General features: G+C 48.8%; 4 protein-coding genes across 4 annotated transcripts; 3 read left to right on the forward strand and 1 right to left on the reverse strand.

Moving 5' to 3' along the window:
* Positions 1-22,842: 22,842 nt before the first annotated feature.
* Positions 22,843-25,278, forward strand: LOC144139345 (uncharacterized). The gene is made up of 5 exons (XM_077671720.1): positions 22,843-22,939; positions 23,014-23,166; positions 23,256-23,372; positions 23,510-23,641; positions 25,235-25,278. The coding sequence occupies exons 1-4, from the start codon at positions 22,905-22,907 to the stop codon at positions 23,610-23,612; spliced, it is 408 nt and encodes a 135-aa protein (XP_077527846.1). The 5' UTR covers positions 22,843-22,904; the 3' UTR covers positions 23,613-23,641; positions 25,235-25,278.
* Positions 25,279-27,134: 1,856 nt separating this feature from the next.
* On the forward strand, positions 27,135-27,606 carry LOC144139841 (ras GTPase-activating-like protein IQGAP2). The gene is made up of 2 exons (XM_077672088.1): positions 27,135-27,323; positions 27,373-27,606. Exons 1-2 carry the CDS (start codon positions 27,135-27,137, stop codon positions 27,604-27,606), a joined length of 423 nt encoding a protein of 140 aa, XP_077528214.1.
* Positions 27,607-29,623: 2,017 nt separating this feature from the next.
* Positions 29,624-34,786, reverse strand: LOC144138648 (uncharacterized). Its single transcript, XM_077671041.1, has one exon. It carries the CDS (start codon positions 34,778-34,780, stop codon positions 33,569-33,571), a length of 1,212 nt encoding a protein of 403 aa, XP_077527167.1. The 5' UTR covers positions 34,781-34,786; the 3' UTR covers positions 29,624-33,568.
* Positions 34,787-40,494: 5,708 nt separating this feature from the next.
* Positions 40,495-47,902, forward strand: LOC144138649 (snake venom vascular endothelial growth factor toxin 2-like). Its single transcript, XM_077671042.1, has 2 exons — positions 40,495-40,824; positions 47,250-47,902. Exons 1-2 carry the CDS (start codon positions 40,600-40,602, stop codon positions 47,472-47,474), a joined length of 450 nt encoding a protein of 149 aa, XP_077527168.1. The 5' UTR covers positions 40,495-40,599; the 3' UTR covers positions 47,475-47,902.
* Positions 47,903-62,115: the final 14,213 nt, after the last annotated feature.

Genomic DNA, 62,115 nt, shown 5'->3' on the forward strand with positions numbered 1-62,115 from the left:
TTCCTATTACCGTCTGTACAGCCTCTTCTCTGACCCTATCGTCTGGGTGTCCTGAATTAACTTCCTTTGCATGAAGGGACTAGTGAAGTCTGGCCGACATAGCGTATACCACAGGATATACAGTGAGGCATGAAAGTTATACCAGTGCAGTAGCTATGAGATGAAGCGCCTAGCTAGTCTACCTTTTGAAGGCTGCAGGTCCTAAATTGTCGCAGAATCATGTATTCTACTACGAAATCTTTGGTTTCTACTAGGAAATCTTTTTAAGCGCTGAATATCATGCTATTATGATGCTTGTGGCGCATGCTCACAAGACTTTTCTGCTCCTAAAACGTATCCTGGGTGTAAAACAAATTTTAAGCTACAATTTCGCCGACTAGAAAATAAGAACTTCCCGATTTTCGGAAGTTTTCCTTGCTAATATTTCAGAAGAGGAGATCTACTGTAGTGGTACGTACGTGGTACATGTGTGGGGACACCAAAGATTACCTTTCCTATTCTTGGCGCAATTGTTTGTAATTGTATTGCGCACATGTGCCTAGTAAAAAACGGTTGCCGCCACTACCCTGCGACCTCGGCACTGTACATTCTGATTATCTTTTGGCGCTGCTAAGTTGTCTTCATTTCGAGAACACAGACCGCGATTTCAGGCCGCCCATTTAAGCATTCTGGACTTGCCGTGGTGCAAACTTGATAGCAGATGCCGCCGCGCCGACATGCGTCGGAAGGTTCACAGAATTACGCTCGGACGGTGTCTTTTCTTGTGTGAAACGTAGCTTGTTCGAACGGGGCCAGTCGGGTGTGCGATGTCGTCTTACGTACGCTGAAACTGTACGCAGGTACCATCGCCGTACACCAAGCATAACCAAGCGGTCACAGGTCAACATTACTCGAGAGCGGCTATTTTGCTGCGGTCTGGAAAGGTTGGCTGGGTCCCCACGCAATACATAATCACAAGCAACTTTCTCACGTTTTCAGATAGTGCTTCTAACAATATGAACTCCGGTTTATCTACGTTGTCGGCCCGAGGAAATCGGAGCTTCGTCACGCTTTCGGATACGCGACTCCATGTACGCAATGCGGCCGGCAGCTGGCAGCAGCAGCAGCATCGCCGGCTGCTCCTGCTCCCGCAAGAACAAAAATTGTTTGTTTAGAAAAGTTTTAGCAGTTCAATGGTGCGTTTTTTTGTACTGCAAATAAAAAAAATGTGTATTTCGGGCTACACTACACAAAATAATGACAATTAATAATGTTATGTCGTCATTATGACGTCACGCGTGGCAGCAGCCATTGCCAGGGGGGCGTAGCTGGTGCCACGTGCGTGGCAGGAGACGCTGCCTTTCTTTTTCCGCTGAAAATCATTCATTCTTCGGAATGAAACATATATAAACGGCATCATAATCAGATGGTTATACTGTCAGCCGCTCATATTCGTAATCATGGGTATAAACAGCTGCAATATAACGAACTATTTTTTCTAACCGCGGAGAGTCAGCTAGCGACCAAACAACGCTTGTTGGCGGAGCTGCACTCTTACCCTGTCATCAACTATACATAAAATGTTTAAAAGTTCCGTGATTACATGCGAAGGTGGGAGCAACACCTTAAACTTAGCCGTTGCTAATGATCGATGGCGAGTTATGAAAATGCGTTGGCCAAAAATGTCAATTCAAATCTCCATGTTAGCGTTATTCCTAAACCTTTACATGTGTAGACATTGTGCATGATTTCCCGCGTTACATTTCATTTGCTGGGCTATTGAAAATGAAAACAAAATGTTTATTTGTTCCAGTTCTGTTTATTTGAACCTCCATGTTAGCGTTCTTGAACCTTTACCTCTATAGTAGACGTGTTATATTTCATTTGTCGCGGTCAATACATTTTCTGATCTATGTTTCGCATTTCTTTTATGTGCGTGTAACTGTACCCTCAGCATACTTGTGAATTAAATTTGTGTTGATTTGATTCAACTCATTTCTTTATCGAATCAGGGGAGAGGTGGTGCGATGACAAGAACTTTGCGGGAATAGTTCTATGAAAGACGGTCATTGGTACAACTGAGCAAACCACTGCGCTATCCTCTTTTTAGTTAAAAAGATATCTCGCTTGCGCGTGTCATTTTTTGTTCGGCCACCACGGTGACCCGTAATTATCCCAAGCGGGCCTTTGCTTAAATACTGCTATAATAACAACTCACGTAATAAAAAACAAACGCAACTTATGATATTAACCCACATAACTGCAGTCTGAGCGTAAATTGCAAGACAATAACTAAGAAGTTTTTCTGAGAAGCTATCATCCCAGTCCTCATATTTTTTCCGTGTCATGTCCATCAGGCAGCACAATAAGGACACAATCATAAAGCAATCATGAACTGGTTCATATTACGCTATTCAACGCAAACTACTTTTTATGGGAAATTTGAATAGCGAAAATGTTGCTGCAATTACTTTATTTACAATCCGTTACGAATGCTGCACCAAATGAAAATCCGTAATTTTCCTTGTTTTCGAGCGAGAAAGGCAAAACTAACGCAAAATGAGCCGCAACGTTTATTTTTCATTTCGTTACCCACAGTCCACTGTACCTACTATACATTTCAGCAACTGGACGACCCGCAGAACAAATTTCCAGCGCTCCGCACGTAAAGCGTTTCCTGGCCCGGCCGGCCACGCGGCCGTGCGCGTGCGCGGCCAGCCGCCGCTTCCGCTTTCAATGGTCGTTGACTACAGCGCCGCCGCTATTTTCTGCGCGAAACGAGCACCTCTCCGGGCGGCCGGTCGGGCCACTCTAAAACTTCTAGTACACTCTACTAAGGGCACCCGGGAGTGTGGGGGGGGGGGGGGGCATTTTGTTTCTGGCTTGCAGTGTTGCCATCTCTCCCAACGATCGCCGCCGCCGGTTGAGACGGGCAGAGTGTGGCCGGCCGCTCTAGCGTCCGCGCAGCAGAGAGAGAGAGAGAGAGAGAGAGAGAGAGAGAGAGAGCGAGAGAGAGGCGCCAAGGAACAAAATGGCTACGCCCATATGTAAACAAACATCACGTGGTGCCGACCGACCAATGAAAATCCTGGCGGCACATAACAATGAGAGAAAAGAGTGCCGATACTCTACAACGCTCATAAGAGTGGGCACGGGCGCAGTCCAGCCGACATGGCTAATCGCCCTCCTTGCTTGTTGCAGGCTTTGCTTGCAATCATCAGCTGTTTATCACCGCCCCCCTCCCCTGGATTTTCTTCTCCTGGACCACTCCGGCACCTGCGCGATGGCATCTTCGTTTGCTGCTCGCCTCCTCCCCCGCTGGATGGGCCGCTGCAGCTGTCCTGGCCGTGCGCTCCGAGTGCGGTGGCGCCAGTGAAGTTCTGTGACGTACCACCTTCCTCATCGACATCGACAGCCTGGGAAAAGGATATCAGAAGACTTCCCACCGCTCCAATCTTCAGTGGGCACGGGCGCAGTCCAGCCGACATGGCTAATCGCCCTCCTTGCTTGTTGCAGGTGTGTATGCCGTATTCACTGTATGCTAGAAAATCCGATGACAGGTTTCTATTAGTTTTCCCGTGCCCACAAGTGCTCTGTGATTCTGTTTGCAATTGTGTTTCTATGGTTTTTCTATTGCTACGTTCAGGCGATATAGAAAGCAACCCCGGTCCATCTACACGTTCCCAGTCCGTACTAGACCTAGATACCCTACCTGATGACCCCACAGAACAAACAAAAGTCATGTTTCACCTCCTCAAGGATTTACACTCTCGAGCTCTGCAAAGTTCTGCGTGGCAAACCGAAGTTGTGGCTGAAATGAAGGCTATTAAGGATGGACAGAAAGCCATTGAATCCCAAATGTCAAATTTCCAAATTAAACTCAATAAATTAGAACAAAAATCGGAGCAGATTGAAAGCCAACAGCAGGAACTTTTGAGCTTGCAGAGCACAACCCACGAACTAACAAGTCAAAACTATGAACTCGCATCTCGTTTAGACGAACTAGAAGACCGATCTCGCAGAAACAACTTGATTTTTTACGGCATGCCAGACACAAAAGAAACGTGGGAAGAAACAGAAACCAAAATAGTGACCGAGCTAACATCGGTTCTTGATGGGTTTTCGCCTAATGAAATTGAACGCGCACACAGACTGGGTAGTTTTAAGTGTGAATACACTTTATAAGCGACCCCAAACCATCCACCGCCGGCGGCGGCGTCCGCAGTGCTCCTCTATAAAGAAACAGCATCCGGCGCCAGGTTTCGATCCGCGGACTTCGCGGCAGCAGCGCGACGCTCTACCGATCAAGCCACGGACGCGACGGTGATATCAGTGTTGACGCGCCTTATATCTTTAACGCATTCAAACTACGTCGTCAGCGGCGTGCGTTGGCGACTCAGCGGCGTTATAGCGGCTTGATAACTGCGTGGTGTACACGTGATACTACAAACCCGATGGAAGAGATGGAAGAGAAGGCGGCGAGGCGGTGGGCTGCGGGGGCCGAGCGCAAGCGCCGCAAGCGGGCGGACAACCGTGCATTCGCACTTTCACATTCTCCCCCTTGGGGAAATGCGGGGGAATTTTTTCAAACGGCAAAGTCCGGCCAATCATTGTTAAATTCAGCAACTTCAAAACAAAAGATAAATTCCTCGGTTTGAGGAAAGAACTGAAAGAAAAAGACCTCACTGTCGGTGAGGACTTTTCACCCAGTACCCGTCTAATACACAAAAAACTGATAGAATTCGGCAAAAAACAACCTGGATCACCCAAATTTCAGCTAAGGTACAAAAAAATGAAGCTCAACAACAAATGGTACACCTACGATCTTATCTCGAATTCGATACGCGAAATGCAGGCAGAGGAAGACGCTTCTTCCAGCCGTCAACCACAGGCCCTAACATAGGAACGCGTGAGGGGCAGTGGCTCGTCACTTTCACCCACGTGTCCATCTGTCGTATACATTTTGTTTGGCAACGTTCGAAGCACAGTTAACAAACGCGACGCACTGTCATCAGTCATCGACACCTGCAACGCTCATATTATCGCCCTAACCGAAACGTGGCTATCAACTAATATCCGGGACTCCGAAATCTTTCATACTGCCTCTAACTTTTCCCTTTATCGCGGCGATAGAACCATACGACGAGGCGGTGGCGTAATGCTAGCCATTTCAAAAGATCTTCCGTCATTATGCGTACACATTAAAAACACCCTCGAGATGGTTTGGGCTTCAGTCACAATCAATCATCAAAAAGTAGTAATAGGTGTTTGCTACAGGTCTCCTTCTTCACCACCCGGTTTTGTTAACGACTTACATGACGCAATTAACAATATTCGAAACCGTTTTCCTTTGTCGCCTGTTTTCTTACTCGGCGATTTTAATTTTCCTAACATAGATTGGCACGCCGAGCAGCCTCACCTTACCTCGTTTTCTCAGGAATCCAGCGACTTTCTTGAAATGTGTTCTATATTCTCTTTAACACAATTAGTTTCTGAACCGACTAGAATTGCGGATAACTGTGCAAATACCCTCGACCTTATCTTAACTAATCGCCCTGATTTCGTTTCCCCAATCACTTACTTGCCTGGAATAAGCGACCATTGTCTTCTCACTCTCGATATTCACGCACCGATCTTAAAAACAAGACGAGTTAGAAAAACTGTACACGACTACAGCAGAGCTGACTTCGCTTCCATAAATAACGCCTTGTCACAATTTATTGAAGTTTTTTTTCAAAATTTTGATGATCGTTCGATCGAAGAAAACTGGGACATTTTTGCGCGTAAAGTTCATGAACTAACCGAAAAGCACATTCCACAACGTACAATCACCACTAACACGCATGCACCTTGGTACAATATTCATATCAAACGTCTAGCTAACAAAAAGAAGCGTCTTTATCGCCAGGCCAAACGAAATCCTACAAACACGCGCTGGTCCGCCTATAATATTGCTTCAAATGCTTATGTTTCAGCTATTAAAAATGCCAAATTGTACTTTTTAACCAATACACTACCAGCCATGCTAAAAAACAACCCTAGACAGTTCTGGCGAACTATTAATCCGTCATATTCTGACAAAATTAGCTTGGTTGACCCGTCAAATAACCCGATCCCTGAAGATCAAAGTGCTACTGTCTTGCAAGAGGTATTCGTTAACATTTTTTCGGATGCAAAACACAACTACCTTCCTGTGACAAATCACTATAACTACACCATCATGCCTCAAATATCTTTCGACATAGCTGGTATATATAAATTAATTAGTGGTCTTTGTAATAATTCCTCCCCTGGTTATGACAACATCACGACAAAATTTCTAAAAAACATGTCCACCTACAGTGCCATCCTACTAACAAAAATTTTTCAACAATCATTAGATATGTCCAGTCTTCCCACATAATGAAAATCGGAAAGGTGGTTCCAGTTCACAAATCGGGGAACAAATCTAATCCAGCTAACTACCGTCCTATTTCTCTTACAAGTACTTGTTGCAAGCTTTTAGAACACGTCATTTACTCCAACTTGGTAAAATTCCTAGAATCAAACTCATTTTTCACATCGGCACAACATGGATTTCGCAAATCATACTCATGTGAAACTCAGCTTGCATTGCTAACTCATAAGCTGCATCAAATCCTAGATCGCTCATCACACGCCGACTGTATTTTTCTGGATTTTTCAAAAGCATTCGATAAGGTATCACATAAACTACTACTCCATAAACCAGGAAAACTAAACATAGATCGGAATGTCCTTAGATGGATTGAGTATTTTCTAACTAATCGTACCCAATTTGTTTCAGCTAACGGCCATAACTCCAAACTAAGTAATGTTGATTCTGGTGTACCCCAAGGATCCGTCCTTGGTCCGCTTTTATTTCTTATCTATATTAACGACCTTCATAATGTCGTGACTTCTAATTTACACCTTTTCGCAGATGACTGTGTTATATTTCGGGAAATAACCAGCGAAAATGATAGTCGAATACTTCAGTCTGATCTCTCTGCTATTAATAACTGGTGTAATACCTGGCTAATGGAACTGAACACAAATAAATGTAAAGTCATGCATGTTTCTAGGATTAACGTAACTCGATGTTCCTACTACCTCAATAACGTATGCTTGCAATCCGTTGACTCTTACAAATACTTAGCGTGGGATGCTCACGTGGAATATGTTGCTAATAACGCTAACAGAATGCTGGGCTACTTGCGTAGGAACTTCCATAACGCACCATCATCATTAAAACTACTACTGTATAAAACATTAGTGCGCTCTAAATTAGAATATGCTTCATCAGTATGGGACCCCAGTCACGATAAACTAACCTACCGTCTTGAAATGGTCCAGAATAACTCTGCACGCTTCATTCTTTCCAATTATAACCGTACAGCCAGCATAACTACTATGAAGTCCAGTCTTGACCGGCCGTTACTACAGACTCGTCGTAAAATTTCTCGCCTCAGCTTGTTTCACAAACTATATCATCATAATGAGCTACGCCATAAATTAATTCCCTCTCCGTCCTACCTTTCCCATCGCATTGATCACGCTCACAAAGTAGGTCTCAATTCATGTCTTACGAGAACGTTCGCGCAATCATTTATACCCCGTACATCACGAGACTGGAACCACCTTCCTGCAGAAGTTGTATCGATTACTGATAACCATTTTTTTCACGATACCCTACCTATCATTGTATAATAAGGTGAACTAATCTTTACATAACAAACTGATTGCTTTATTTGCGTTTGTATTATATCTGACTGCTTTTGTTATTTACCTGAATTGTTTATTTACTTGAACTGAATGTATCTTTATATAACAAACTGATTGCTTTATTTGCGTTTATATTGTAACTGACTGCTTTTTTATTATGTTTGTATTGTAGATTGTAACCACTCCCCTCTGTAATGCCTTCCGGCCCTGAGGGTAAATAAATAAATAAATAAAAGCCTTTATTTAGTGACGCTAGGGTAGGTCTCTTACCACCTTGCGAGCGGCCCACGTGCAACCTCGGCCATGGTCACCCGTTGGGCGACGCCGTAGGACGAGCGTCGGTACAGTGTAGTTCTTAATCCGGTCTTGGCGTTATTATGCACTGTACCACTCGGCCAATAAACCCCCCGGTTCGTCCTGGCCCCTTGGAGCCTGTCGTCGTCTGTGTCGGTGAGTCGAACCCGTCGCGGCGTCTGCCTCGTGGACGCCGCGAACCTCTCTGGAGCATTTTGGATTGGTCATTTCCGGGCGTGGGGAAACACCCTGGACCCCACGTAGCCCCCGTTAAGCCCACAGTCTGTATCTCTGGCCTTTACGAGCCTCCAGACTCCGTCCTTCATGTCCCTTACTGGGCGCCCGCGACGCAACCGCTGGTCGTCCAGGCTTTTGTGGACGCCGGGGCATACGACTGCTTCGTCACCACGGGCTTGACGTGTCCCCCTTACCCTGCCCTAAATCAAAGCTGCACGTACGAGACATTCCGGGCACTCCCAAGCCTGCTACCAGAACTTCCTGCCTGCCATTCGGGATGGTCTGGATGCGCTTGCATCGACATTGCCTAGTGAAGACAAGCTGGAACTTCATACTGACTCAATGGCAGTGATTCGGTATTTGCGTCGCGTTGAGCGTTGTAGAAGCCTAGCCGCGCGCATTCAAGCGGTTATGCACGCTTATCCATGCCATGTCCGCGTTTTGTAGATTTGCCGGGACATGCGTCCTGCCCACACAGCGGCGGATCGCGCCTGCCACAGAGACCTCCCACGGCCACTACCACTACTTCCAGTATCCACCATAGAATGACTTCTGGTGGAAAAGGAAACCCTCCTTCACGCTACGCGTGCTTTACTTCCACAGCGTGGAACTGACCTTCCCAATCCCAATAGGTTCGCTCGTTGGGAGGAGGTCGGGCTGCGGAGGCTTCGAGTAGAAGCCGCAGTTTTGTCGGTGCATGCTATATACCTTATGCAAAAACTGGCGCCCTCTTGCGGGAACCGCGTGCGCTTCCGCCATGTTGGGGGATTCCCGGATCTCCGGATACCGCAGTATACATACCGGGGTTAGCGACGCGCACGTCGGCGTTTATCGTTGTCCAAGCTGCTTAAATACTGCCGTGTAACTTGCTGTGCACAAAGATGATATGAGGACGACCACGGAAATAGCCTACACATCTGTTTTTTTATTTCTCAATGAAAAAATGATTTGAGCACTGCGTGAAGTCGCTTGTGGGTGTTGTTATGACTCACAGGCGCCATGTTTGCGCGGGTCAGTCGCCCGTCGGTAGCTGTTATGACTCACTGGCGCCATGTTTGCGTGGGTCAGTCGCCCGCCGGTCGACCACCCCACCGCTTGTCGACGGAAACGAAAGGAGGCCGACACGACGCGGCCGCGGCCACTGATTGACAGCGGCTTTTGAGCGGTGTTGAGTGTTGTTGCCCCAAAGGGATTAAGGAGCCGCCGTTCTTCCCCCTGTCTAAGCAACGGAACGCGTGTGCGCGTGAAAGCCCCAACGGCGACGACCGGACAATGGGACCCCAGTGGCGGCAGGAGCACACCGAAAAGGCAGTGGCAATGGTCAACCCATTGACTCTTCCCGGAGTGATTCCACGAACCTTGATAATCTGTGCTGTTAGGCTCTCTGGAAAATATGTGCGAGGAGAACCCCACCGTGGGAACGCAGCGCGCGGCAGACACCAAAAGGATACGCGGCGCCCGCGCGTCTTCCGTTCTTCCCCTCTACTACAGGCTCCTGACGAGTGGCAAGGGTGTGTGTGCTTTGCATCTGCCGACATACCTGAAAGGCGTGTTCCTACCCGAGGGCGGTGCTTCACAGCGAGGAACTTACACATCACCATTGGTCCGCATTGTTTTGTATGGGGATCCCTAACCTAGGGAACTAGGGATCGGGGGTCAACAAAAAGGGCGTGCTGCGGCTCGCCGGAGATCTGTCATCTGTCTTCATCTCGACAACTCGCGGTAAAAATGTAAATAAACCGGTTGAGTTTGCTCTAAGCTCTCCCCTAGTCCTGGCTCGACGGAGTGACGGCGACCGGCCCCGCTACCAGCAGACTGCGGTCGCTACAACTCGCAACAACTGGATGGCAAGTGGTTGGATCTGAGCCTGGAGGACGGAGAATGAACAACACGCCGAGATCACGGAGACTGACAGCTGTGAACTGGTGAGTGCTGGCTTCGGTTTTTTGGTTGCCAGGCTGATAAGATAGAAGTGCAATCTTTTCGCTGGTAGAGGCTACCACAGAAGCAGTTGTTTCCGGAACTTCTGGGTAGAGAGTGAGCCACACCACACTAGTTCTCTGTCATGGATTGGAAGTGTTTGTTGAAGAATCAGCTGCTGATTCTGGGGGAGGAGCTGGGAGCGGAAGTAGATTCGGGGATGAAGAAGGACGAAATTGTTCGCGCTATCGAGGGCTTGAATCTCACCAGTGAAGATATTACAGAAACGTGGAATGAGATTCAAAAGCAACAGGAACAGGAGCGCGAGCAAAAGCGGGAGCAACAGGAGTGCCAGCTAAAGCAACAGAAGTGCCAGCTAAAGCAAAAAGAACTGGAAGTAGAACAGCTGCGCCTGGAAGTGGAAGTGAGGAAGATGGCTGAGGTTCAAGGAGTAGAGGTAGCAGGAAGACAAAATCTTTGTGATTTATCTAAGCTAATGCAACCCTTCAAAGTAGGGCAAGATGTGGGCCTCTTTCTTGTGAACTTCGAGAGAACCTGTGAAAAAGTGAAGCTTGGCCGTAGCACATGGGCTCGAAACTTGTTAAGTTTGCTGCCATGTGAAGCAGCGGATGTGATCGCGCGGCTTCCGGTGGAGGATGCGGACAATTATGACAAAGTGAAGGATAGCCTTCTAAAGAGGTTCCGACTTTCGTCAGATGCGTTCCGGCAGCGGTTTCGCAATCTGACAAAGAAGCAGGGCAGCACGTATTCAGAGTTTGCCTACGATTGAAGGTCAACTTGGTAGAATGGATGAAGGGAGCCAGCGCTTTTGGCAACTTCGAAAAGGCTCTTGAAGTAGTGGCTCTCGAACAGTTTTTTTCTAAGCTTTCCGAGCCAATGAAGCTCTGGATCCAAGATAGGGCCGGAGTAGTAACAGTGCAGGCAGCTGCCGACTTGGCTGATGAGTACGCGTCACGCCGGGGAGAAAGGGACGACGTTCCTCCCGCAAAAGCGGGAGATAAAGGAAAACCTTGGACGGCGAAGCAGGGGGCTGGCGCAGGTATAACGGCACAGAAAAAGGCGGACTTCGCTGAAAGTAGTCAAGGATCACAAAACAAACAGAAGGGAAAGGCTTTGGAGACTTCTTCCAAAAAGAGTCCTTTTGACGCGCGGCAACCACCTATCTGCTACAAATGCAAGGAGGTCGGTCACATTGCCATAGGCTGTCGTAGGCGCAGGCCAGCCTTTTCCTATACTTGTGACTCTGCTACTAGCGAGGAGCTACTTAGTCTGTACCTTTTTAACCTAACAGTGAACGGAAAGCCATGCCGCGTCTTACGAGACAGTGGGGCAACCATTGATCTGGTGCACCCTGACTATGTGGCACAAGCAGACTACAACGGCAAGTCTGCATGGATTAAACCTTTTTTGGAAGATGGGAGCATTTGTCTCCCGGTAGCTCGAGTAGTCATCACTGGGCCGTTCGGAGAAGTAGAGACGGAAGCGGCGGTGTCAGAGAAGCTTCCCTCGCAGTACCCCGATTTGTTCTCGAATCGGACCGACCGTCTGCTTAGAGAACAAAGGAAACTTTGTCACGAGGGAACCGTCCAACCCTTGACTAGAGCTAAAGCACGCGTGTTAGCAGCCGAACTAGGGCGGAAAGAACCGAGTTTCACCGAACGTACAGCAACAACAGCTGGAGTCAGCACAGCGGAGTCTACTATCCCGTCACCTACTGAAAAAAAGAGAGAGGGGACAGTAGAGGAGACTAGCGCTGATATAGCTGAAGGGGAATCGGAAGAGGGGCTGCTCGTGTTGCCTGTATCAAAATCACTAGGCAATGTACTGGGGAAAGTGACAAGAGACGAGCTCATCGAGCAGCAGAAAAGCGATCCCAGCCTTAAGGAGATTTGGAACACCGGCAAGGAAGGGGTGGCGAGGAAGAATGTTAGTTTTCCCGTCAAAAATGGCATCTTGTATCGCCACTACCGGAATGCAAAAGGTCGCACGTTTGACCAGATTGTAGTTCCGGCTAAGTATCGGCATGACATTGTTGATCTCTGTCACGGAGTTGGTTGGTCGGGGCATTTAGGAGCTCGGAAGACCAAAGATAGGCTCCTAACGGAGTTTTATTGGCCAGGATGCTTCAAAGAAGTTGAGACCCACGTAAGAGCGTGTGGCACCTGCCAGAGAGTGGGAAAACCGCACGAGAAGGGAAAGGCACCATTTAAGCTTGTTCAGCTCATTTCGGAGCCTTTTCGCCGGCTGGTAATAGACGTTGTGGGACCACTCCCAGCGACAAAATCAGGCTACCGGTATTTGCTTACCGCTGTTTGTCCACCAGCGAAATTTCCAGAGGCGATCCCAATGAAGGAGCAGAGCTCGGTAGAAGTAGTCCACGCACTACTGTCTATTTTTTCTAGAGTGGCCTTACCTAAGGAGATACAGTGCTACCAGGGTTCAGTGTTCAGCAGCGTTCTGACTGCGGGCTTCCCGGAGAAGTGCGGGATAAGGCTGATGAACCGAGTTCTGCTGGGGGCTGAAGAATACGCTGTTCCCTACTTAGTCGACCTTGCTATGTACTACAATACATGGGAAGACCACCTGTACCATCTTAGCGATGTCCTTAGACGTTTGACACACGCTGGACTGACAGCGAAGCCGGCTAACTGCCAGCTAGCTCGCGACGAAGTACGGTACCTAGGGCACGTGGTAGGGCAGGGCAAGAGGCGACCTGACGAGTTGAAAGTAGAGGCGGTTAGCGAATTCCCGCAACCAGAAATGGAGGGGGCTTTCCAAGGCCTCAAAACGGCTCTTGTTAGCTCGCCCGTACGGCATGCACCGAACTATGATCGTCCCTTTACTGTGCAATGCGATGCCCGCAACAGAGGCTTAGGAGTAGTACTCTGCCAGGAGGATGAGAACGGGAACGAGAACCCTGTGCTGTACGCCAGCAGGAAACTCTCGGTTCGCGAGGAGGCCTACAGTGCGTCAGAAAAAGAACGTACCTGCATTGTGTGGGCCACCCAAAAATTGGCCTGCTACCTTTACGGAACTTCTTTTGCCTTCGTCACTGACCACTGCCCACTGACGTGGCTATCGCAAATGTCGGGAAAGAATCCGCGACTACTACGCTGGAGCCTTGCGCTTCAGGAGCTTAACTTCACTGTGAAGTATAAGAAGGGTTCAGCCAACGCCAATGTTGACACATTAAGCGGAGCCTTCTAGCTTTTCTTTCGCTTTCTTTTGTTTTCAGTTGAGGAACGTTTTCAGTAATGGTTTTGAGTAGTGTTTTGAGTAACTCAGTCTAAGCTTTTAGCTGTGAGCAAGAGTATTAGTGTGGTTGCCATATGAAAAAATTGAAAAGCGTAGGTGCATTGTAGCACCTTTGAAAGAGCAGCCTGGTTGCCGAAAATTCATTGCCGGCGCTTGCTGGTTCGGGGAGGTTGGTCTTTGTGGTTTCAATGGTGCTGGAAGAATGCTGCTACAGTGATCTCTCCCGTCGAGCAGCTGATACTACACGACGTCCGAGATCTTCCCGTCGGCGGAGGAGCTGTTATGACTCACTGGCGCCATGTTTGCGTGGGTCAGTCGCCCGCCGGTCGACCACCCCACCGCTTGTCGACGGAAACGAAAGGAGGCCGACACGTCGCGGCCGCGGCCACTGATTGACAGCGGCTTTTGAGCGGTGTTGAGTGTTGTTGCCCCAAAGGGATTAAGGAGCCGCCGTTTTTCCCCCTGTCTAAGCAACGGAACGCGTGTGCGCGTGAAAGCCCCAACGGCGACGACCGGACAATGGGACCCCAGTGGCGGCAGGAGCACACCGAAAAGGCAGTGGCAATGGTCAACCCATTGACTCTTCCCGGAGTGATTCCACGAACCTTGATAATCTGTGCTGTTAGGCTCTCTGGAAAATACGTGCGAGGAGAACCCCACCGTGGGAACGCAGCGCGCGGCAGACACCAAAAGGATACGCGGCGCCCGCGCGTCTTCCGTTCTTCCCCTCTACTACAGGCTCCTAACGAGTGGCAAGGGTGTGTGTGTGTGTGTGTGTGTGCTTTGCATCTGCCGACATACCTGAAAGGTGTGTTCCTACCCGAGGGCGGTGCTTCACAGCGAGGAACTTACACATCACCATTGGTCCGCATTGTTTTGTATGGGGATCCCTAACCTAGGTAACTAGGGATCGGGGGTCAACAAAAAGGGCGTGCTGCGGCTCGCCGGAGATCTGTAATCTGTCTTCATCTCGACAACTCGCGGTAAAAATGTAAATAAACCTGTTGAGTTTGCTCTAAGCTCTCCCCTAGTCCTGGCTCGACGGAGCGACGGCGACCGGCCCCGCTACCAGCAGACTGCGGTCGTTACAACTCGCAACAGTGTCGACTTCCCTTCGCGCAGTAATATTATAGCGAGATCGCATGCATAGTCACGAAACGAATAATATCTGCAGGACTAAAAAGCTCCCAAAGTGAGCTATTTGCTAGCCCTGTATTTGACACCGAGCACTCCTGCCTGCTGGCGCACTGCATCGGTCAGCTCGTACTTTATCGTGTGGGATGAGTTTTGAGTCTGCCGTTCGTGCTTTGAGCGCCCGTGTTTTCTTTTTATTCTGGACGTTCGGTGGGCTTTTATGGAAGTACTACGCATTCTTTGGTTTGCCAAACGTTACAGGAAATAAGGGATCCGCAAGAGTTGCAACCTTCACGTAGCGGCATGAAGAGCGCAAGTAACGTACGTAGTAACCCGTGTATCGGTCATTTACCACTCGTCACCTGCTGTTCGACCGTAGCCTATTTTCCCAAGAGCAAAAATTTCGAGCGGAATTTTGTAAGCGGTAGTGTGCACCAAGTTTTGTCGTCCAGGGCGCGAGCAGGGGACGCGCAGCGGCCGCCGCGAGGCACGCGCTCACGAGCGCGTAATAAATTTTCTCGCTCTTTTCTCGCTCTTTAAGGTTTTCGCAGTTTTTTTTTTGCTAAAGCCTTTGCGTGTGCCGGGGACACTCGGCGGTCGCCGCGAGGCACGCGCTCACCAGCGCTCGGCAATTTATTGGTAATTTAAGTATTCATTTGCAATTTATTGGTAATATATTGACAATGTTTAACGCGTTACACGCCACACATTACGACCAGCTACAACAGCTCCGCTGTTAAAAAAACTTATTTTATTACGGTTTTTTTTTTTAATTTTTTGCAGGTTTCTCGGCGTCCCAGAGGATCCTTAGCGTATCGCGGAGTTCCCCCCCTCCCTCCCCCATTTGGCAGCCCGCATCGGCTCGAATCGTTTCAAAAATGACCTCCTGAGAAACCCGCAGGATGCGAACCAACACGGATGTAGTTTCAATGTTTGCGTTCTCGAAGTCAAAAAATATAAAAAAGAGTAGAAACGCAACAGCCTCCAAAAGCGTGTCTGCCGGTGCCTCCCTGACTGCTTTTTCGATGCAGAATGCGTATTTACGAAGCCGCTCGCAAATGTGGGCAACAGAGAAAGGTCCACAGATCACTCGTCGCTCATTTTTCTGCCCTTCAATTTGAATATAAAAGGACCGCCAAGCCCATAAGGCCCCTCACACGCTCCGTGCCAAGCAATCCCGCGACCGCCATCCGCCAACATGGCGTCGCGTGCTCGTTTCGTTTTTCTTCCGGTAGATGGCGGCACTTTTGCATAAGGTCTATTTTGTGGTAATTAGGTGCTGTTACATTTTATGCTGTTTTCTTATTCTTCCATTGTTTTGTTTGTTAATTAGGTTATGGTTTGTGCGTTTTGTGTTCTGCATTTTACTAAGTTTACGTTCTTATATTCTCAGTGTTGACGATGACTCTGTTACCTATTTTTGTTAGCATTATGTCTGCCCATTGTACTAGCGTAGTCCACTGTGATACTTTTTGAATTAATATTGTTTATCATTGTTTATGTAATGCCCCTCCTGCCAGGGCCAAAGAATTGGCCTGCAGTATTCCTAAATAAATAAATGAGTAAATAAATAAATAAATAGCGCCATCCCCAGCACTTACCTACGCCTGGCCTGCTCGTTATCACGCGCCGTTTGTGAACACTTGCCCCTTCTGTGTGCTTCCCGCATGAGAAGCTGACGTTGAACACCTGCTGTGGACTTTCCCTGGTCTTAGAGACGCCCGAACGCAACACCTTGTGGGAATTACGGAGGTCCGCCATCTTCCCTATCTCTCTCTCGGCTCGCCGCGGAGGCGAGAGGGGGAGGTCCCTCTCCCCCCGCGGCCCGCGCGTCCCCCCGCCGCGAGAGGATGACGGCGGGGGAGCGGCCGACCCCCTCACGTGACCGGTTTCTCCGGAGGTTCCGGCGGCCTGGTCCAGGGCGGCCGAAGGAGAGCGAGCCTCTTTGGATACCTGCCATCATCGGGAGCGGACGTAAGTACGACTTGCTCCTTTTTGGCCCCTTTGTCCGCCCTCGCGCCTGTTTCTCCCGTCCTGGCTAAGGTGGTCTTCGCGGTGGATAGTGACGCACCCGACATCCTTTATTGCAGTGCAATAAACGTCGGAGTGGGCGAATTCTGTGTCCTGTGTTCCTTGCTGTTCGCTGCCGCTACGCCAAGTTGACGATCCGTGACGGTGTTCAGCGGAGCGAGCCTTGCGGCCGAATCTCGAGAATCGAGCTAGGCCGCCGTAAGAACCTGGTCCCCACAACCTCCGAGGCACAGTGCTCCATTCTGGGAGACCCCCATATCTCAAGCGCGGGATATGGGGGCCCCAGCATCGCTCTCTTCTTGATTTTTGCACATTCCGGGTGTAGTGCTGTACACAAGACTTTTCCTTATGCCGTAGGGCAATCTCTCGCAAAAAAAGCCTGTTAAGATACAAAATACACGGCCCTGCGTGTCCAGGAGGCATATTCGGATGAAAGGCCTCAACATTGTCGTGAGTGCACGTTTCTTTTTCCCTCGCGTATGTAGCCTTGAGCTAACTCTGGCTCAGCTAAGTCCACAGCTCAAACCCGAAAAAAAAAGATCACGCACCCCGACGACGATAGTTCAACGCAAAGCTTTTTTGTGATAACTTCTTTGTTGCAGTCCGGATGACCAGTTTCGGTTGTTTGAAAGGGCCGTCGCAGCTGGCACAATGGACTCCTGAAATGAGGACACCACTGCACATTTTTTTTGCTAATAACGTTTATTCTCTCTCTCTCTCTGTGTCGTGTATTAGATGATGACGACGAAGGAGGGAGCTCATCACGTGGCCCAAGTCTGCACGAGGCCGGGCGCTCCTCACAGGAGGACGCTTTCATGCTGTCGGTGTTGTTTTGGTAAAGTCACTACGCGAAAATTCTGGCAGGCGCCTCGGTGCAGGGGAGGCTTTATTTCTTTTAGATGCGAAGCATCTCATGCTCGGGGCTGTGTCCCTCCCTCCCTTGTCGTTGTTGTCCGCCGTCCGCATCCCCACCGCGCATGCCTGGCCAGGCACCGCTGATGATGATTGTAGCAGGATGCCCCTAGGGATTGGCCAACCAAAGAATCCATCACGAGGTACCTTCGCGTTCAACCACCGTCGTCATCTTCCCGTAGGGGAATATAGTATGCGAGGCATTCCTCTTCTCTCCGACACTCCTCTCCTCTCCGGCATTCCTCCTCTCCTCTCCGGCATTCCTCCTCTCCTCTCCAATGCACCGCGCCTCTCCGGAATTGCGCAACGAATGGCAACACCTGCGGCTCCGCGCGCGATAATGCCATGTATTCTACTTCACTCTAATAATGCGAAGCAGCTTAGGGGTAGAGACGCGACGGTAGCCGCTGCATACTCCGCTGGGGGCGCCACTGTAGTAGCCCCGCGGTATAAATGACGCGCGCGCGCTCCGCTCCCCTCATTCTCCTTCCGCAAGCCCGCAATCGAACTGAGAACTAACGGGAACTTGAGTCGACCCCATGGCTGCTTCGCATACTACTCTGGGTTCCCCTACCGGAAGATGGTGAAATTTTTATATTTTTCCAACGCCCTCGAACCACGCTCAAGCTTAAACAGCTCTGCCTCAAAACATTGAAACAGGAATGGCATGCGCGAAATCCGCCGACTGCTTAATGAACACGGTGGAGCGTCGCAGGAAGTCGTCCCGACTATGGCCATGGTCGTCACAGTGAGCACCCTCCCGTGGGCACCCCCTCCCTCCGAGGACTCGCAACTCCGCGGCTGGGACTTGAGCTGCAGAATAAAGTTTCATCTCTCTCTCTCTCTCTCTCTCTCTCTCTCTCTCTCTCTCCCGTACGGTTCACTGGCTTACCACCTCAACAGAGTCATACAAGAACCACTTAGGTGGTAGAACGCGCGACTTCCCGCAGAGTCAGCGGCTTACCAAAGCACGCACTGTCACATGGAATGTCTCGAGCGGTCCAGAGAGATCCACCAGAGGGCGTGTTTAATAAAACACATTTAATTACACGAAGAAAATCCCTAAGCACACCAGCAGTGAAGTGACACAATTCCACACAGTGGAGTGAAGTGGATAAACTTTATGTAGACAAGCTTCAGGCGCTGATGGTTGGACGCCTGCCCTCCTGCCCAACGACGCCTCAACAAAGCAAACAGTACACAGCTCAAACTGCTACCATTTCTATCAAGTCGTACATAGGGTACCTTTAAGGTTAGTGCCCTGCGCGTCCCTACTGGACTAGCCGTAGAGTTAATGACTGGCCTATGCCGGCCGCCAGCGCTGACATGGCGAGGACGTTGCGTGGCCGCCATGCGGTGGTAGCCGTAATCGTCCGCTGTCGTGGTGCCGGCGTCGCTGCGCATGTTGGTTGAGGACAACGCATGAAAGAATAGAAAATCGCATGAAGGAATAGGGAAGATTGCTGTTTTAGGCGGGGAGGAGGATGAGGCAAAACGTTTATTGAAAAAAAAAAAAAAAACGGTGGGTGGCGTCCTCAGTTCTGGAGGCCGCGCGCCGCCGCTGCTCGCGTGGCCCGCTGGATCAGGCTGAGCTGCTCCTGTAGGTCTGAGCTGGTCAACGCGCATTCCCGCTGCTCGGGGGTAGGGGAAGGGAGAGGAACAGGGTGTTGAGGGCACAGGAAGACGAGGTGGGCAGTGGTGGCTGGAACTTGACAGTCCGGGCAGTTGTACTCGAAGCGTGAGGGGGAGATGTGGGAGAGGATGGTGGAGTTACAGTATGTGCCAGTTTGTAGTCTGCGCCAGATTCGTGATTCTTCGACGGACAGGGTAGGGTGGGGCGGAGGATATTTTCGGCGAGCGTGGCAGTAGTGGGGTAAGATGTCGGTGAAGCAGGGTGGAAGAGGATGGATACTGGCCGTCGTAGAGTCCGAGCCGCCTGGCCCTGTAGGGAAAAGTTTTTAAAATACCTCTTTTAATCTCACGTGGAGGCAAAAGTGCGTTGCCGCACGGTTCGTGAACTGTCATTGTTGTCAGCATTCCTTTTGACGCGACACCGTACGGCTGGTAGACCTGAAAATCGAGATTCGGAAAGTTTTACGGCTCTATCAGCAAGAGCATTTCGGATGAACGTGTTTTAAGTGATGCCCTTTCGTTTGGGATAAGAATATATCGTTGACGCAAATCGGCTGTCTGTCCCTTTACGTTCTTTCTCCCGGCCGTCGCGGCAGTCTGTGCTGTTTCAGCTTCACGGGTAGTTGCCCCATTCGCCGCTGCATGGCGCGTTTCCGTCGCGTCGTTCTGCGAATGGTCAATTTCTTGGCGGTAACTTCAACGTTCTTGTTGCTGTTGTAGTTTCGTCCTCTTCTTCTTCGTCTTCTATTCTTTCTCAATGCCTCGTCATCCCATTATTCTTGGGGGACTGTCCACTGAATCCTCACAGAGACCAACTGGTACCCTGGAGCAAGCTGTGCCTCTTCCTCCACCATCATTCAGGAAACGGAAGCCCAAGCGGACATCAAGAGAGTCGTCAGGCACCATGGGACACGCATTAGCCGCGTGGGTCGCGGGAACCCAAGCTGCACTTCCAGAAGGGCAGCACTTGACACTTCTATGCACAGCAGCACTACACACCATTACGGCAGCAGCGAATGTGGCGCATCGAAAGAGACCGACGCAGCGCCTAAAAGAGCAAACTCCTGCTGGCTACCTCAGTGGCCTGCCTATTACTACCCCGCTCAAGGGAAATCTTCATTACCTAATCTCTCGCAATTATGCCGCCCACAATACCGAAACACATCTCAAATGGAACAACCCTGGTCACGCCTTCCCCCAATGCCCTTACTCCCATACCACTACTGCATCGGGCCTTGCACGCCTTGTTTGGTGGTGCCCATCCTTTGCCGACCCCGTACATTTAAATCACCCCAACCACACCCGTATCTGCATTAAGTTGATGCAACAACTGTTATCTGAAATTGCAGTTCACTCAATTAAAAGCGATGTAGCACCGGTTCTTTGAGTTCTTGAAAATTTTTGTAGTGTGAACGTTTTTACCACACTCACGGCGATGGAGAATTCCGGAGGACAATTCCGACACTTCGTCTTTATATGTACATACACATCAGCCCCAGCCTATGCGGCAGTGTTTCTAAATCCTCTATGTACGTGATCATCATCATCGTGTGCTGGGCGTTCTCTCGCCTAGAACGTTTCACAATAAACGCCGTTCCTGGGCCTCGGCTCTCAAAAGTTTTATTCTCATCCCCTTTCGTGTCGTTCCGATCACATGGACAAGAAATCAGCCCGCCAACATTAACTGACCGGGTACAGTACTCGCCTCTGGCTTGCGTGGAGCCGCTCGGTTCGGACCTACCCGAGCCCCAGTCAGCGAGCAAGCGTAATACGTGGTTTATTACACGAAAGGGACTACACGTCCAGAGCACATGGAACTGCACTTTACTGGCAAACCTTGGAAACACATTTCCGATTGTGCTGCACTGTCAGCTGACCGAAACCAAGTTCAAGCGACAAAGCTCCGCGTTATGACGCCACCAACCGGGAGGCGTATATGCGTTTCTTGGTCAGTACAGCCAGCCGTCACATGAGCTTCCTTAAGGGGGTTATATCACAGCGTAAACGTACCTAAAGCATACAAGACCACCTGAAGTGAAATAAATAATAGCCAAAACGGGCCTGAATGGTTGAAAACCACGGTGTAGAAAAATATTCAACAGAAATAGCCTAAACCAACCTAAAAGGTGAAATCCCGCAAAAACGTACAAGAAGCAGTAGCTGAAATTGACCAAAAGGCAAATAAAATACCCGAAATCCCATTTATAATGCATAAAGATGTCATAAATAGATTATATGCGTGATAACAAATGTTAATATTCAGATATGACAAACCCTTGAAAATGAAAAAAAAAAAAAGTAGCGGTAAAGGGATTTGAATCCAGGGGAGGATGTTTGCTTGGCAGGAGCGGAACTACTTCACTACGAGACGAAGCGGCACGTGGACATAGCTTCAAAGATTCCCCTAGGTGGCGCCATGCGTCGCTTGGCTGTGCTGACTAGGAAACGCCTATACGCAAACAGCAGCGCCGTGAACAGCGTCGAACACCGAAGTGTCGAACACCGAAATATCTCAGGGAGAAATATGTTGGAAGTTCCGCTGAGGACCAGGCCTAGTCGAGGCGCGCACGCATCTCATTTTCAAGTGCCCCCGAGCTCGCGCGTACCACGTAGCCGATTCCTATAACGACGGCAGGGGATTAGCCGCGCAAAGTGCGTACTTCTTTCTCAATGACGGCAGTACGGCATCGGCAGAAAATGAAGAGTGGTTCATAGCACATAGTCCCTTAATATTTAATATTAATTGGCCCTGTATGCATTAAACAGAGGTCAAACGTGGAGCCAACAGTTTAGGGGCGCTGCTAACGTTACTCCTCGATTGGCGTGGCGGAGGGATACAGTGTTCCCCGAACCATATCCTAGAACAGTGTAGTAGAGTGAACTGGAATCGCTAGAATCAGGGAAGTCTCCCGAGCGGCGGCGTCGACACCGCCAGGTGGCGCTACCGCAGCGTTTCCTAGCTGTCATGGCGCAGCGAAACTACGTACGCGTCTGGCCCAGCATTGTGATCTTGTCGCATTTTCTCTGTTTCCAGAAGCATTCAGAAGCTAGGAAAGATTGTGAGCGGCTGAATGCGATCTCTGTTTTCCGCACTGCGGCTCCAATGTCGAGCGCGAGAACTGCGGGCCTGGATGTGATGAGACGTGGTCGTTGCAGGCACCTCAGTTATGCTACCCGCGGTACACCGTCAGCTTTATATCGTGCGCGGATGCTTCTGAATCTCAATGGACTGTTACTTATGGACTGTAACAGTCCAACCCGCCTAAGAAAGAACAACGCCTAAGAAAGAAGCCTGCGCACCATCGCCCCTGGCGGCGGCGGTCGATGCACGCTGCGTGCCGAAAGCGATGTCGTCCCCGCACGCTGGAGACTGTTCCTATTATAGTTTTATTAGTGCAGTCATATAGACGCGTGGCACGCGAAAGTTGCGGGTTCGATTCTCGGTGCGGGATACAAGCGGACGCTCTTTTCAGTCCCCAATTACTTTTAGAGCACAATAAATCATCGGGGTGCGTAAACTGCGTCTTGTCTCCGGTCTCTGAATGCTTTGGGTTTTTAAAGAAACCCGGGTCCAGTTACCGCACTACTTGCTGCCGAACTTTTTGAAGCGCGGAGGAATGGTGGTGACAGAGGATATATATTGCCGGTCGCCCCTATTGCCGCCATCATAGCGTCGGCCCAGGCGGAGCAGGCGAGTCTTAGCAGTCGGGCAGGAGCCCGAGGCGTGGAGCGCGGCTCAACGGTCAGCCGTACTAAAAAAATCAGCTATGGGCGAAAGCAGCCGTACGACGAAAGAAATTAGGTGAGCGAAGTCCCCGGGATGCGGGGCGTTATTTAATTGCGTTTGTAATTCACTTTCCTGTGGTGTTGTTTCAGGTTGTCGTGTGCCAGGTGCCACAAGCCCTCGCTCAACGCTGTCATCTGTAGCCGCCAGCACCTCACCTGCGTGTCATGCACGTACCATGAGGATGGGACCCTCCGGGGAAAAGGCTGCGGCTACTGCAGAAAGGGCTCCGTCCCAAGTCACCGGTAGTTTTTTGCTCGTTTCACCGTGTCTCGTGATATGATTGTGATTTCTGGGGGGCTGATCTCTATCGGCTCTGTTTTTCTTCGCGCAGGCCTGATGAGGCACACAACCTTATCACGCATCTCCTCATCATGGGGGGCGTTCGGGCATGCCCGTTTCCAAGCTGCCGGACGGTGTTCTACCGCTGGACGGCGCAGCGCCATTACCGGTTAGTGTCCGAAATCCTTCTCTTGCTACCTTGCTACGAGCTGCGATTGGCGCCTTTCTCGTGCCCGACGCCGCGCCAACTGCCTTTGTGAATACTGCCTTAATGAGGTATTGGTATTGCTGGTATTGCTTTCCCAGCGAAGAGCACGGCGGTAATGAGGCGCCCGAAAGCAGCGATGAATCCGAGCCTGAAGAGCAGCGGCGCCCCCCGCGGCGCAGGAAGTGCTGTCGGAGACGGTAGCACCTAGTAGCACCCTTCCAGGCGTCCAGGTAGGCACGATCTCGGGCTAGCGATTAATTCGCACTTCGCTAAGGGCGGCGGGGTCTACCAACGGAGGCATTTGTTGCCGACGCGGCAATGTATACTGCGCAACGATTGAGGGCGAGCGGAGAGAGCAGCATTATTTAGAATCCACTTCGTCACACGGACACTTTGATATCCGGATTGAGGCGAAGCGCGATTGACTTTTCGAGCGCGCTGGACGCATTGTCGCTGCTACAGGGCACGTTTCAATCCCGAGTGGAAAGTTAGTTAGTCCGTGGCCCTGATCCCTTTCGACTCGGGGCAGGCCGATCCGGTTGCGGCAGAAAGTGAGGCTCCCAACGGGCCCGGAGGGCGGTCCACTTATCTCCCCAGCTGCTGATCATGCAGGATGTGCTCCGGGTGGAGACGTTTTTGAAACTTTGGCAGTGTCGCTCCAGACGACGCAGTCATCATATGGTGTGCGAGGCTTGCTGATCTTTCGCTTCTGTGGTGTCCGTGAATGCCAGGCTGTCGGCTAACGTCGTCGCTTGATGTTCGGTCGTTCAGCTTTGGTAATTCGCGGAGCACATGCTCTATCGTCTAATTCTGGGCTCCACACTGCCGACACGGTGCATTTCGCCCAATAGCTGCTGTCGCCTTGGCTGTGCGAGCACGAATCTCGTGCGTGCCTGGAGCAGCGGGGCGCACTCTCCATCGCCACGCTGGGTCTTGATTATGTTTGTAGTACTCAGCGAGGTTAATTGACGTATTCATGGGAGGTTGTGCCCATTACTACACCAGGGTGGCTTATCCTGCTCTGGTGAGGGAGTGCGTTAACGGCAATGGTCACCGCAATCAGGTCGTAGCCCAAACCTCATTCTGCAATTCCATCAACACGCGGATGTTTTTTAATCCGGTGGGAATTGTGCGGCACCGAGACCACGGTACTTCTGCAAGTGAGGCGGATGCTCTACCTCTACGCTACCGCTGCACCACCGCGGTGCAGGTAATAAATGCCAGTCTACCATTGTCCCTGAAGAAGAAAGTGTACGACAGCTGCATCTTACCGGTACTCACCTACGGGCCAGAAAGAAACTTGGGGGCTCACTAAGAGTGTTCTACTTAAATTGAGGGCGACTCAGCGAGCAATAAAACAGAAGATGATAGGTGCAACATTAACGGAAAAGAAGAGAGCGGACTGGGTCAGGTAATAAACGCGTGTTAAAGACATATTAGTAGAAATTAATGAGACATGGACGTGGGCAGGGCATGTAATGCCAAGGAAAGATAACCGTTGGTCATTAAGGGTAACAGAGTTGATCCCTAGAGAAGGCAAGCGTGGCTAGATGGGCAGATGAGTTGAAGAAGTTTGCGGGGAGAAATTGGTCGCAGTTAACACAGGACCGGGATAATTGGACATTAACGGGAGAGGCAGTGGGCGTAGATAGGCTGGTGATGATGATGATGACTGGGCGAAGCTTAGGTCTTTAAGACCACTATTCGCCAATGTCGGGCAGATTTGGGGAGAACCTTGCAAATAGCCTTGCTAGCTTTCGTTTGTCGGACTTTGCGTAAGAGAAACGCGCAACGTTCACTAATAAATTGCTATTTCTTCGCAGGTCGGCCTGCTTCACCCGACGCAGCCCAATGCCGCCTGTGCCCGCCTGTCTTAGGCCAAAAATTGCAAATAAAAGGGACCGACGCCATTTTTGAGGTTGTTTCACTACCCCTTCCCGGTGGCTCAGAGGCACTGCACTTTGAGCCCCGGTGGAAGTGGATTCGTACTCACATTTCACTTTTACTTTTACGTGTAGTTTTTATGAAACTATTAAAAGGGGCGGTTGACTGTACAAACATGCATTCGGTGCCTCACTCAGCTCCGATTACAGCCTACAAAGCATTGTTTTAACTCAGGGAAAATAAACGGCACGTTAGCATTCAAAGGACGCAATAAAACTATGGGCCCCCGTTACAATCGCCGTGTCGTGTATCTCGGCATTGTGTTGTTATGCAGGCGTCAGACAAGATTCTGTAATGTCGCCGAGCAGTACCCAGAGAGTAGGTGGGGTTCCCATTGCTTCATCTCAAATATGTCTGAAGGTTGCGACAACATTGGCATCGTGCTCACGCAGTGTCTGTCGTGCCTCCCGGCGGCACTTCAGCCAAGCGCTGGAACCACGGCTAAAGCGCCGTCCGCCGACACTCGAGCCCGGTTCCTAGCGTACTTTTCATTACATCTTTAGCTATAATAAAAATGTTTATTTTCTCAGGTATGTCTCAAGTTTTAAGTGTTTCAAATAGGTTTTTTTCTCTTCGATAGGTAATTTTAGTTTTCTTCGTTTAGTTATATATAAATGGAGGGCGAAGTAGTTCCAGGCACGGCATTTTTTCACCGAAAGGTTGGTGGACGTCGCTTTAGTGGGGTGCTTATAGTACCGTCTGAAGGCGCTTTAGACGCAGCCTTGTTCTTATTGGGACAAGGTGGTCTTCTTAATGAACGTAGCGGTGTAGTGGAGGTGATGGCAGAAAAGTGGCTCGTTACCATCTAATGGGGATTGGTCAGTGAGGGGCTGCCTAGTAATAACTTTTTCTCTCTTTTGACTAAAATAACCATTGTCAAGCCCTGGACAGTGCTGCTTTTTGGCAAAAATTAGACTGGTAGTTCTAGCCACAAACAAAATCATGTTTATTTCTGAACGTTCACCTGTCTATTGTTACAGCAGTTGGTAGGCTCTCAAAACGTCGCCATCGCCTTCACCACAATTTTCTCACTTCGAAGTTCACCTTTATTTTTACACAGTGTCTAGAGTGCCGTCCGACGGCACTCTAGCTGATCGTTGCAGGCATGGCTAGAGTGCCGTCCGACGACATTCGAATATTTAACGCAGGGCTAGCACCAGCCGAAGAGTCTGGCGTTGTAGTGTAGAGGACCCGTCTTAGCTTCTTGATCCCAAAGTCGGTGGTACGAGACCGGCTCTTGCAGCGGTTGCTTTTATTTTCATTATTTATTTGAGGTGTAATTTTTATGCCTTAGGTTAGTTTTGGTGTTTTAAATGACTTCTTTGTTTGCGTTAGGTTATCTTATGTTATGTTTAGGTAAGGTTGCCTAGTTTCACGTTATACAGCGATGGACTGCCAGACGCGGCAATTTTGCAACAAAACGCTGGTGGACGTCGATATAGTGGAATGCTTATAATGCCGTCGGACGGCACTCTAGATACGGCCTTATTTTTACGCTTCTTCAAAAATGAGACCACAATTTGGCCTGGCCAGTCCCCCAGAGTTGGCACGCGTCGTGGTAATTCTTGCTCCAACCAACCAAAAATCAACATCATTCAAGAAAGGGGGGCGGAAGAGAGCTGTCCTCTATTCGTGAATTGCGGCCGCTCTCGGCGTCAGAGATTTCTTAGTCACCTTTCAGGTGTGCTTCGCTAGGGCCCGACGCCCTGCTTCTCAGTTGACCGCTCGGTGCCCTCAGCAATTTCACCGCCGGAACCGCAGAGCGCACATTGTGGAAACATGTCGTCGGCGGGGCAGGACGTGTACGACGAGCTCCGGCCGTCGTCGGACGAGATGGACGAGAGGCGGCAGCCGCGGATGGACTACCTGTACCTGTGCCACCTGGAGGAGACCCGGCTGTGGCTCTCGTCGTTCATCGAGGAAGAGCTGCCGTCGGCGAAGCGGCCCGAGGACTCGCTGCGCAATGGCGTCTACCTTGTCGCACGTCTTCGCACCGGCCGAGGTTCCCCTGCGCAAGATCTACGACGCCGACAAGAGCGTGCTCCGGGAGCAGGGCCGGTGCTTCCGACACACGTACATCAACCGCTGGCTGAAGGCGATGCGCTCCATCAACTTCCCCGAGTACTTCTTCCCGGAACCGTTCGACCTATACGAAAAGAAAAGCCAATCGAATGTCATTTACTGCCTGCATGGTCCTCTACCTCTTCAAGCTGGGCAAGGTGGCCAAGATGAAGAAGTAGCTCACATGTGAGCTTCACTTTTCCGACGACGAGGTCGGACAGGTTTGTGACCCCACACCCAATTTTTCACGTTTGGCACTTTGTCTGCGGCGACCTGAAGGTTGACATCACAGGATATATTCAGGACCGTATTCTGTGTCCCTCTTCCACTCAATTTACTCCCTCTACTCGGCTGAGGGGAGGATTCCGAAATGCTCATGCATGGGGAAATCAATTTCAAGGGTCTCCTCCACTGGAGGCTTGAGTAGAGGAAGGATTCAGAATACCAGGGTTAGTTTGAAAACAGCCGTGCTTCATATGTCTTAGCACGGGAGATTGTCAGCGCTGCATCAGTGCCACAGTGTAAGAAATAGTTTGTCAGTGCTCGGTCGGAGTATGGTGGATGTAAAGCGGGTTCCCAAAAAGTCGGCGCAAGATTGCGTATAGGAAACGATTGGGAGAGAGTACCCCGACGCCTTCCAATGTGCCATTTCTTGGTAGCCATATTAGTACGACCGCTGCCAAAACCCGATGTGAGCGGAGTCTACGCACAAACTAACCGGTAGCAGGACTGCGGCGGTCGGTGCTTTTCTATTCACGTTCGTTTTCTTTTTCGCGCTGTTTCACGCGGCCGATATGTTTTGCTTGTGTCCCCCCCCATGGGCGCCCCCGGACATGCGTGTAGTGTTCAGGCCCTATTCTCATTTTCATAATTGCCCCGTGAATTTGCCGAGTTTTTCGCGCAAGGAAAACGTAAGCAATCAGTGAAGCGACGCACGCAAAGCTATGATGACGTGCACTGCAATTTGACGCTTAGATTTTAAAGCTCACAACCAAGCTATCAAATATTGCGCATAAAGGATGTAAAAACACTTGGCATAGATATAGGACGGCGGTTGAGGCCGGCAAAAGAAACACAGTTGTTCAGGTTTAAATTGGCCTCAGCACCACAAGGCGATCAATTAACGTTGATCTAAAAGCGAAGGAAAGGCGGGCCTTGAGCTAAGGAATATCACAATATTTTTTGCTATTTATTTATCCGAATCTCATTTAGTAGCATAGTTGAGCTGTCTGCTGGAATGCAATCTTTGCTCCGTTATCAGCCACCTTCCCGGCCGTCACCACCACCGTGATATTGTCGGCTTCTATGTTACAAGTTCATGGCGTGATCACAACGAAAATGCGGCCTGGGCCATCGGTTGTATGACGTGTAATGCTATGTTTAGACTATACCGACGTAACAGCCATATCGTGCGCTATGGACGTAACAAAAAGGCGTTTCATGCAGGTCGGTTGGCTGAGACGTGAAAGGACTTCATTCTGTAAAGCTATTACGACAGTTGCGACAACAGTCTGAACCCAGCCTAGGGGCCGCGAATCGCGACGCCTGATAACGGCGTGGTACCGATGCCACCGATTTACTCATTCGTCATACTCGACCTCAATAAGCGCTGTAATGAATAAAACAGTACGTTTTCTTATTTTTTCGTTAATTCAGTCACGTGACCCACCAGTTTACTAGGTGAACTGTGGAGAAATTTCAAGCTTTTGGTTCTTTGTGACCGAAAAGCTTGTACTTCCCTCTTAGGTTACTGTTACGCCAAAGAACTGATTGGTATTGTATTGCCAAAGATATAACGAAATACGGAACGTTATAGTTATGCTCCGTTTTCCTTGACAGAGAAACAGTCAAATATATTATCTCTTTTGATAGAAAACAGTTTTGTTACGTAAGATTTTGTATCCATATCAGGGAAACTTCGGCTGTGCTTTGGATCCACACCCCCTAACAGAGCAGTGCCGAAAACTCGGCGATAGTTGCCGCATGCGCCATAAGCATTTGCTGCGGCGGCCGTCGTCTGCTGGGGTTTCCCAAGAGAAAAACGGTGCACCCGATTTTTAAGTGCGAATGCACTTTATAAGCGACCTCAAACCATCCACCGCCGGCGGCGTCGGCGTCCGCAGTGCTCCTCTATATTTAAAAAAGAAACGGCATCCGGCGCCAGGTGTCGATCCGAGGACTTTGCGGCCGCAGCGGGACGCTCTACCGACCAAGCCACGGACACTTTTTTTTTATTGCAATATTTCAGCACAAAACAAGCACCATCAAACAAAAAACTGCAACGATAAAACTGCTAGTCATCACCTTGCCAGCAGAAAAACGATTAAAATTGTTTGAGGTTGGTCAGTGTTTCCATCACAGGCAACCACTCTGGAGGCTCAGGCTGAGCCCTCCACACTTCAATAATCATGCGCATTGAATCAACGAAATATTCCCTTGACCATTTAGCGTCAACGTCCCTATGGCGTATGGCCATGCGGGATTTCCAAATTGCATGTAGGGCCAGGACCATCACGAGGTCGTAAGGTACTTCGTCACTCTCAATCGGTAAAAACCTAATGCCGTGAGCGTCCAGAGGGAAATCTTTTTTGAGGGTCCGCTGAAGCACGTCCCAAAAGAAGACCCCGTCCCAGCAGTCCAAAAACACGTGTTCTACAGTCTCGGGTTTTCTGCACGGGTAGCAGTCCACCCCACCCGGCAAAAACATTCCCTTTTCCTTCTGCCACGTTTTCACATCAAGGACGCCCGAGTGAAGTTTAAAGAAAAAAGTCTTAACCCATGGGCCAATCGCCATACGTTTCACACGCTTAAGCACATCCTGTCCTGGCCCTACACGGTAGAGCGATCTATACAATGGAACGGGAAGTACGGAATCAACGAGGTCATTATACAATCTTTTACGCGTCACACTAGATAAGTACTCTAGCGTGAAGCGTGCACGCAAAAACATGGTGGCTTGTACCACCTCACGGAAGTAGCCTTTCGTTGCGCCAAACGAAAAAGAAGCTGACGTTACAACAAAATCAGGAAGCGCTCTGGCCAACTTCACCTGACACACAGTGCGCAAAAAGGGGTCCTTCACATCCCGAAGAAACAAAAAACGATTTACCACTTGACGCAAAAACAGATGCGATAATGACAGGCCACCAAGACGCACGCGCCGAAACAGGTTCGTACGGCTGGTTCTCTCCCATGACGACTCCCAAATCAACACAGCAAAAACTCGGTGCAAGGCCTGTACATGTGCCCGCGAACAATGCAACACCTGTAGAACGTACCACAGTTTGCTAATTAAAAACACATTACACACTGAGGCCCTCGCAAATATTGAAAGTCCGCTACCCTTCCATTTCTCGGCCTTTTCACGCAATTCGACTGTTTGACTGCGCCAATAAGGGTCGCTGTCTACATAGTTCTCGAGGGGCACTCCCAAGTACTTCACCGGCGTCGTCTGCCAGCTGATACACTCGAAAACACTAGGCGTACTGTCCCACTGGCCATGCCAGAAGCCTAGACATTTCTGCCAATTAACACCACTGGCACTGTACTTACAAAACATTTTCAAGGTGTTTACAGCAATACTTATGCTTCTCCTATCAACAAAAAAGAGAGCAATGTCGTCAGCGTAAGCTAACACCCGCACTTCACACGACTGAAGTTTAAAACCTTTGACGTCTTCGCTCCTGATTACACTTAAACAAAAGGCTTCAATGTACAAACAAAAAAGCAACGGAGACAATGGGCAACCCTGACGAACGGCACGTTGAACAGGAACGGGTGTGCCGATCGTTTAGTTAATAACAAGCCTCGTAGAAAACCCAGTGTACGCCATGCGCACACCATTAAGAATAACAGAACCAACATTCACGTGTTCCAACATATTTAACAAAAGTTCGTGAGACACCTGATCGAAGGCTTTAGCCATGTCTACCTGGAGCATTGCCAAAGTCCCTTGCATGGCGTCACAACACTCGAGAACACTTCGGGCAGTATGAATATTTGTAACTATCGACCGCCCTTTGATCCCGCACGTTTGATGCGGTCCTACCACGTCCTTTATGACAGTCTGTAAGCGGCTAGCCAATATTTTCATTAAAACCTTATAGTCGACATTTGTCAGACTAATAGGACGAAAGCCAGGGATCTGTCTGAGTTTCGCAACCTCCTCCGATTTCGGTATAAACACAGTGTGAGACACAAGAAAAGAAGGTGGCAGCACACCTTTGTGGTACGCCTCAGAGTAAACTTTACATAAAACCGGGCTGATGTCACCCTTAAACGCCTTGTAGAAAGCGGCGCTCAGGCCATCAGGGCCCGGCGTCTTCCCTGGGCTCAACTCGTCGATAGCGCCGCGTATCTCTTCTACTGTAATATCTCTTTCGAGATGCGCCTTAACTTCCTCGTCTAAGCACGGTAACAAAGACGTAAACTCTTCTCTAAACTTGACGGCATTGACAGGATGACAAGAAAACAAATTTTTATAAAAGTCACAAAAACAACGCTCTATATTAGCCTGGTCACTATAAACCACACCTTCGGCTTCAATTTCCAATATCGCATTTCTGCGAGCATACTTTTTTTCCGCGCTGAACGCTCTTTTAGTCGGCGCTTCCCCGTGCAAAAATCGTTCAGCTCTTGCGCGCACAAGCGCACCCTCATACTTCTCTTTATCTATTACTTCGAGCTGCGCTTTTAGTCCTCTAATGTCATCCTTCAACGCCCCAGGCGATTCACACTCTTCCTTAACGTAAACGTCCAGGGTACTTCGTAACCAGACTTCTCTTTGCTTCTCGTCGTATTTGATTGCGGATGATCTTTCAATGGCCTTTAACTTAACTTCTTGTTTGAAGAGCTCCCAATTGAGCGTAAAGTTAAGGTTCTCTTCACCACAGAAAAACGTCCGTGCGCATGCGTTAACGGCCTCAGTGAAAAGTTCATCCTGCAGCAGCTTGTTATTAAGCTTCCAAAGCCCCCAACAGAACGCGTTGCCTGGTTTTGCAATTCTACCAACGATTACGGTCACAAGGCAGTGATCGCTGAAGGAAACAGGGGAGACTCGGTAGCTATCACACTCCGGCAGAATCTCTGACGAAACATACACTCTGTCGAGACGCGCATGACTGCTGCCCTGGAAGTGTGTATAGCGAACGGAACCGCTACTGCCAAGGCTATCACCCACATCTTCCAGCGCAAAGTCAGCGACGATATCAGTTAAAACTATCGTACTCGCATCGCGGAACCTTGTCGAGCTACTTTTATCTTGCGCGGAACATACGCAATTAAAGTCGCCAAGTAAAATAACAAGCCTCTCCGTATCGCAAAGCCCGCGAACATCCTCAAAAAAACCTTTCCTTTCCGCTGCCTTTGTGGGCGCGTACACACAGATCAAGCGCCATTCGCTTGACGATAAAACAAAATCGCACACAACAAAACGCCCACACTCGGACGCGGTGACGGTCTCTAGGGTTGCCCCCAAACTCCTTCGTACCAACAGGGCAACACCCGCAGACATCCCGACCGCGTGAGCAACGCACACGTCATACCTCGACGCAAACGGGCGCACCATACGATCTGTCTGCTCCTCTCTCTCAACCTTCGTTTCTTGTACCGCCACTATATCCAGGTCCTGTTCGGTCACTAAACGTTACAACTGATTCTGCCGTCTCCTGTCAGCAAGCCCCCTGACGTTAAGCGTGGCAATACGGATTGGCGTATTTAAATACACCAGGTTATGAGAGAAAACAAACAGATCCCAAAACATTTACACTGGTACATTTGAAAAGAAAAAAAAAATACCGTAAAACGACGAAAACAACCCCCCCCCCCCAAAAAAAAAAAAAAAAAAAACGGATCCAATTTGAGCCCGTTGAGAGAGCTTCACTTGACGCGCGTACATACAAAAACACCCCAAACCCCCGCCCTGGCACGAAGGAAGAACTCTTCGACACCCAACACACCCCCCAAAAAACGCGCAATGACCGCAAGGAAAACCCTTCGACACCCGACACAGAACCAAAAACCCACGTAATACAACCAACGACCTTAAGCCCATCACTAGAACACGCCCTGCACTTTCCTTGCTTTTCAACGACACACAAAGACAATTTAAAAATACTTTTAGCAGTCCGAAAGCGGAGTCAAGGATGGCGTTCTTACGCATTCTTTGTTGCCGTGGGTCCTCTGTCGTAGGGCGTGTTAAGCTTCGGCTTGAAGCTCGAGCGCCGCGACGTAGGTCCCACACTCACCGACCCCACCGCTACGGAACCATCCCCCCCTCCCCGTTGCCCGACACTGTCTTGACCAAGGAGGTTGTCTTGACGCGGCCGCTTGGCCACAGACTGGTCCTGGTCGCCAGTTTTCAAGTCGACGCCCTGTTGGGGGGCGGGAGTTTCCAACGCCGGAAACTGACCCGCCGTGCTCACCGGGCTCTCACCGTCGCCATCGTACGTCAGCTGGTCTCCTTCGCTGGCACTTTGCGCAGGTAGCACTACGACAGCGACCGACTCCTTCACCTCAGCGCTCTTTTCAGGCGGCGCGTCCCCCGTCACCGGGTCTCCGCCGCCCCCTGCTGCAGCCGCCTCCGCCTCCTCCTCGTCCATGATGTTCTCCGTTCGGTCTACATCCCCCACCGGTCCGGCCACCTTCGCGTACGTCCGCACGCACTCGTTCGCTTCATGACCGAAGCGGCGGCAGAGAGTGCAGCGCGGCACCTTGCAGTCGCGCCTCATGTGCCCCGTGCCAGAGCAGCGAAGGCACTGCGGGGCCCTGCCGGGCACGACCACGAGCGCCTGCTCGCCTGCGACACGGAGCTGGTGGGGCAGGTCCTCAGCCCTCACGCCCGCGTTGAGCTTGAGGGTCACGGACCGCGTCGTCGAGCCCTTGTCGTGGACGCCTTGTACACGCCAGCGCTCCCGTGAAACGTCGCTGACCCTCCCGTAGGGAGCCAGCGCAACTCGAACGTCGTCCTCGGTCACGTTGTAAAGCAGCCAGTGGAGCTTCAGCCGCAGGTCCTGGTTGGCAGGGTCGATGACGAGGCAGTGTCGACCTTTGACTTGAAGCTCCTTTGCTTCCAAGATCTTTTTGACGCCTTGCTCCGATTTGAACGTCACCGCCCATACGTGACTCATTTGGAACGCCCCCAAGGCAAGCACCTCAGGGAGCAATTCCAGCCGAGCCAAAGTATCGCGGAAATCTTCAACGCGATACGGGCGGGCGCGCATGTCACCGTGCAAAAAAACTGTGTTAAAAACGATACGTCCTGTAGGCAATGTCGGCAACGAAACTTGATAACTATCGTCCTGAGCAAACATCCTGTTTCCGCGGCCAACATGGGCCGCATTAACCGCTCCTGAGGAGCCCTGCATCCTGCATCCGTTCACTGCGGTGGCCGGAAGCAGAATCAAGCCACGGACACGACGCTGATATCAGTGTTAGTGACGCGCCTTATATCTTTAACGCATTCAAACTACGTCGTCAGCGGCGTGCGTTGGCGACTCAGCGGCGTTATAGCGGCTTGATAACTGCGTGGTGTACACGTGATACTACAAACCCGATGGAAGAGATGGAAGAGAAGGCGGCGAGGCGGTGGGCTGCGGGGGCCGAGCGCAAGCGCCGCAAGCGGGCCGACAACCGTGCATTCGCACTTTCACATTCTCCCCCTCGGGGAAATGCGGGGGAATTTTTTTCAGTTGCTTATCGCACGGCCGACCGGACAGCCGCTAACGGTGTAAGGGGGCAAGTGAAAGTGACTAATAGCACAAACCTTAGCATTCCACGAACAATCTCGAAAAGTATTGGCGCAACAAAACCTTCTAGTTCGTCACACTGCTTTGCTAACGGCGAGAATGCAAAGCAGTGTAATAAGCGAAGGAAACAATTAGGGGCTGCACTCAGTTCCTAATAGAGCCCAGCAGACGACGGCCGGCGCAGCGAGTGCACAGTGCGCATGCGCCAACTCTCGTCGTGTTTGCAGTACCACTCCGTCATGCGGCGCTGATGTACAGAACAGTCGCCGCTCCCGGGATATTGACAAAAAATTGGGCGTACGCATTTATCTCTTCTTAATCGCTGATGCATCACATGGCGATCTTATCGCAGCTGATTTTTTCCCCCGCCGGTTTAATTAGGTCAACCTTAAACACTGTTTAAATCTGTGCGCACAAACACTGTTAGCCTCAGCATCACAACCAGAGAATAAAAAAGTGTGGTCCAATCCACCATGTGCAGGTGGTTGATTTTGTACTTGTTATTGTCTTTTAACGTAAACTAGCATTGCGAACCTCGTAGCCATTACTTGCCCTGATGTGTTTTGTTACTCGCAAATTTGTGCTGTATGATCCGCAAAGCTTCTCTTTTGTAACCCGCTTACTAAATTCCACCAAAGGGCCTGTAAGATATTTTAAATGCACTGCAATATTGAATAACCATTCATTTACGTCTATGTATTGTTCCTTTTGACAGAGTTTCTTATGCAAGAAATTTGATTGTGTCACTGCGTGTGAGTAACTTACTATTTGCACATCTGAAGCGCAGATACATTACTGTGCATTTGTAAGGCTGAGGTGGAAATAGCCATATCTGTTTCACCCATAATAAAAGAGCATGAAAACAGCAGTTAAACATGTCCGGAGTTTGTCCGGTGCTCCCTGAAAAAATTACGCTGCCAGCGTTTCTGTGTATTATTTTTATCTCCAGATATTCTGCTGCCGGCGGTGTTCCCATTCGTATAACATACGTTGGTCGGTGTGTTTTAAATTTCTCACTTTATTTCACTTCAGAATTATTCGACACCATATTTGAATTTGTAACATTAATGTAACGTTAATGTAATGAGACGTTCCAATGTTCTAAGTGGAACTGAAATGCGTTCCTTTTGCAATAAAGGAACTTGTAACGGGATCCCGTTTCACAATTGGAAAGGAACGAGGAAGGAGATTTCGTTCCTGTTTTAGAGGAACGTGTATAACACTGAGCGACACTGGTGACACGCAGCTAAGCGGCAGCCGTGAACTGCGGAACATCGCGCCGAACAGCCAGTTCCTGTGGAAACTCGTTTCCACGGCATGACTCAAGGAGACTCTGATTGGTGCTTCCCCGGCATCCTGACATCACTGGGGCGGAAGACGCTGCCGTGCCCTCTCGGCGGCGAAGCAGTCTGCTAGACGCGCCGGCGGCGGGCTTTTTTTTCCACATGCACATCAGCTAAGGAAATTAACCGGTGTTTACAAAGAATTTTCAAGTAATTTTCTTTAAATAAAAACACACTTCCATTATCGCAGGAAAGCAGCTTTGCAAAATTCTGTTGCCGCCGAAAATGTGGAAAATCTTACGAAGTGTTTTATGTGGGCAGCGCTGTGACGGCTAAAGTAAACATGCAAATAGTGTAGTCAGCAGCTTTTTCCTATGGAGAATTCTAGAATGTCGTCGTGGAAGAAGAATGGGCCGTTTTGAACACAGCTGGAGCTTCTATCTTTCTTAAATTCTGCTAAAACGTGTATGAATTGTACGTACAAATGCCAGTTACTCCAGTGTCAGTCAAAAGCGCGATGTCACTTGCCCTCAACCCGAAGCACAGAAAATGCGAAGGAAACGTTCCGATGTTTTCCAAGCTATGTCAGATTTTTGGGGGTTTTTTTGTGCGCCGCGGAATGAGGGGCCTCAGAATATCTGCAAAAGTGCGTATCGGAAATTAGTATGATCGTCATTCAGCGGAACCAATGGGTAATTGTGTTCGCCAAGTTTATAATAAGTAGGACCCACACAACATACAATGAAGGTAAAAACTTGTTCGCGAGCTGTCGGGTTGGGAAGTTACAAATGAAAAGCCATAATTACAGTGCAAATTACGGTACAATAAACGGAGAAAACGACGTTTCACAACCTCAGGTATAACTAGAGTGTGGCTGCTGCTGCTTCTGATAGCCTTTCAATGCGTTAGGGACCTCACAAAAACCATCTCTGGGGAGATGCTCTCCCCAGATCCTCTCTGTTGCGCACCATCGAATGATTTTGTCTTTTTCACTGTCCCTGTCCCCCGTCCAAATATGCAGCGCACATTTTTACCGAATTCGAGCGGAGCCCGTGCGTGTACACAAATATGAGAGTTACAAGGGAGCGATTAAGGTATGGTGAAGTTCGCTGAATGTTTCACCACTCAAGTAGAAGCCTCTTCCTCCAGTTTTGTTTCGTTCTCGACGATGGCCATCTCGACGAAGTTGATTCTGTGGCCGGATGCCTGGCAGTGCTCTATATATACATGCATCATAACTAACCCAATCTCTTTTGTGCGCAATAAAAATTCCACCGAAGAAGTCTCGTTGGCCTCAGTATCACCCCCTCGAGAAGCAAGCTTGCTCTCTGCACACTTCCGCGCATCGCTGAAATCCCAAAGGGACGGCGCCCCTTTCCAGGAATCGCTCCTTCTTCGCCCAGGTGGGCCCATCGGCAATTAAATCTTCAAGCCCGGTATATTAGCACGCCGGACATAGTTGGATGCAGGCCTCTGCTCGCCTTCTTCCATTATGATAGGGAGAAAATTTTAATCCGCTGGTGTGGCGAGAACTGCAACAGTCGTATATCAGCTTTCGGCGCCTACTTTGCACATTGAAGAGGCACAAATGCCCCCCCCTCCCCCTCTCCAATCCCCTTAGCAATGCCACTGTAACTGCGATCGCTGATTATTTTTAAGTAGAACCTACACCGAATGCAAGGGCGACGGGGGTGATATAGAAAATGACGAAAGGCAGATGTACACGTGCTTTTATTAAAAGCCAGCTTGGTTTCCTTCCTTTTCCTTTTTTTCGTGACGTTTGAGGAGCGGAGGAGAAGAGTTCGAAATTGGCTATAAGAAAATGCTTTGATTGAAATCAAAGCGCTTCAGTAACACTCAGAATAAAGAATTGGGGCCGTTCATTTGTATAATATTATTTTAAAAAGGTTGAACGAAAGTAAAATTTCAAAGGCACACAACTCTCGAACTTGTCGTCTGGCGGAATTCAAATATTAAAATTGAAGCATTAAAAGGATTCCTGGCACAATCCGTGCAACGATTGTTCCGCATCGAGACGTCCGGCACCGAAACGTCCATGCACCGAAAAGTCTGTGCGCCCAAATGTCCGCGCTCCGAAATGTCCGTACCGAAACTTCCAGCACCGAAATATCCTACACCGAAATGTCCGGATCCCGGCCGGCCCAAACGTGGACGGCCAGCGTTTAGTGTTGCTTCAGTTGGTCGGTTAACCTGTGCTTACGCACGTGATTAAGCCCCGCTTTATTTTCTTTGCTCTTCCCTTATGCGTATTTCTAACCCCAGCAACAGATTTGTGCATCGCGTCGACGTAATTGGCTATCTTTGCTTGTTTCATTTATCTACTACCCTGGTTGTGTTTGGTATACTTTGTAAATCTTGCGAGTAGATTTCATGTGTGACTACGCCGTTGACTTAATTTTTTCTTGTGATCGTCTTCTGGCTTAGACTTGTATTGCGAACCTCGACTTGTTCTGCTGTGTTTTGTTATTCTAAAATTTGTGCTGTATGATCCGCAAAGCTTCACTTTTGTAACCCGCTTACTCAATTACCTGCAAAGTGCCTGTGAGGTATTTTAAATACACTTCAATATTGAAAAAAATCATTCACTGTACGCATATGTATTGTTCCGTTAGACACAGTTTCTTATGCAAGAACTTTGATTATGTTCCTGCGTGCAAGTAACTTTCTATTTGCAGATGTGAAGCCGGTAAACATTACTGCACATTTTTAAGGCCGACGAGGAAAGTGCCATGTGTGTTTCACCCATAATACACGAGCACCAAAACAGCAGTTAGACATGTCTGGAGTTTGTCCGGTTCTCCCTGAAAAAATTGGCCGCGTATCTGCTCCTTTCGTTGCAAATGTTGTCAAAAGACGACAGTCTTTGTAAACATTTGCCAAGGAAATGCCCCCTTTTGCTTTCCCGCTCATCTCTCATGCTGTTCCTGTACCGTCTCGCTCATCCCGAGGTAAACACACCAAGAGTTTGCTCAAGGCGATTTTAATTTACCGCGTTCCACTGCTACAGGCTGAGTTCCTCGATGCCAGCGCTGCAGTACGGCAGTGACGCGCGTGAATCGAGGTGGCCGACTTCAAGGTTAATAGGACCGCGTGGCCGTGCTCCACGTGCGTTCCAAGCAGAACGCGTTGAACCTAGCTAGTGGAACAACCGATTTAGCCCTGGCCAATCGCCCCTTGTAGGTGCGTGCAAAAATCTTGGAGGGTATTATCATCATCGTCTTTCGTTGCTGTTGTAGCGTGATTTTTCATATGCCGCCTGGAAGTGGCGCGGGCAACAGCAGGCGGCGGTTTTCTGCCGTAGATGTAGAATATCATTTGGTATCGAAAAACCAAGAACACATGAATTTTTTAAAATAGAGGAACATTGTAAATATCTCTTGTGCACTAATTTTCTGCCTTATATATGCGTAATTTCTTGTTCATCTTCAACAAAGTTGAAAGTATGAACATATAAACCGGGCTTAGATGTTTAACTTTGGCTGTGAGTATATTATCTCAAGATAATCTGCTGCCGGCGGTGTTTCTATTGGGATAATATACGTTGGTCGGTGTGTGTTTTAAATTTCTCACTGTATTTCACCTCAGCATTATCCGACACCATATTTAAATTAAAAAAAAAATGTAACGCTAATGTAACGACACGTTCCAATGTTCCCAGTGGAACTGGAACTCGTTCCTTTTGCAATAAAAGAACTTGTAACGGGAGCTCGTTTCAAAATTGGGTAGCAACGAACAGCGAGATTTCGTTCCAGTTTCAGGTGAACGTGTACATCACTGAGCGACAGGCAGTTTAGCGTCCGCCGTGAACAGCGGAACATCGCGCCGAACAGCCAAAGCCTCGTGGAAACTGGTTTCCCTTGCATGACTCAGAGCACGGCCCCTCGATCAAGCGTACGTGCGCTTGATCGAGGGGCCGTGCTCAGAGTCTCTCCTCTGATTCATGGTGCCGCGGCATCCTGATATCACTGCGGCGGAAGACGCCGGCGTGCCCTCTTGGCGGCTAAGCATCCTGCTAGCCGCACCGGCGGCCGGTGCAATCGCGGTAACCACGACCGCTTAAAACGAGCATGGGTGCCCGGTCGTCTGCCATTCGACGACCGGCACTCGCGAGTCGCACTTGCCGCCCCACTAGCCATGGCGAGAGAACTTTACCACGTGAGGAGGGGACTTGTATGGACGGCGCTGCTCGTCCTGTGCTACTGCTGCGCTGTGGGACTGTGCAAGTCGCCCAAGAAGTACGGTAATCGCGCCGTCCAGCTCGCCAGTCAGCACCGGAGAATGGTGGAGCGGGAGGCGCGCTGCAAGTTTCCCCAGCAGAGGACCGTCTGCGTGCAGGACATCTACCCCAACGGCAGCAAAGTAAGTGGCCGCCCCCCAAAGTCCTCCCACGGTTGTTGTACTGCACCTCCGCTGCAGCCAGGGAATTAAACGCGCACTTTCGCTGCACATTTTAGCTAGTGTTACAGAAGGCAAGAAAGGAAGAATCCGTTGCCGACTCCTTTCTCGCCTTCGCATCTAGCCCCACTGATTTCGATATGAACGCTCGACAACCATCCGAGCTTTATGTGTTTTCTTCTTCTGTATTTTTTGGGAAAAAAGAAAGCTATGCGAACGCCCATATATAGGCGACGTTGAATTCTGTGGCAGCTAGGAGTCGCGTAGTGCATAAATGCGTAATGAATCGGTAGTTTATGACCCGAAGGTGAAATAACATGTTACCTGGTCGCTGCCGTCAAATCTGCAGCGCCGAAGTGCCAAATAACAGGCTATACTCGGTGACAACTTAAAGGGACACTGAAGTGAATTTGCCAAGCTCCCGTTTTTGCTTGCACTGTGTAGACTGGCTCAAATTAACACACTATTCATCGTTTATCCGGTTGACAAATCGGTAATTATTTTACAAAGCGCGAAAGAAGAAAAACTACTATGCGCGGTTTGCGGCGGCCGCACCAACTAAAGGCTGTGACGTCAGGAGGGGGGGCACCGTGATTGGACGATGCCCAAGGTTAGCAATCAAAAGTTTCGGTTTCGGTTCTGTAAAACAACATGCTTGACATCTGATGGCGTTGTTGGATGGGCATTCTTGATTTCTCAATTATCGCCGTACCGCGCTTCTGCCATGTTGTCGGCTGTCAAATGTCTAAGATAAACCTCCCAGGGCGGCTTGGAATCGTAGAAATCCCTAGACGAGGCCTACGCAGTGGATGAACGCCCTCCGCGTCACCGCAGACTCTCAAATGCCATGCGCTTTTCCCGCATATTCGGAGCTTGCCTCACTCATGTCTGTTCGTAAAAAGCAAGTTCGCACCAGGCCAAGGGTGTGCTGATTCAGGCCTGGGCCCACTGCCCGCAAGCAGTCGGTGCTTGTGGCAACAGCACGCCAACGAGAACTCGCTAGCGCGTCATTGTCAGTATGCGCGCGTTCTGCGATCTCGCTCGTGGAGCAGTGAACGTTACGGCCCAAAAATGGTGAATTCAGTTCAGAAAACATCCGCCGCATACGAAAAAATCAACTTACAAAACAAATACACATGTACCCTCGGGGCTTCGAACTTGCGACTTTCAAAACAATTTCCAGCGCCTCAGACCGCTAGGCCACAAGCCGCCGCTGGCCGGGTTGGATATATATGGTATATAATGTATGACCAGTTTACACTTTGATTTATTTTAAGCATTTTAAGTACTTTATGTGACTATTTGTTGTATATCGCTCCTGCAGTAAGTGTCCCCCAAACTTCCACAATATCTCACGTTTAGCAATTGCATTTCTTTGACGGAAAAGCGTTCGCAGATGTGCGGTCGTACTGCTGCCCGCTGTGCTTGTTTACCCAGCGCAAAAAGTGCTTCTTGCTCCCTAGTTTTGCGCTGTGCGGTAAAAGTTTCAGGTGATTTTATTTTCTTAGTACCTATATTGACTTCGCTGACTCTTCTCCCGCCTTCCATTGGCCTTAGATTTTCCTACTAGCGTAAAGTCAGCGAAGCGTCGCATGTGCACTTGTGCAGCGCTTGTGTGGAGCGACCCGGACTCCGAGTTTGACACAGTGTACAAACTAACAAAGTAAGGAAAGGCACATTCTTTCATTCACAAAGGTGTTGTTGCTTAGTTTCAATTGAGCGAGCGAATAGCGACGAGCCGTCCGCGGCCGGCGGACGAAACGCTGGGCCGACTGACTCGATCGGTAGGTCGGCTGGTCGGCGAACCGTGCAGTAGCGCAGCCATTTTCCAGCTCATCTCCTGCTGACGTCACACGAAAACGCCACAGAAAATGGGCGAGCGTAAAGAGAGGAGGACAGCATTTTTGAATTGATTTTTCTACTAAATAAATTCGCGTAAACGCGGCCAGAGTGGTCGAAACAATGCCTACGGACTCCTAACTACAATTTGCGCTAGTAATCCCGGAATGTTTACAAATCACTTCAGTGTCCCTTTAAGAACGGAACCGGAAGTTGCCGCTGTGCCTTATCACCGTAGCCGGATGTTTCTCCGTGCGGCGCAAGTAGGGCGTTACTGGGAATATTTTAAACATGGCGTGAGCCGCTCTCGTGACTCTTTGGACTTAACATGCTTATAAACGACTCCAGTGACGACAAACAAACTGCGTGAGACAAAGGCGACGATATCACGCATTCAAAGCAAACCCCTTTCAAAACGCGCACGCACTGACGTCACGGGTCCAGCGCTTTGGCAGAGTGATACACTACATGAGGTGGTGCCGTTCTTGAGTTGTAACCGAGTATAGTAAACACAGAGCCGGCAAAACCACGTGAGTGAGTGAGTGAAATAACTTTATGGAGGGTCCAGCGGTGACGCGAGCTCGTCGCGCACCCGGCTAGTCCCACTTCGGGACCGGCAGGTATAGCCCACCGGTCCTGTAGCGGGCACGCTGGACTGTCAGGATTTGCTTGTCTAGAGCGGGGCTACGCAGAAAAGAGTCCCACGTACTCCTTGCTGAACTTTGGGTAAGCGGACCCGCACTTCCAGAGCATGTGAGCTAGCGTAGAGGTCTGTCCGCAGGAAGGGCAGGCGTCGTCGCGATATGCGTCGGGGTAAACTTCGTGTATAACTGCCAGACACATATATATGCCAGTCTGTAAGAGTCTAAGGGAAACGGCTTGCGCCCTATTCAACTTGGGGTGAGGGGGTGGAAAGACCCTTCTAGACATGTAGAAAAATTTTGTGAACTCGTTATAAGTAGCGGGAGCGTCCCTGTGGCCGTAAGGGGGAGGGAAGTCAGCTCTCCTTACAGAGGAAGCGCGGTCAGTGAGGTCGCGCGCAGCCTCGTGAGCAGACTCATTGAGGTTCGGGGGAGCACCCGCGACAGATCCTACATGAGCGGCAAACCAGCTGGGCGAGATGGTTGTGGAGCACGCTTGTGTTACCCGTTACTCGACCTTGTGCTCCGCGCGCACGTTTTAATCCTCGCCACATCTGTGCCACTGCGAAGCGCGTCGAGGTTTCCGCCTAACTTGGAATAAAATGTTCCCAGGATCTCCGCATTACAGTTAAACCTGGATGTAACGAAATTGAAAAAAGTTCGCAAATTTTCGTTACATCCAGGTTTTCGTTACATGCAGTTTTCAAGTAAACACCAGGGAAATCATCACGAACACCAAAAAAAAACATGCGGCAGATGCCGATTTAGCGCAACTTACCTCAAATGTTTATTTAACACAAAAAAACTGCGTTATTTTCGCCTGTGTCTTTCACGTCAAAGACGACGCAACGCGGCGGTCCAGAGAAACGAACTCCTCCAATGCTTCCTCATCATCCTGCGAGCCGACGTGACGGCGCAGCACGTCCAGCGCATCCAAGACCTCCTTTGCTGTAGGCAACGGGAATGTATCCGCCTCTGACGAACCTTCATCATCGCCGCGATCTCTAACAGTTTCTACAAGTGCCACATCCGACATTTCTTCTGTAGACACAGCATCACTGTCAGCGTACAAAAAGTCATCGAGTGCAACGTCGTCGGGTGCTCCACCATTCGCGCGAAGTGCATCCCACGCTTCGGTGACGTCGGGTGGGTTTGAAGGTTCCTGGGGTTCTTCTTCATCGACTTCAGTTTCTGTTACCGCGGACACCCGGGCGTTCCTGAAGCAATTTGCGACTGTGTGCGCTTTTACTTCCTGCCAGGAAGCAGCAAGCATCTCAATCGCTTGGTAAATGTCGATTTTTGTCGGTCGTTCCAATCGTATATCCAAGAGGATCTTCTGTATGATGCGACGACGATAGCAACACTTGAAGCTGTTTATGACCCCTTTATCTAACGGCTGTATTAGGGAAGTGCAATTCGCAGGGAAGTACTGCAGCTCGATGTTGGATAGCTGAAGGTCTTCGATGTGGTGCGCGGAGCAGTTGTCAAGCAATAGGCATATTTGGCGACCCTGACGCTTGACATCTTCGTTGAATGCCTTCAGCCATTCGCTAAAGATTTGTCGGGTCATCCAGGCCTTCGAATTGGCCACGTACTTGACAGGCATCCGCTTCGTGCCTTTGAAACACCTTGGCCGGGCATTTCTTCCAATAACTAATGGCATCCTTTTGTCGCTGCCATCACTGTTAGCACAAAGCAAAACCGTTACACGGAGTTTGCTCTGCTTGCCGCCTCGACAATCGTCCCCTTTGAGCGCCAGCGTGCGATTCGGCAACATCTGGTAGAACAACGCAGTTTCATCGGCGTTGTACAAGTCCACTGCCTCATAGCGCTTCAAGATGTCAGGCAGCTTCTCGACCACCCACGAGGCAGAGGCATCGCTGTCAGCGGATGCGGACTCACCGCTAATCACTCTACCGACGACACCGTGCCGGCTCTTGAATCCTTGCAACCAGCCGTTACTTGCCTTGAAATCGTCATGGCCAAGAATACACGCAAAATCCTTGGCTTTCTGTTGCAGGATTGCACCACTTATGGGCACGTTTCGCGCCCGTGTGTCCAGAAACCAGGTAAAGACAGCCTTGTCCACATCAGCGTAAGTTCACGTCTTGAGCCTTTTCTTCTTCGAACTCGTTCCCGACTCCACAGCGTCGCGGATGCTGTCTTTCGAATGCAATATCGTCGACAGGGAACTGGCTGGGATATTAAATCGAGCAGCAACGTCCTTCCTCTTCTCACCCGCGGAAACCGCATTTACAATCGCAAGTTTGTCTTCAAGAGACAAAACCTTGCGCTTCCTCGGCACGGAGCTCATTTTCACAGCGAGCGCTCACAACGATACCCACTACGTCGCCGCGCTGAGAATGCGCTACGCCTAACAACAGAACACCTACCGGACCAGCCTAACCAGAGTGCGCTCGCCCGTTCGGCACGGCAGCGCCACCAGACGTCACAAAACATCGATGCTCGCATGGATGGCACGCACTTGCTTGCTGCAATCGTATGCGTTCTACCCGCCATCTTGCCCCATATTTTTTCCCCTATTATATAGAACTTGCGCGTTGTATTTACAAATTTTTAGTAGTGTTACGGCTCAAAATCATAAATGATCAGTGCCGCGAATTCGTTACATTCAGGTCGATTACCGCAACACCTTCGTTACGTGGAGGTCACAAATACATGGACTTCTATGGAGATGGAGTTGGGGATTGGAAAAAATTTGTTAAATCCAGGAATTCGTTACATGGAGGTTCGTTACATCCAGGTTTAACTGTAGTGGGAAATTTAAATGTGGCTGACTGAAATACTCGCTGTAAATTATTGATACCCGTATTAAACTGCGAAGTGAAATGATGGTTTTAAGTTCTTTGTGATTTTATACGAGTGAACGAGTTACGTGCCACGCGCAAAACGGGAGCTTGCAATGAAAGAAAGGAAAAACGGTGCTCTATTATGGAGCTCGTTCATTTTTCTCTAATATGAAACGAAGCCAAACCAAAAGAAAAGAAAATAAGAATTACAAATTCAAGCAGATATTTGATGCAAATAAAATTACCATCTGTTCCTAGCAATGTCGAGAGAAGCGCGAAAGCTAAAAGTGCGTCCAATCGGTCGTCAAACTTTCAAAGACCCAAGTCGAGAACGAAGAACGGACCCATGCGACTATTTTTCCCGCACTAAGTAAACGCATTTACGAACGATCTGAATGAATACCGACACGCGGGTCGGGTTTATGAGATAAAGGTGTACTATTGTACTGCTACTTCATAATCGATGCGTGTACTCTATTATCTAGAGTCGTTCTTTTTTCGCGATTTTAAAGTAACGATTTTGACACACTGCAGGCCTGGTTTCAAGCACGCGCTGTGCGTCCAGAGGTTTTATCAGAGCTTTTAAGTCGACTAACTGGTCTATGGAGAAATGCCTTAGTTCTTTGAAAGAACGTCATTGGTCCCAGTAAGAAAGCTTTCGCTTTAAAAAGGCGCGAGAGCTTGCTGGTAAATTAGTTCTTGTGTGTCCTGCACGTATGTAAGGCTTTCCATGGTGAGGAAAGTCGACATACATAAATTATTCTGCTTCCACAGCAATGAGGGCTTGTAGGATACGCTTTTTTTTTCAGTTTGCCTGGGAGGCCCAAGGGTCTTCAAATAAAGTGCCCTTTAATAAATATGCCTTGAATCAACCCCTACATTGGCCAGTTTATTCAATGTCCCATGTGTACCGAAGATGCGAATCGTTGGAGGCATTAGAGATTGACGGGCAGATTTTGTGGCAAGTCGTTTAAGAATGCTAACGCACTAAAAACTTCCGCCCAGATTTTCTCACGCGTGCTTGCTGTTCGATGAACGCGTATCGTGGTGTGCGGAAGCCTTGGCTAACGGTATTGCTCTCTTCCTTTCGTGTGCGCAGCGCTACACGCCCCATTGCACGATTGTGCACCGGTGCGCCCCGGACGCGGGCTGCTGCACCACCCCGGAGGAGCACTGCCAGCCCAAGAAGATCGAGACGATCAAGCGCACCTTCGTGGTGCTGAAACTGATCGACGGCGGCAAGCAGCGACCCAGGGTGGAGAGTCTCGCCTTCGACAACCACACCGAGTGCGAGTGCCGATCCAAGTACGACCGCATTCTGTGAGGGGCTACCACGCCTAGGAGGATAAATAGGGGCCCCCTCGTACACGACCAGGCTTGGAACGGAACAACAACGGGCGGCGTTCAGGAGCCGTACTGCCGTCTTGGTGCCGCGACCAAGACAAGAGTCGCTCGTGAACAACGTGTGCGGCTCGCTTTGAAGAAACCGTTTGCCTGTGATGATGGCCTGTACGCACCAACTAGCGTCCCCTGCAACAGTATTCTCCTGCTCGTTATTTATTTCGCGTGCATTGTGCGTCATTGTTGCTCACTATTTATTACCGTCATGGAACATCAGCGCGGGCGCTGTTCCCGGATGAAGCCCATGCGCTCCTAGTCAGATCTGTTTTTATTGGTTTATTTATTCAGCGCACCCAGAAGATCACCCGTTATTTATTTGTAAATAAATGCGCCTATTTTCTTACTACTCATGGCCCTCCTACATTTTTCGTGACAATTTAAATTTCATTATGAACGTTTCATGCGAGCATTCTTTGCAATGAAACACTGAGCGATCGAATGTAGATGTTTTTTTCTAAACGAGAATCCTGCCATGCCGAACATTCTGTAGGTAACTGAAAGTGCTTATATAAATGAACGGGCAGCGCTGAAGCACCTGTGGCGTGAACCCGCCCGGAGCTTGAATCGCCCTTTGAATTCTCACGGCGGCAGAAACACTGAAATGAATGTGCAGTACCCCCAAGAAACGAAAACTGACAGAGGCCGCATGCGGCATATTTATTTTGCATGTTACGATTGCTTTGAAATGCTGTTTAGGCAAAATTAGCTTGTTATTTCTCAAGTGATTAGGACGTCATCACAGGACACTTCTGATGGTTTTAGAACAGCGCTGCATATTCTTTCCTTAAACAGCTGGCAGGTTATACATGCCATAATCAGCCGCTTTTTACCTTCTCATAAAGCACTTTCAAAGTGTGCGCAAACCAAGCAGAGAAACAGGTCGTGTAATGAAGCAGAATTGGCGGGGTGGCCGGATCAAAATAGCAAGACGACAAAAATGCAGACCTGCAAAAACAAAAAAACAAAAAAAGGGCACAAAGATGAAATAGCATGCATTACAACATCAGCACGCACATAAAATAAACAAAGCATGTCGCGCGCACCGGCGCAAAAATGTTGGTAAGCTAAAAATATGAGCCTTTAAATACAATCTCTTTGATACGAAACGGTATGTTTCCCTATGTGAGTGCGACGTGTTGTGGCTGCGCCATTCCAGTTCTGGCTCTTGAACCCGCGCAGCACGCAGTATCTTATGTCTTCATGCCGGACATCGTGTGAAGTTTTTTTGAAAAGCAAAGCTTTACTACTTTCTATTCTACTTTACTAAAGCTTTACTACTTTCTACTACTTGCGCATCTTTCTCCAAACCGTTGAATTTTCGTTCAACGGTTTGGAGAAGGATGCGCAAGTTAAGGTTTTGACGAAAACACACACCCCCCCGGCGACACACCCCCCGAAGCGGGCCTCGTGATTCGCCGGGCCTGAGCACAAGGCTCCGTTTTCAGTCGTTCTGCTCACGTAGCGGCGGCGGCCCCGCCGGGAGAGGCCGCTTTTTTCCTGCAGGAGAGAGAGAGAGAAAAAAAAATTGTATTTCTCCAGCAGAGGCTGATATGTGGGCGTCGCCCCATGGAAGGCGTCCCTAGTCCGCGATGCCTTGACTTCGGCTGGCCGTCCGTGCTCGGGTCACCAACTTAAGCTGGATATCCGGGTCCGGGCTGGCCAGGGAAGCTCTCCACTGCTCGAAGGTTGGGTTGGAAAGGGGGGGCAAGTCTGGAGTTCGTTGGCACTCCCATATGATGTGGTAGAGGGTGCCAGGCTGGGGACAGTAAGCGCAGAGGGAAGGTTGTTGGGTTGGGAAGATGAGGTGGAGGCGGGTGGGATGTGGATGTATTCGTTTGGAGCCGCCGCCAAGTTGTAGCGTCCTGTCTGGAGAGGCGTCAGTGTGGTAAAAAAAAGTTTATTCTCTCTTTCTCTCCATCTCCCTCTCTCTGCTGATCGGCAGCCGAAAGAACCGCGGCCTCCCACGCATGCGCTGATGGGTCGTCTCGGCCTATGTAAATCAACTTGCGCCGCGTGCGGCTGCGTTCGTCGAGAATGAAAGCGAGTCCGGACCTCTTCCTGTGAGCGTTGCAAAGGAGCGAATGGCTTTGAGTCTTAGTCGGCAATACAGTAACATGTTAAGGTCAAGGGTATGTCTCGTGCCACGCGCGTGGTACGAGACGCGACCCCCTCGCGGTGGCTGCTGCCACGCTGCCCATACAAAAATATTGTATGGTCGGCTATAGAAAATCCTTTTTATGGTCGTCTTTGGCTATTTGGCCCAATAATCTTTAGATGTTTCCATGGCTGCCTTTAGCGATTCGTATCGCCATTCCTATGGGTGTCTTTAGCTTCTTCAATAACCGGTTCTACGGCTGTCTTTAGCTATTCTTATGGACATTCCTATGGGTGTCTTTAGCTTCTTCTATAGCCGGTTATATGGTTGTCTCTGGCTATTCGTATCGACATTCCGATGGGTGTCTTTAGCGCCTTCTACAGCCGATTCTATGGCTGTCTTTAGCTCTTCTTTTGATATCGCTATGGCTATAGAAGAATCTAAAGACACCCATAGGAATGTCGATAGGAATGGCTAAAGACAGCCATAGAAATTTCTAAAGATAATTGGGCCAAACAGCTAAAGACAACCATAAGAAGGTTTTTCAATAGCCGACCATACAATATTTTTGCATGGGCTGCAGCCAGAAGAGAATCACCGCTACTTGAAACACAGCGGCAACCGCCGCTGAGAAATTATTAGCACGCTGCCATGCCGGCATAGAGCCTTGCAGATCTATAGAACGTCTCCTGTGGCACTTAGGTTGTGTGCCTAGCTGCATTGTGTAATATATGCTCCATAAACACTTCAGCGATATAGGGGGAGTGCGAAGTTGTGATTGCAAGCACTTCGCCAGTTTTCATTCACAAAAGGCTTAAATACAGGCATTCAAGGAAAGCAAAATCAAGGGGTTTATTCATTCCATTCATTACATAAAAGGCTACTATCTACGCTACTTCACCACCAGTAAACAGTTGTTCACATACGCCGATCAAAAAACACAGCACACGCATTCCAACACTCTGGGTCACGCTTAAGTGACTCGCTCGACAGCCACACTATGCGGCACATTCCCCGCGAACGCCCGCCGAGACAGAAATACCTACAGGTGCTGGGTAGTCCACAGAAAAGAGAGCACTCAGAAGTCGTTCATTACACTCAGTACTCAACGCACACAGCTGCAAGTACGGTGGCTAAAATGGAAATGCACTCTCAGTAAAACAATGAAGACGGTAGCACACGATGCAATGATAAAAAAACGTTTTTCCAAGTTCACTCAACTAGTTCCTTGTAAGTTTTCTCAGTTCGTGAAAAAATAATTATTTTTGTCATATCACCGCGGCCAAATCTTCACTTCTGTGTACGTTGCAATGCACATGGGGTGCAGGGTAGTTTAGAAAAGTATTTGTGAACACCAAAAAAAGTCCTGCATTTCTCGCTCTATAGAGTCTCTTCAGTTCGTAAGATCACTCACCCTGGAGTTTTGTGTACGATGAAATTCATGTCACAGTATCGCAGATATCCATTTTCGCATGACTTGAAGTTGATGTTGAATTAATCGTAACACTGTCACCGTAAACACCGAAATTTTAGACACCGAAAAGCGACTCATTTGCTTGGCGTCACACCATCTACACCAGCACATTGCCGTCGAGTCGAAATTCCCAGCACCAGGCAACACGTGCCATGCCCGCGCGCATGAGCAAGGAGACGAAATGTGGCTGACTGAGTTAAGGTGGCTAGAATTCTAGCCACCTAGCCACCTAGCCACCACCTAGCCACCTAGTCACCTTAACCCATTCTAGCCACCTTAACTGAGTACATCCAGGTATAAGCAGGTCCATCGCGATAGCAAATAGTGCGGAGATACGTGCCCATCTTTCGATCTTTTTCTAACTTGTTTGCTGCTAATTATTTTTTTTGGTAAATACAAGATCAGTTAACGTTTTGTTTTCTTCATCCGAAAAAGTTGTATCTGTTCTCAGTACTCAGGGAAAATTGTCTGTCACTAGCATTGCTGCGCGCAGGAATACTAACACAGCGTGGGCCGCACGGCCGTGTCCTTCGGTACCCGAGTATGCCAAACAAACGAGTATGCCAAACAAACAGAAAATAAAGCAGGAAGCAGGGGTGTCCCCTCTACCCTTTCATCGCTTCCCAGAATTTCCTCACCGCGCCTTCTTCGGTCTGGCGTGGGTCGCTCTCCCCCTTTCTCAATGACTAATCTGAAAGTGGGCTCCGTGGGAGAAAGAATACGGTTGTTCGCAGCTTCCACCATACTTCTGAGAGAGCGTACCGTGGGCCGCGAAAGTTATTTCCAATCTGCTTCGACGCTGTGAGGGCCGTTTTCAGAGAAGCCCGCTTTTTCACTTGACCGCGGCAGCGAAGGGCCGCAGAGGAATAATTCTCCGAAATTATACGTCTTTCGGTCAACGTTCATTTGCAAGCTTTGCCGACGCGCAGTATCCAAAGTTGCAACCTGAATTTGAGCGTGAATCAGTAGCTTCCTTTAATTGTACATTTCCCGTAGAGTTGGTATAATAAGTACCTAACCTTATTGAACAAATACGTTCATATAACCGGCCGATTAACCTCATCATCGTTATGCAATCTGTGTTGTAGATGTAGCTAGGTAAATCATGAGAATATGAATTCCGCGTCATAAGTCATATTGAAACCAGCAGAATAGGATTGAATGGTTGTTCGAAATATAGCTTTATAGGCTAACACTTTCCGATTAGCGGCTGGAAACTTAGAGCCTTATGTTACTATGTAGTTAGCTAAAGAAGCCTTTATGGATGCAGGCTTGTAAGTTCTGCGCCAAACGCTTTCTTAATGCCGGCAAAATGTTGCTTAATTATCACACATCTAAAGGTTTATAGTTATATATTGTACTGTACCCAGCCGCCGAAGCTTTTATGGCTGCCTCTCTTTAGCTTTAAAGCAAATTCTCTCCAATAGCTGGCAGAAGACAGCCGTATGGTTCCAAGTTTGTAGACTTAGAGCTAAACAACAGCCCATAGCCAGCCAAATGAGCTTTTATGGCTTTCTCTCTATAGCTTTAGGACGAACTCTTTTCAATAGCTGGCAAAAGACAGCTGAATAGTTTGAAGTCTGTACACTTAGAGCAAAACAACGGCCTATAGCCAGCAGAATGAGCTTTTATGGCTTTCTCTCTACAGCTTTAGGACGAACTCTTTTCAATAGCTGGCAAAAGACAGCTGAATGGTTTTGAGTCTGTAGACTTAGAGCTAAACAACAGCCCATAGCCAGCCAAAACAGCTTTTGTGGCTGTCTCTCTTTAGCTTGAGGGCATTATTTTTCCAATAGCTGGCAAAAGACAGCTAAATGGTTTCAAGTCTGTAGACTTCAAGCTAAACAATGGTTTATAGCCAGCCAAAAGAGCTTTGCCATGGCTGGTCTATAGAACTAAAGCCATACATATTTCTTTAGCTGGCTACAGTAACCTGAATAGCTGTGACTCTATAGACTAAACACACTAGGATCTTCTATAATCGTCTAAAGAGAATTGTTTGATTTACAGTCTTTAGTGCAGGATCTATAAAAACTTCAATAGCTAGCTATAGCCTAATTTATGCCTTTTTATGGGTGACCATAGAGACCCATAGGCGGCCATAGCTCACCATACATTTTTCCATAGACGCCCATAAGGCATTTTTGCATAGGAGAAGTGACGTCAAGCTAAACTAATCACGTGACTTCCTGTGACGTCACAAAATATACATCATTAAATGTCGCTTTTTTGTGTGTGAGCTAACGACGACGGCAGTGCGGTGTTTACATCTTGTGTCTCGAATGGCAGGCCTGATGCATCGTTACGTCCTTATCTCCCTGTACAGCGGATTGCGGCGCTTTTTTCTTGTTGGGAGGAGTGGTAGTAATTATTTAGATTGGGTATTTCTCGTGAACTTGCTGTTGCACACCTTGGTAAGCCTGACGCATCCTTTTGTGCACGCTGCTTCGGCACGCATTTTACATGCTCCTAGAACTGTCGTGTTGTCGTTTAATGTTTTGTAAACTTCATGTTGTCTTGCAGTTCGCGTGCCATGGGCTTTACGCGCTTGCATTCGTTTTCTACTGGTGCCTCCCTTCTTTCATGCCAAGCTTTGTGTTCCGATTCTGGTGGTTCAACGATAAAATGTGGGGATCAGTATTTTCCATCACGTCGCGCCGGGGCTAACTCGGTAGCTGTCTTTGATGATATGACAACGCGAGCGACCCAGTGTCCGCGTGTGCACGAATCGAGTGTCGTCAGGTATCGCATGACATCATCGAACGCAATCAGACCTCGCATGTAGCTTCTGCAATTTTTCCCGCGGGGCAGTACTACTATCGCCAAGAAGTGTATCCGGACTACTCTTCGGAAACCATCTGTGCACGCGGCGCTGCAGAGTCCGTGCAGGGAGCGCAGCTTCACTTCTGTGGGTGGAGCCCAACTGCCCGTCGATGGACATGAAGTCTGGTGTGCTGCTAAATAGTCCTTTGAAGTCTGGTGTGCATAAGGTAAACAAGTGACACTTCATTTATTGTTCATCTATGTTCAAATTTGTTGCTTCGAGTACCATTATGCTTTCAACTTGGAAAGTCTGAGCTGCTAATTTTAAGCAACCTGTAAGCAGCCATTAATGGAAGCACACAAAACAGATTTGTAAAGTTTTGTCTACTTTGAAATTATCCACGGAGGGTATGTGGAACTGCCAGCTAGCAAGCAAAGAAGTAATGGATCTAAAGAAGTGGCAAAGTATGGATATGATAGCCCTTCACCCTCGCCAGTTGATTGTCTGCTAGCACCACAGGATTTAGTTCACAATTACTGCTTGGCCTTTATTTCCCTTTCCTTTGCTCCAGTGCCTTTTGCCTCCTCTAACTTGGTTAGGCAACAAAACTTCCTCCTGCATCTGCTTTGCGTATGTATTTTGATAGGCTCGTTCCTTCTTTAATCTTGTGTTTGGCTTGGTTGGAATTGAACATAACCAGCCACAGTACTTTCATTCACTCTCAGCAGGATGGGCTAATGATGATGAGAGCTTATCTCAGAGGCTTGCAGTCTATCCACAAATTCCAAGTGGCTGTGACATTTATATGCCCATCCCGAGCACACTGCGGAATTCAACTTGACACTAATGCGTGTATTCACAACTAGTTAAGCGTGCTTAAGCGTCTACTGTCCAAGCCTTCGCGGTTGTGAACAGGAAGAGTTTCCGATTGTGAAGGGACGTTTCACATTCTATTGCTTTTTTAACTCCGCACTGTGTATACTGTTTTGCAAAATTGCTCAAGTGAATTTACTTAGTGGTAAAGGGCATAACAAAATGCCCCACATTTAGTTTACAATAGTGCAAGTCTCATCAGAAGCCAGCTGCTAGAAAGCACATTCACGGGTTGCGTGTTGTGCCCGTCAGCTGTTTGTTTTTGTTTGTTTTATTCCACAAAATGGGCATTTAAACAATCCTTTAAGCCAACAGGCTTTAAAAAAAGTTTATGAAGTACAACAACGGCGAAATGGTTGGTGCCGAGCTTGAAATTGCCCACTCCCGAGAGTATTTCTTCATACCTTGTGCAAGAACTGGAGCCAAGGCCACCTGCGTGGATGTGAATGTCTGTCGGTGTTTGTGAAAGTTGCAGTACAGCTGGAAGGTGTATGGATCATGGATGGCTTTAACACTAAAATGACTGCTGAATGTACTTTTGTTCTGGTATCAATGAGCAGCATGTGAGCATTGACAAGTGCGTCGCTGTTGACATTTTTGTTACACAAAAACAGGCCATGTTAAGGCACCCTGGCAAATATTCATGAAAAACACTGGACGAAAAAGCTGCCAACACATGGAAACCATGTCGATTACGGCACCTTTCCTACTACTAGTACCGTTTATAAGCGCGGTGTCTTTTCCCCCCAACAAGTAAACTATCCCAGCGTTGCACCTTAAGGTGGCGGTCCCACTCGATCGGCCCGCGCTGCCGGTTTTGGACGATGTTTGCGTAGGCGCTGTTGCGCCCCAGTTGGCACCACATTCATGGCTAATGTATCATTAGAAAGCAGAAGTCTTCTAGATTCCGAACTCGCTTACCGGTCTATTCCAGCTAATTTGGCTTTAGAAGGAGAAGCCAATTTGCAAGAGAGAAAAATTGTATTTTTGCTTTTTTTGCTTCGGGCGGTGTAAGAATTTGAGAAAAATATGCGACGTAATTACATGTAGTTTGGTATGTGCATAGAATAGATGTATATGTAGTTAGTTACGTTTGGAAGTTCCGTTTCAGCGAATAGATTTTGTTATACGGCCGTTTGAAAATAGCTAAAATAGCGCAACTTCACTCGCGCTAAACTTTTACATGGATTAATGCAGAGCAATGTGTTTTCGTGTGCGCGTTGCCAGCATATGTATTTGTATACTGCCGAAATTTCGCTGAATTTCGTTCAGCGGTTTTAAAGTTATTTTGGTCTACATATGGCAGTTTACACGTACACATGGGTTTTCTGGTGTAACTTTTCTGCGTTGCTGCTGAAGACGAAGTTTCAATATTTTCACACATCAAACTTGAAGACCTCCTTTACTTAGTTACGTTCAATGTTTGCGCTGTGATAAATAGAACACGTATAAACTGTTACTGAAATTGGCTGATTTTCATCACGCCGGCCGAAGCGCTCAAACGCGCCTATTTACGTACACACACGGAACTCCAAAAAGTGCGTTACATGGAATATACGTCGATGTCATATCTTTATAACATTACCAAGTAAATGTACAATTAACCCTTTTTTATTCCTGTAGCGACAATTTTACAGCCATAACAACGTTGCAGTTTTATGTGGCGCCATCCAGTGTCGAAACTGTAAAGCTACTTCGTTACGTTTCAGCTTTCTGCTACCGATGGCGCGGCCAAACGCACTATTCGAAGGAGCCTCAAGGCGGTACATTCAGGCTCCCCAGACTTTTCGCCTCTTCTTTGTCGTGGTGCCGATACCCGATACTGCCGATACTCGTTCAGTTTTTGTCGCCACGCCGTGCGGTCTGTGCGAACTTCGGTGGTAGCAAATTTGCTCGGTATCTCTGGGCATTCTGCACCGCCGTTGTCCGGTGGAGTACAGCGGTGCGACGTTTTGTGATCTGCGATGGGTAACACCCGTAAAACGCCAAAACGTTTGATAAGGCGTAAAAATGCATCACAAAGTCGCCGAGCGCAAGCGAGAGCGGCCGCAGCTTCCTCATGCAAGTAAGGATTTCCGTTTTGTGTTCATTGCACGCAATCTCGCGCTAACGCGCTGCGAGTGTTATTTCTGTTCAGCCTTTGTTGTGTTCTGGCGGAATATGAGGGTCCGCATGAGGGTTCGCATGTGTTGGGGATGTGAAACAGCGCGCTTAGTTCTTACCACGATTTTGACCGGCGTGGGGCTGCTAGTTTTACCTTTCAATGCTAAAAGCTCTGGGTGGTTTGTTATTCGGAGCCTAGCCACCGCTTGCTGCCACCGCTTGCACTTTTATTCGCGGCCCCTTCCCATTGCATGTGGCCCGGCCACCAATGCCTGGCCGTAAAAATGCAGAAGGTAGCCATATATGGTTGGCGTCTCGCTGGCGTCGTGAAATCCCCCCCCTACCCGTCGTGAACTAACCTGGCTCGCTCGCCGGCGCGCGCCCCGGCGTGCCCTGAAAACTCTCCGTCGTCGCTGCCGTAGCCGTAACATCTAGGCGTCGTGAAATAGCCGTACTCGCTCCTGCCGTACCCGTAAAAGCTACGCGTTGTGAAATAGTCGTACTTACGCCTCTGCTTACGGACGTTGTAGTTGGGTGTTGAAATCTTGCCGAGCTCTGTTTTTTTTTTTTTTTTTTTGATGCATTTAGAACTTTTGTAATAACTATACTTCACGCCCGCCTTACAACTCAGTTGGCTAGAGCAGTCGATTTTGGTTTTACCCAACCGGCTGAACCGCTACGGCTCACTGAAGCCAAGGCCGACGCAGCCAACGCTAGGGTTACGTCCGATAATCTGTAATTATTATAAGTGACTATGGCTGCACAAAGCTAGTCTGTAAATTTTTTTGTAACCATTTACTTTTGATGAATCAACTTTAACTTTCAAACTTAAAAAAACAAGTGGTTTTGCCTTTGCATAAATATCAAGAAAGACTGTTTTCTGTTCATGTTGCCAAGCAGGCTTGGGGTAGCAGCTTGGAGTTCCTTCCGTACTTAGCTAGAGGTAGTCCGACCATTTATAATTACTAAATAGTGATTACTAATTAACAACGACCCTGGCGGTGTGAGGAAGCGGTGTGTTCGGTTGGATAAAAATCAACAGATTGCTCTCACGGAGAGTTGCGTTCCTCCTGAACAGAACTTTAGTGACAGCTGCCGTTCCGCAACATTAGCATTCCTTATCGTTCCGTCTGGACGGAACGCTAGACAATGCCTTTTTTGTAGTGCTCTTTTGTTCACCTTATCCATAAGCTCCTCCTTTCTTTATCTGGGAACTAGGCGATACAGGTTTTCTGCCCAATTATGGGGTTGCGTCTGGGGTTTTATGTACATTTGCACATTTATATGTTTCCTGACATTTTGTTTTTTCTTGCGATGCATTTTGCTGGTGCACATGTAGTAAAGAGACATTGTGTTTTACAGAAAACGTGCTGAAAATATGCACAAAGCAGTGCCTCTGATGAACACCAACACTGCAACCATCACGGCTGATTCCATCATCACGGCTTTCTCACCCTGTTGTCCCATCCCTGTATTTGATAACCATTATGTTATATTTTTGTCTTTTCAGCTTGCTGTAAGATACAAAGGTCTTTTGCCAGTTTGTGTGCCTCTGTAGGGCTCATGACTTTTGCTTAGTGCAAATAAAGGCCTTTGTTGTTACCCTTGCTTGCTGATTTTTGTTTTGCAAAGTTTTCAGGAAAAGCAGCTGAGTTCGGTATGCCAGGAAACAACATGCAACCGCGAGAGGAACATTTACCAGCCGAAAGCCATTGTCAACGAAACTGGTTCCTATTTCGTGCAAAACCTTCATGTAGTTAGCATGTTCAGTAACCTTGTTCATTTCAAGCAAGTGAAGAAATTTGTGTACCATTGCGCGTTGATTGGCAAGCACATCTTTCTTCTGATGAACTTATTGTAACATTACATAGCCGAGAGTATTTCAAGGGTAAATAAAAGTTCCTTCGCAGCAGCTTTGGCGAATCTCTGCCTCCTGCATCCGAGTATGCCAGCTTTCTTTTTTTTATTCACATTCCAAGCGCAGCAAAGTTTGTATGGAGGCAGCGGCGTTGGAAGTTTTGTCTCCAATAAACAGCTGTGTCAGTGCCTGTACTGTTGCAGTTCGACCTCACGTTTGACCTCAAAACGTGTGACCTCAGTTTGCTGGGAAAGGTGGCATCTAACTTTGTTGGCAGAGCAAAATTATGCAATGATCTTGGCGCTGTAATGACCCCGTTGCTGGACGGAAAATTTTCATTCAACCAAGCACATGCAATATAATTACTGATTAGCTCATTCCTGTCAGATCGAATGCAATCTCTGGAAAATTTGGTGACTGGGTGATGGCACCATAAATAGCCGATGGTGGTGGTCAGTGGCGTAGCCAGAAATTTATTTCGGGGGGGGGGGTTGCGCCCCAACCCTAATGCGTGTATATATATATATATATATATAATTGGTAGTTTTTACAGGACAACATTCAACATTACATTTTAACACATTTGAAAGACAAGAAAACATCCAGCAATAAAAATTTCTGGGGGTTTGAACCCCCCAAACCTCCCCCCCCCCCTGGCTACGCCACTGGTGGTGGTAAAAACGTTTGCGCAAAGAAAATAAATGTTACGAAAACTAAGGTTAGGTGCACGATTTGAACCTATGCTAGGGTATGCCCGTCCAGTCCCACACGCGTCCCTTGCACCACGACTAATTAGATCTTACTCACTACAAGGTGAAACGGGAAAGCCCGGCCCCGTCCACTGAGCCGCCACGGCCGCAGAGCGCCGTAGAGCGCTCTGCGGCCGTGGAGCGCCGTAGAGCGCCGCGTACCTCCCGTTGCGCTCTGCGGCCGTGGAGCGCCGTAGAGCGCCGCGTACCTCCCGTTGCGGCCAGAGAGTCGTGGGTTCGAAACCGGGCATGGCCTAAGTATTTTTTTATAGTAGAGTGCGGACGCCGACGCCGCGGGACATAGACCCGAGCAAGAGATGCTTCGCATCTAAAATAGAAAAGCCCCCCCCCCCCCCACCCACATCGATGTGGCAATGTCAACAAGCTGTTTGGGAGATACTATCAGTTGTCTTGTTCAATAAAACGATTCATTCAAAACAAAATGGAAATTGGAAATTAGCTTCTCCGCAAGTGTATATATGCTCGGTAAAATAAACTCTGAACAACGGTATCAACATAAAATACAACAATACTTTCCTAAATTTAGGCTTTGATTTCTACCTGGAGAGTGAAGCTATGACGTAGCAGTCTTCCTATACAGTGTTTTTTTTTTCTTTTTGAATAAAAGGAAACCCTGTAGAAAGTGGAAGGAAGAACGCCGAGCGGCCCAAACAATTCGCTATATGCCATAGCTATTCTCATAGCTATGGTACCACAGACATATTGTGCTGAAGTGAACAATCGAAGTGCCATAACAACGCTTTATTCGAACCATCTTCCCCTGCCCATATTCCCAGATCCCACAACAGGGCCGCTTGGCCTCCTTTCTGAAATAAAGTCATCCTTCTCCTCTCAAACACTTTCAAAACGCCATCAGCAAACAACTACAAAGAGCCGCGACCAGGCTCCCATTCAGAGGGACTTCCTCAGATAGGGAGGGGGGTGTCGTGGGTTGCGGAGGTGAATTCGCTACGGTATTGTGGAAGGGAGGATGGGGGGTGCTTGTAGGCTCGGCAGGTTCAGCTTTTCTCCAATTTATGTGCAGCGAGAATTCTTTTTTTCTTGAAGTAAAAAAAAAACACTGTTTACCGTGTTGACTCGCGGTGTCCTGCCTAGAGTTCATACAAGAAGCTGCGTGCGCCTAACTCACCGTGAAGGAAAGCCGCAGGGGCCTGGCGGTTCCACCTGGCCCTAAGCCCCCTTCACGGTGCATTAGGCGGACTGTTCACAACGATGTAGCCTCCACAATGCTGTACGCAGCTTCTGGTATGAGCTACCACGCACGAGCTAAGGAAGAACGCAACAAGGGTGAGCACTGACTCGAAACGGGAGCTTATAAGTAGTTATAATCGCATTTGAAAATGGAAAAAAAAAATCTGTTCGGTGTTCCCGCTAATGGGTTAGTATTCTGCCTTCCGACCAAGAGAGAAACTACATAGTGCAAGCAGGCCAAACAAACGCAGAAAGGCTTTAGTTGATGGTGTCGCGTGTTTCGATCTTTTTTTTTATATGTATAATTCTGAGCAGCATGTTCTGGCGTCGACAGAGAAGCCAACATTGCCGCCGTGCATACGTCGAGGGTGTTGTTGATGAATGAGCAAGTGGAAAACCGCCGTGGAAAACAACCCCCATACAACCTAACAGCAGCGTATATTTACCTTCCCCCCGCCAAATAAAAATAAAACAAGAAAACATCGTCGCGTGTCGCCAAGAGTCCGACCCTCAATCTTGGCCGATTCGTTTCACCCGGCGTGACCAAAGCTAGCGTTTTGGCAGAACTCTTTACTCAGACGGCGCTATTGTTCTCTACATCTGGAAGCAAGTTAGTTCGCTCCTCCAGCACCAACATCCTGTTGAAAGGTTAGGATAAGTGGAACCAGAAGCAAGGGAGAGGAACACAAGAACAAGAGGGATAGCCAGCTGCCTTTGGAAGTTCAGCCTGACACAGGTGTAGGGCAGCGACAGCACCGTGAATAGAGATTTCACTGGTAAAAAAAGAAAAGACAGGTGGCCTCACAAAAATATTAATCATAATAAATCTATAACATGGAAGCGTGTGGACCGAAAACCCGTGACATGCTGAGGTGCAAAGTGATGAACAGAGGTAAAAACGAAGCAACCTGCCGTATAGTGACTTACTGTGAACAGAACAAAAAACGCCATGAACGAGAACGAAATCAACGGAAACGCGAAGAACAGAATCAAAGGATTTGTGGAGACAAATTTATACCCATCACAAAAATATAAATGGCACCGAATAGTCCGTACACGGAAGTGTCCGGGTCCCGCGTAATTAGTTGCCTGAGAAACCTCCGCCACATGGAGCCCAGGGTCGTCCTGATGATCGGCACCAACGACCTGCGTCTGGTATGCACGACAGATGCAATTCTGCCTCTGAGCTAAGGGTATGCTCAGAATTTCTGCATCAACACTGCCATTTTCATTCTTCTTTTTTTCACAGGCCAGAACCATGGACGACGCGTACCAATTGATTGCGGATTTGGAGGTCGTATTGGCGCTGTTACTCGGACGCGGATGTGGTGTTGTCGTGATGACGCTGCCGCCGGTGGCCCGCGCTGCGCGGTCGAGCTCCCACTGGCGAACAGAGGTCGGCAAACTCACTCATGAGTCCACTCACTCAGACTCAT

The sequence above is a fragment of the Haemaphysalis longicornis genome, unplaced genomic scaffold, assembly GCF_048455015.1.
Source record: "Haemaphysalis longicornis isolate Haplotype H1 unplaced genomic scaffold, Haemaphysalis longicornis Haplotype H1 scaffold_5, whole genome shotgun sequence".
In the NCBI taxonomy this organism is placed as follows: domain Eukaryota; kingdom Metazoa; phylum Arthropoda; class Arachnida; order Ixodida; family Ixodidae; genus Haemaphysalis; species Haemaphysalis longicornis.

Coding starts and splice junctions, on each gene's coding strand:
- LOC144138648 (XM_077671041.1), bottom strand. CDS start 34,780: ATGCAGGGCTCCTCAGGAGCGGTTAATGCGGCCCATGTTGGCCGCGGA.
- LOC144139841 (XM_077672088.1), top strand. CDS start 27,135: ATGTCGTCGGCGGGGCAGGACGTGTACGACGAGCTCCGGCCGTCGTCG. Junction 27,324..27,372: donor AGGACTCGCTGCGCAATGGC/GTCTACCTTGTC, acceptor CCCCTGCGCAAG/ATCTACGACGCCGACAAGAG.
- LOC144138649 (XM_077671042.1), top strand. CDS start 40,600: ATGGCGAGAGAACTTTACCACGTGAGGAGGGGACTTGTATGGACGGCG. Junction 40,825..47,249: donor TCTACCCCAACGGCAGCAAA/GTAAGTGGCCGC, acceptor TCGTGTGCGCAG/CGCTACACGCCCCATTGCAC.
- LOC144139345 (XM_077671720.1), top strand. CDS start 22,905: ATGGGCGAAAGCAGCCGTACGACGAAAGAAATTAG. Junction 22,940..23,013: donor CGTACGACGAAAGAAATTAG/GTGAGCGAAGTC, acceptor GTGTTGTTTCAG/GTTGTCGTGTGCCAGGTGCC. Junction 23,373..23,509: donor ACGGCGCAGCGCCATTACCG/GTTAGTGTCCGA, acceptor TTGCTTTCCCAG/CGAAGAGCACGGCGGTAATG.